Source organism: Quercus robur, chromosome 11 (assembly GCF_932294415.1).
Source record: "Quercus robur chromosome 11, dhQueRobu3.1, whole genome shotgun sequence".
Lineage (NCBI taxonomy): Eukaryota > Viridiplantae > Streptophyta > Magnoliopsida > Fagales > Fagaceae > Quercus > Quercus robur.
The window spans coordinates 6,746,894-6,818,982 of record NC_065544.1 but is presented as its reverse complement, the minus strand read 5'-3'; the positions used below and the strand labels follow the sequence as shown (position 1 = coordinate 6,818,982).

The following is a 72,089-nucleotide window of genomic DNA, read 5'->3' as shown; positions in this document are numbered from 1 at the left end:
TCCATGCATGTTGGAGTAAAACTCCTGGATCAACACGGATGGACAAGTGACTTGAATGATCACGTTCAGGATGTCAGTTTGTAGAACCGTTTTGCGCAGAACATGAAAGATATGAGCACAGATGTCAATTTCTACATCAAAGATTAGATCATGAAGAAACAAAGCACGTCCGAGGTTCATATACCCAGTGCTTGATAAAGGGTACAAATTGTGAAACATCACAATTGTAAGCACTCTCAGTTTTGGAGGAAGAGAGGAAACACTGATGGATTTTCCATTGGGTGAGAACTCTAAGTCTTGTCCAAGACTTTCCTTGAGAAGCTCCTCATCAGGACAAAGATCATCATAAACCGGTGAGTGTTGAAACATTGGTCTGTTGATGTGAAGGATCTCTGCCAAATATGCAGGAGAGACTGAAAAGCTCTTTTTCCTAACACAGCACTTAAGTTCATCTTCTTCCACAATCGCGTTGGCATAAAATTCCTTTACCAAATCTTCATACGCGTCATCCAGATCAGAGAGAAGGTAATTCCAATCCTTGTGAGCAAACCATTTCGGAATGTCAGTGTCATGAAGTAATGATTGATCCACAGTTCTTTCTAGTAATGGTGTAGCATTTTGGAAATAATTCTCATGAGACTGATAGGCTGCATAGGATCTGAACTTGTTGGGATCGAATCTCTTTGATGAAGAACGAGTCTCTTTTGTTTGAGGTGAGTAGTCATCAACATCAATGACGTGTTCCTTCCCTTTGGAACTACCTCCTTTCACAGCTGCTTTCTTGAATGGTGACATGTCTAGTCTGAATCATGAATAGAGAAAATGACAGAACACAATCCAACAGACATTATTAGCAGTGGGTTAGTGGCAATATAGGGATAATGAAGAAACCCTAATAGTTAGATGATAATGACCAGAGAATAGCAATGAGGGTCAAAAATGGCCCAAATGTAGCTACACAGAAGAATGGGTCAGATTGAAACCACACAATTAGCATAGTAAAATGCACAGCCAACACAGGAAAATTTTGAAACAACACATCAACAACGGATCAGACAAGAGGAGAAACCAACAAATAACAAACCCTAGCTAAGCACATGAAGAAGAACAAAACCAACAACTTAATAAAGCTCAAACTGAATCAATAGCTTCCATAGGCTAAGCATGAACATAGAGCAACAGCCGAAACACAAACCCATCTCAAAAACACAAACAAATGCGAATAATCAAGAGGGACAAACACAAAATCAAGTAAAAAGGAGTTCAAGAATGAAAACTCATACCTGTTACTTGAGTAGAAATTCAGCAACAATGGAGTTTGAAAATAGGTGCAAGGAGTGTTTGGGAAGGAGACAGATGAGGAAGAAGATGAATAGTCACAAAAGTTCGAGGGAAAACTGAAAAAGATTTAAAAACTGCCCCTATTTTTGCCAAACACGCGTTTTTTGCAACTGAAGTGAGTCGCCACCAAGTTGCCAGTTTAAGCCGCCAAAACACTCAAAGACAAAAATTTGAAAAAAATGTTCTAAGTGTTTTTCGCGACTGGAAGGTCTACCCGCGAGAGAGCCGCGAGCTGAGCCGCGAAAATCTCTGAGTAACCCTCGCGACTGGACCTTCCACTCACGAACAAGTTGCCAAAAATGACCCGCGAGCACGCGACTGAGGCTCATGACTTGACTAACCCGCGACCGAGTCACCAAAACAGGGCAAAACTAAATTTTTGAAATTTTCAAATTTTGAGAACAAAATACTTTCCAAAAACACCTAAAACACTCAAAAATCTTTTTGTGCTTGATTTAACAAAGATTAAGCATGTGAAAACACATTTCATCAAATACAATCACACAAATGATTATGGCATTTATCAAACATAAACTTGTGTGTTGTGTGTGGATATCAACAATGAGATAGTCCTTAGTCTAATGTGAAGTTTCAATGATCAATTCAACCAAGGCATACACAATTAGCACTAGATCATGTGATCTATCTCAATGTATATATGACCTCCCACAAAATTTGATAACGTATCTTGGAGCTTTACATTTGACTCCACTTTCAATCATAACATTTGATCTTTTTTATCTTTTTTGAGACAATCACCTTTTATTGTGAGAGTGATATTAGATATTTCACCTTGATGAGATAGCCTTTGGCTTTTTGAATAAACATTCACTTGAATCTTAGGTCGCTTACCCTTTTTCCTAGTCAAATACTAGAATGTGCGACAGGCTTTTGCAGCTCAATATCTCTTTTCATTTGGAGATTTACATTTGGTGAGCTCTTTTTAGCAAAAAAATAAAGAGTGGGAAGATATATAGACACAAGTCTATGCATGTTTCAAGATCATCATAACCATTCACTAATCATTCATGACAAGTTTGAAGATCTATTTACAACAATCACATAGATTTCAAGATTTCTCCCACAGTGATATGAGTGCAATGAATCAAGCTATGCTCGAACATGCACAAAGCCATTAGCACAAAGGTATAAGGCAAAACAAGTGTTAAGACAAAAACTCAATAATGTCAATCAAACTTTTTGATTTTCTAAATTTTTATGTGATTTTTGGATTTTTGACACAAGAAGAGAAAGATTGATCAAAAACAAAAGGAAACCAAAAGAGTGCACAAATAGACAGACAAAATCATGCTGCACAAAAAGCCAACAGAGTAGTGTGTGCCCCAACACAAGCAAACTTATCATATCATAAATATGCGAAGCACACATCACACAAGAGAGTCAAGGAATTGTACCAACACCAATGGTCTTACAGAGTGATTCAAACCGTGGACCATCGAGAGCCTTGGTGAAGATGTCTGCCTTTTGATTGTCGGTGTGTATGAACTCAAGACACACAACTTTTTCCTCTACTAGATCTCGAATGAAATGGTAACGTATGTCTATGTGTTTAGATTTTGAATGCTGGATAGGATTCTTGGAAAGATTGATGGCACTAGTGTTGTCACAGAAGACACACATTGTCTCTTGAGGAATTCCATAATCATGAAGTAATTTCTTCATCCAAAGAAGCTAAGTGCAGCAACTTCCAGCGGCGATGTATTCTGCTTCAGCAGTAGATAGAGACACGGAATTTTGTTTCTTGCTCATCTACGAGACAAGATTGTTACCAAGGTAGAAGCAGCCTCCTGAAGTATTCTTCCGATCGTTTACATTGCCAGCCTAGTCAGCATCTGAATACCCGGCAAGACAAGCATTTGAGCCTTTTGAATACCACAGACCATAGTTTGAAGTTCCATTAACATATCGAATGATGCGCTTGACTGCAGTCAGGTGAGATTCCTTTGAATTAGCTAGATATCTGCCACAAACACCAACATTGAATGCAATGTCTGGTCTACTAGCTGTAAGATAGAGTAAACTCCCAATGATACTCCTATATAAGGTAGGACTTACTTCTACTCCAGAAGAATCAACATTCAGTTTAGTGGATGAGCTTATGGGAGTGGAAGCATGTTTTTTTGGAGTCTAGTCCAAACTTCTTGACAATGTTTCTAGCATACTTCTCTTGTGAAACAAATATGCCCTCCTTCTGAAGTTTGACTTGAAGACCCAAGAAAAATGTGAGTTCCCCTCATCATACTCATCTCAAATTCCTTCTTCATCTCTTCAGAAAATTCAATAGCATGATTTTCAATGGTAGCCCCAAACACTATGTCATCAACATAAACTTGTGCCACAAGGAGATAATCTTCATCATTTTTGACAAACAAAGTTCGGTCAGCATATCCCCTTTTGAATCCTCTATCTAAGAGGTAATGTGTAAGCCGATCATACCAAGCTCTAGGTGCTTGTTTTAAGCCGTAAAGGGCTTTCTTCAGTCTCAACACATGATCAGGAAAGTGAGGATCCTCAAATCCTTTTGGTTGCTCAACAAACACTTCTTCATTTAGATATCCATTCAGAAATGCACACTTTACATTTATTTGATAGAGTTTGAAGTTCATAGTGCATGCAATGGACATGAGAATTCAAATGGATTCGAGTCTTGCCACAGGAGCGAAGGATTCATCAAAGTCTACTCCTTCTACTTGAGTGTATCCTTGAGCTACTAACCGAGATTTGTTTCAAATTATCTCTCCATCTTCATCAGTTTTGTTTTTGAAAATCCATTTTGTGCCTATGACATGAACATTTTCAGGCCTTGGAGCAAGTTCCCACACATCATTCCTCATAAACTGATTCAGCTCTTCATGCATTGACTCAACCCAATTCTCATCTTGAAGGGCCGCTTCTACCCTTTTTTGGTTCAAATTGAGTAAGATAGCAGTGATATGTTACATGATTGGCTAGCAGGATGTTTCCTTTTCTGAGGCGAAGACCTTCATCTAGAGACCCTATGATGTTGCTTTCCGGATGGTTCTTAATTACTCTTGAAGATGGCTTCTTTGATGTGGAGACTTCATCACTTCGAGAGATAGGAGGATGGACTTCCGGAGGAGTAAGAGGACTTAACGTTCTAGACATTGATCTTATTTCCATTCTTGGGTTGATGGGAGTCGATTCTTCTTCTGGTGTAGGTTCTTCACCTTCTATATCAAGAGCTTCAACCTCAATATCGGGTTCTTTGGTGCTCGGCCCTTCTCCATCATCATCATCTCCACCTTAGATAAGGCATCATCAATCTTGACATTGATGGACTCCATCACTGTCTTAGTTCTCTTGTTAAAAACTCTATACACCCGACTCGTAGTAGAGTACCCAAGAAAAATACCCTCATCACTTCTCGCATCAAACTTCCCAAGATTCTCCCGGTTATTTAGGATATAACATTTGCTTCCAAACACCTAGAAATACTTCACTCTAGGCTTCTTTCCATTCCAAATCTCATAGGCGGTCTTCTTTGTTCCTACTCGGAAGAATATTCTATTGCCAATGTGACACGAGGTGTTGACAGCTTCTTCCCAAAACTTTTGAGGTATTTGCTTGTTAAGCAACATGACTCTTGCCATTTCCTGAATCACCCGATTTTTCCTCTTTACCACTCCATTTTGTTGTGGAGTTATGGGGGCTGAAAATTCTCTTTTGATTCCATTCTTTTCACAGAAAGACTCGAATCTTGCATTCTCAAATTCCCTCCTATGATTACTTCTAATTTTGGCAATAGGGACCCCTCTCTCGTTTTGTAGTTTCTTGCACAGAATCTCCAACTTCTCACATGCTTCTGATTTTTCTCTAAGGAATTCAACCCAAGTGTATCTTGAGTAATCATCCACAATGACCATAATGTATCTCTTTCCTCCTAGACTTTCAGTTCTGGTAGGCCCCATTAGATCAACATGAAGTAACTCCAAACACCGAGAAGTAGCAATCACATTCACCTTGTGATGACTTGCCTTTGTTTGTTTTCCCATCTGGCATGCACCACAAACGGTCTTCTTCACCTTTTCAAACTTAGGAAGTCCCTCAACTGCTTCAAGTTTGGACACTTTAGCTACTTGTTTGAAATTAGCATACCCAAATCTGTGATGCCAAAGTTCCAACATATCCACCCGAGCACTCCTACATGAAATGGGTGCCGTGGGAACTACTCCATAACAGTTATCAGTAGTCCGATTTTCCTCCAAGACCTGAATCCCTTCTTCATTGATGATCAAGCATCCCTTCTTAGAGAATTGTACCAGGAAATCATCATCACAAATTTGAGTGATGCTCAGCAGATTTGCCTTCAGCCCTTTTATGTATAACACATCTTTCAACAACGGTAATCCAGGTATCTCGATAGTTCCTTTGCCTAGGACTTGAGCATGACTTCCATCACCAAAGGTCATATAGTCACCAACCTTTTCTTTGAGTGTCTTAAACAGTGACTTATCCCCTGTCATATGGCGAGAACAACCACTGTTAGGATACCACAAACATGCATTAAACACCTTCAATGAGGTATGCACAAATAAGCTCACATGTGACAAACATTCTTGACCTTCAAACAAAAATTCATCATCAGTTTTCATGCTTCTTTCAGATTGACCTTTCAATTTCAGACTCTCAATCATCTCACACAACATTCTATTCTTTCTTTTATATTTCTTAATCAATGATTTAGATTCAGATATGCTACTGTGTAAGACATGATTCTGATTTTCAAAAAATTCCAGCATGTGAACAAATATCCTAGCATGTTTCTTAGTTTTTAATAACTCTACAAGTTCATTGGTAAAACACTCTTCAGACATATGCATAGAATCATTCTCACAAACACTTAAACTACAATTCAGCATGGTATTTTCCATAACAGCTACCACAACACAGGGGTCTAGGATCACACTTAGGTAATAAAACCACAACAAGTGTACCTGCTCTGATACCAATTGAAAGTTCAAATATGTGTATAAACACCCTTGAACGTTTAGACCCCCAATATACAAATTAACCAATTCAAGCTTTATGTCAAACAACTAGTGTATGGAAAATGAACATAAGCTATAATATAGAATTGGATAAACTATCTAAGCCAAATTAAAATCACAACCCACAGCAGATAATAAAAGGCAAAGATAAAAGGGAAGGAAGATGCAAACACAAAGACAACACGCGATGTGTTATCGAAGAGGAAACCGAAGCCCTCGGCGTAAAACCTCTCCGTCGCCCTCCAAGCGGTAAACAATCCACTAGAAAATATAGTTGGGATACATGGACAGCAATAGACCCTCCAAGCCTAATTTACCCAGTGCATCTAAGCCCTCCAAGCTTCTTGCTCCAACGAGGTTGCGCCGAACTTTTTTTTTTTCTAGCTTCCCGGATTTCGCTATTAGACCATAGCATCAACTAATGTAGATTGGTTCTTTCCTAACTGCTTCCCAGCAAACCAAACAGCCCTCTCACAGTGATGAATATGGTGTGAACAAGGTTTTGGTAAAATGCCTCTCAAGGATTTGACAATGGAGAGGAAGAGAGTTGAGGAATTTGAAGAGACTCTAATGTATAGATTGTTAGTGAATCAATCTTGTTTTTCTTTAGGGTTTCTCTCTCAAAATTCTCTCTGGAAGCTCTCATACATTTGTGGGTATAAGGAGTATTTATACTGGAGTATTTATACTGGAGTGAGAGAGGAATGTGAAACGTCAGGTTTTACAAAATAAGGGTGGCTCGCAGCTTGGCCTCGCGACTTGACTGAGTCGCGAGATCCAGTCGCGAGATAACCGTATGTCCAGTTGTTCTGTTTTGTCTTGTAGTGCTCCAGCTAGCATGACTGTTCACCTTCTGGCACGTTTGGCACGTGTGCTGCGTTTGGCGGCTTGAAGCCGCGAGCCACCCGCGAGAACAAGTCGTGAGTCTCTGTTTTCTTGCACACTCTTGAGCAATCAACACTCTATCTCACTCACTACCTTACAACAAAGCCACCTAAATACAGGGTTACTAAATGCTGAAATACAAGCAAATTTGTCACGGAATAAAGCCAATAAAATGGTTGATTAAATTCAACCTTACACTATTGATCTTTAATTTTCTGGAAATTTTGCAAGCATGAAAGATATAAGAAGATTCAATCCAATGGTAAATTTGCCAAAATTCACCTTCAATAAAAAGATATTAAGTAAGGTTGTAGCCTTAAACTACAACCAATTTTGTAGCTAAACTTTATCATTTTTCAATATATATATATATATATATATATTAGTAAAAACATTTATTCCTTTGAAACTTGAAAGGTGTAATGTACGTTTTGTCCATTTGAATTTAAGTTTAAGGCTGCTAGACCTAATATAGGTGACGACTCCATTTACACATTTTGCCATGGTCCACCCTAGGCCAAGGCATACTTCCCAAAAGAAAGACCTGTTGCAGGCGCTTGCGCCCACAACTATCATGAAGGACAAGCAAAGAGGAGGAAAGGGAAATTAAGTGTGAGGCCTGAGGACATTACACGTGTCCTTGGCAATGGTCCAAACTCGTACTAATCAATGAGAGGTGTCCTGCAACATCTGATCATCATGAGCTAAATTCTCTCTCATGGTAGTGCTAGGTGTCCATACCAGACTGCATACTGCTCTTCCTCCAATGGCATTCACACTATTGGCATGAGCCAAAGTCCATGTGGAGGGCCAAGATGTAGCCAAGTTGATATGCTCATTTACACCAACTTGCATACTGTATAGACGCTAAGGGTTTTTTTGTTTTGTTTGTGTTTTGTCTTTGATGCGTGTGTTTACTGCTAGGTAAGGACAAAATTATTTTATTTAAAATTTTTTAAAGGGCTGGGTTATTTGTTTTGGGTAAAATATGTTGGTTGTGATTAATTTTTTTAGTTTTGCTGAAGGTATTTTTTGTTGCTGCGCTAATTTTTTTGGACTCGTATATTTTGTTTTAAATTTTAGATCTATAAATTTTTTATGACCTTTAAAAGGAGGAAAATGTTAAAGATACAAACATTTTTCCATAAATTAATGATGTGGCGAATAGTTATTGGTAACTAAAAAAATAATATAAGTAGTAGGTTTAGATATGAATCAATAAGAATTTGCTATCTTAACAGTTTATAAAAATATTATAGAAAAATTTGTAACTATAGTATTAGTGTATTATTCTTAAAAGAATCAATGATACTATTAGGGGGGGCAAAGTATAATTTTATAGAATAAAATTGCTAAAATTAATACAAAATAATATATTACTTAAAAAAAAAAATACCCCCCCCCCCCCCACTCCAAGCTTGACTCTATCCCCGATTGAATCCTATCTGTATAGTTGTAATTTCTTATTAGCCTTTGTTGGCTTTAATTCCATACCAAATTTGATTGTTTTTTCTTAAATCATTTCCCAGTATTTATGTGGGCTTTATTTGTAAAGTATGAATGTGAGAGATTGGTGAAGAATTAAGCTTCAAAGAAGAAGCAGTGCAATTCACGACTAGCTCGTGAGAAGCTCGCGGAAGAGTAACCCGCGAAAGGCCACGTGTGAAGCACATGACTAGAAGTTAAAGAGTTATGCTAGACTGTCAAATTCACGAGTACTTTGTGAGAAATGCCATCTTGTGAGGTATCCACAAATCTCTCTGTTTGGTAAAAAGAAAAAAAATGTTTTACCAAATTCTTTACTCACACTATATATACTCTCATTACCCATGAAATGCAAGGAGTACTTTTCAGAGAGAAAATCCTAACAAAAACACTTGAGAGTTAGAGATTGTTATACCTACAATCATCTACATATTTTCTCTTGGTTTTTCTCTACTCCTACCTCTCCATCTCTACATCCTTGAGAGGTTCTTAACCCAAACACTTACCTCACCCAATCGAAGTATCGAGTCAAGTTTTGGTACCTTTGGGAAGCATTGGAATGAGCTATTAAGTGGCAGATGCAATCAGGCTAAATTGTAAGATCCGAAAAGCTAGTGAAAACAAGACTCCGAGAAGTCTGTTGATAGCAGGAGCTTGGAGGGCTTAAATACATGGGGTAGACTAGGCTTGGAGGGTCTTTTGTTATTCATGTACTCCAACTTATTCACTAGTGGATCAATTTCGACTTGGAGAGTCACAGAAAAGTTTTTCGCCAAATTCTTCGGTTTCCTCTTTAATAACACGTCTTGGTGTTATCTTGTATTTGCATCTCTCTTCCCTACACTTTAAATTTTCTTTTATTGTTCATTGTGGTTGAATATGGTTTAGAGTAGTGTTACCGGTTTATTGCGCATATTTACTCTTATTCTGCACTTTGATAAGTTAGAGTAAAAACAATCTAGTCATAATTTTAAAATGGGGGTCTGAACAAGTATTAGTGTTTTCACACTAATTGTGCTTTCACTATCATAGAGATATCCAAATTCATCACACGGTTACAAGCTAGTTTGAATCAAAAGTTGTAAATAAAAGGTTCTACACACAATCCTTACTGAATTTAATAGCGTGCATCAAACTTTTTATTATTTCAGACGTTGTCTTTTTCTTAATTTTACCATTATCATTGAGAATCCGAAGTCCAAACAAGTAGCAACTCCATCACTAGAAAAACAAACGTAATACAAAGACATCAGTACAAACCATTTCTTTGCAACAACAGTGTCAGGTACTTCTAAATTATGGCTTTTTCTTGAAGCATCAACACTTTGGGCATTCAACAATATCATCAGGCTTCTGAACTTCAACCACCGATGCAAGGTCGTTGGCCATTAGAGCAAAGGCTTCCACTTTTGTATGGGTTTCGAGAGATTTTGAGTAAATGGGAACTTCGGGTAGATTGAACATGTTGGGGGAGTAAGGTTCCCTAATTAACCAATTCAAAAAGTTCTTCTCCAAAGAAGTCACCTGCTTTAAGACGCTCAGCATGTCGGGAGGCAGTTCCTGTTCCTTCACCATTACTGTTGCTTGGAAAGGCCCACGCTCAGCATGTCACACAACAAATTTTCATGCTCAGGATTAGCCAAGATATTCTTCTTTTTTTTTTTTTTTTTTTTTTTTTTTTTTTTTTTTTTTTTTTTATCATGAGCTGAGCAAGAAAAAAATATTAGTTGAAGTGCAAATCCATTTCCTAACCAAAAAAAAAAAAAAAAGAAGCTTTTTTAATAGGTAAAATAAAAGTGTTTTATAGTCTAATTTTTTTAATATATTAATCTACTCCAAATAAAGATGAGAGTTCTATATATATCACTACAGAGTTGCAACCATTAATTTTTATGTTATCCCTTTTATCTAGTACAAAAATTAACAATTCTACAAACTAAAAGCATTCACAGCAAAGATGTGAAAAAAAGCTAAAAAGCTATTTTAACAACTCAAATCATGAAAATCAAGCTGCATCAAAGTTGCTACATCTAAAATTTTTAGCTTTTAACTACAGTAAGCTATTATCTATAATAGCTCACTGTAGCATCAACTTAAACATAAAACTCAATTTTTTATACTACCATCTCTCTTCCTATAATTAAAAATTCATTTCTTTCTCACTCTCCCTAACATTTCTCTCTTTATTCTCCTCCCTCTCAGACCCAATGTCTTTATTCTATCATCTCCTTCATTTCCTTATTTTTTTTTTATTCCTCTCATCTCTCATTTTCTCTCTTCTCTCACTCTCTTGGCTGTGTTGTGGGTTATGGTGGTTCTAATTATGGCTGTGGGTCTCAGTGGTTCAATCGTGATTATGGGTGACTGTGGGTTCATGGATTTGTGGTTGGGTTGATTTTGGAATGGGTTATGGTGGGTTCATGATGGTTGAAGTTTTGTGGGTTTTTGTTTTTTGTTTTTTGTTTTGTTTTGTTTTGTTTTTTTTTGTTTTTTTTTTTTTTTTTTCGATGGTGGTGGCTGGCAATGGTTGTGGTTGAAGTTGTGGGGTCATTTTTTTTTTTTTTTCAATGGTGGTGGTGGTAGATGGTGGCAGTGCGTATGGGCGGCAGAGAAGAGAAAAGAAAGAGATGGAGGAGAAGAATAGAAGATAGAGAGAGAGGAGAGACTAAGAATAAAAAATAAAGAAAGAAAGAATATTTAAATAAAGTAGTAAAAAAAAATAGAGACTTTAATGTAGGGTGTATTGTAAAGTAATGTATTAAAATAAATAAAGTTGGTTTTTGAGTTGCTCAAAGCTAAAATTTTTAGCTCTTTTGATGTGAATGGTCTAATTAGAAAAGAACTGCCCAAATTTATATTCAAATCACATGAGATGAAAATTATATATTGTTAAGAAAATGATAATGAGAGAAAGAGAGAGAGAATTTAAGGCTAACTTTTTTTTTTTTTTATTTGTAAGGATATTGTGACAATGACATGCATCATTGAAGAAGACCAAGAAGTCTTTTATTTATTTATTTATTAAGAAACAAACACACATATGGGAGAAAAAAATGAGATTCTAAATCCAAACTAATTTGGAAAGAAAAATTTTCAAACTCCGATGATATCTTTTTATCGGGGTGTGAATTTTGAAAATCAAACTTTAGATTGCATGTTCTTATTATATCCTTCATGTTTGCAAAATTTGAAGAATATCAAAGATCGATAGATATATCATCAGTGAAATGTTTAAATTTTAAGCATTTGTGATATAAAATTATGCATAAAAAGTTAGTTTATTAATCAAATGGTAAAAACATTAGATTTGAATGAAATTTGACATGCGTGTTAAGAACATAAAGTACATGAAATTAAACGATTTGATTTTCAAAATTCACATTCAATAAAAAGATATACAAAAATTTTAATGGGTATTTTTGTAAACTAGTTTGTAGACAAACTTTGTCCTAGTAAGAATATGCATATATGTATTTATTTGGTATAGGCACCTCTAGAATGGGTATTCCAATATTTGATATGTATTAAACGCAGACACGCCTTGTACACTTGTCAAACACTTATTCAACAAAATAATATTGATCTCGACATTAAAAAAAATAATAATAAAGATTTCAATACATATTGGACAAAATCTTTTTCTAACTTTTGTAAATAATAAAGGTATGCAAGATGCTCGTATCAGTGCCAGCTCCAAGAAATTTTTTAGGGTCGTCACTAAGAAAATTAAATTATATAAAATTTAATAAAGAGATAACTTGAATATATCAACATTGCTCAAAAGAAGAAAAAAAAAAAATAAATAGAAACAAAAACAACAACATGAAAAACCATGAATTATTAGAATTTTTTCCTACTAACAAAGAGAAAAAGAAAGAAATGTACTAATAAGAAATAAAGTGGGAATTGAGAATGCTAAGATTAGAATAATAAAGTAAGAGAATTGAAATGATAATAGAAAAAAGAAAGAAAAATGGATGATATTTGTTACAACTACAAGCTAGTTTGCTAAGGATAGCAAAATTATTGCAATTGCAAAATCAAAAAAAGCATAACTGCTGGTACTACTAAAGAACCTATGAAATTAGGAATTATTTTTATCAAATAAGTTGAAAGAGTTACAAATTTGAATGATTATTTTTATTTTTCCTTTTGAATTGGTTTTTTGTTGAATAATTTGTTTACTAGTTGTTGTTTGATCTAGTATTGTTTTTGTTTGGGTTATTTTTGTTGTTTTTTATTTATTTATTTATTTTTTTTAATGAGGTTAAGAATTATGTTTGGGGAGCCAAAATTATTTTTGGAATAATGCTACATTTACAACATTTAAAAAAAAAAAATCGTATGCACCAATTTGTTATTAGTGGGTTAAAAAGTAGTGTTAATGTTGGGCTCAAATTAGAATTAGTAACCACTTTCCGCTTATCACGTAAAATTTATTGTAAAAATGTTGGGAATATAGCATTACTCTTATTTTTATTGAACCAAAATTTTTGTAATTCTCACGTTAGGGTAGTCAATATTTTTATTAAGGTAGTCAAAATAAATTAGTTGTGTGTGTATATATATATATTTTTTGAAAGTGGGTAGTCCTGTGACCACCCTGAGTTACATATGGAGCCACCACTTATGATAATATAATCCTTCAATTTTATTGTTGGATGATATTTATAATACCATTCAATGGCATATTCAATATGCCCGGGACAAACAGCTATTTAGAAAATTTATAGAGGTGAAGAAACTCACATTCTTTAGTGGATCAAAGCAGATTTGGTTCTTGACATTTCTTTGAAGTTGTGAAGGAAGTTCAGAGATCAGGATCTCCACATAAATATCTTCTTCTTCGTGAAATTTCTTTTGCATAATCTTAATAATTTCTCTGCTTGTTTCTGGCTGGAGCTCTTTTATTTTAATCCACGAGTTAATGCTTTCTTCTTTTCTTTTCGCAGCTGTTTGGTACAACTTATTTTTTTAGTTTTTGAAAAGAAAAATCTAGGATTTTTTAAAATGTTGTACTTGGAAAAAAAGTTAATACATGAAAGAAAAAAGTTGTACGTACTAGAACGTACCTTCTGCAATTGATTTTGAAGTTATCCGCCGCTGCAAGAATATCTGTCCCAGCCCACTTATGCTAGTAAGTTAACTTTGGCATATATTACAATATACTACATTTTCACAAGCGTACATCTCATTGTTCCAAACACATCTTAAGTAGGAGACCCACTAATGAAAAAAAAACACTCATTACCCTAAAATGGAGAAGTGTAGCTTAGTAATATCTCTCGGGGAAAAAAAAAGAAAATAGAGAAGGTTTGATGGCATAATAAAATTAGATTGGTCTTCGAATTTTTTTTTTTTTTAAATAGAATCTTTGATAAAGACCAAAATAATAAATATTATGAGGTCCCAAGGTATTTGGGAAGACCAAAGACAATAAATGTTATGTGATTCCTAGATGGTTATGTTTGAAGAGAAGAATTCCAAGACAATTTCATCTACTTTACTATACTCATGTGATTGGATAATTATTAAATTTGGATAGAACATTAACCTAGTCTAAGAGTTGGGTCATTTGGTCATTGGTTCAACTAATGGCTTATCAGCTGAACCACATTATTAAATAAAAAAAAATTATATGTTAAAATAATTTTGAGAAGCCATAAAATAAATATGAAAGTTGCAAAAATAAGCATGTCTAAATTAAGTCTAAAATACAAGCCATCTAAAAAAATTCAAACTCAATGTTTCCCAAGTGACAAAACTAAAAAATAAAAATTGGAGATAAAAGAATGTCAAAATTGTGGCCCAGTCCTTACTATATAATTTTATAAAATGAGTCTTTACTAATTTTTTTTTTGTTTTTTACAACACATTTCTTAAAATTCTAGGAATAAAAGCATATCCCAACCTTCAAAAAGTCACATTTTACATTTACATATTAAAATCCATATATGAATATATTTTCATAAAGATGTTATATGTTCATGATTAAAAATCATATTTGAAATTTCCCTTGAAAAAATATTTCTTTTTCATATAAAAAATCAGATCTGGAAATTCACTTTCAAAATCATTCTCTTTTGCATATCAAAAACCAGATCTGAATCTATTTTCCTAATAAAAAATCAGATCTAATATTTTTTATATATAAAATATATTTCTTTCAATAAAAATAACAATTAACAACAATAGTAAAAACGAGAGCAACAACAACAAATGACAGAAATATAAAAATAGCATTATGAGATTGACAATCGTATCAATGTAATAATATAGCAGGATGATTAGGATATTACTTGGAAAATTATGGTGTTTCATTCTTCCGATTTAGAAACCACTGTCTCTCTGCTATATAATTGTACAACTAAGAGCCTAACATTAAATAAAACATAACAAATAATAAAAAAAATAGAAGAATTGGATTCGCACCTGAAAATTTCCCATGTAATATAGAAATAGTAACAAGCCAAAGATAGTAATGCAAAGTACAAAGCAGTTTTCCATTACATCGTTACTTATTTGGAGGTTTGAACCAAAAGAATTGCAAAAGTGACACAACTATAATGTATGAGATGCTAATCTTGAAAATTTATAGCTACAATGAATTTACAAAATTTTATAGGGAATGAATAAGTTTAGAGAATATATATATATATATATATGTGTGTGTGTGTGTGCACGCCATAGGTTTTAGGCCCTCCAATCCTAATTTGCAAGACGTAGAGTAACGACAATGCTTTTGGCAATCAGAGAAGTCCTGAGCCACTTTGCTGATACTCATCTACCAGGGTAACAGTTTTAACATCAAGTATAGAGAGGTCTGTATGTTGAGCACGAAATCCAAGTCTCCATAGTGGCTAAATGCAATGGTATAAACCACCTAGGAAACTACTAGTAACTCTTTTAGTCCGTAATGCAAGCAAAAAACAAATTTAATGCATTGAAATAGCTTAATATGGATCTTTCCCAAAAAAAAAAAAAGCTTAATATGGAATTTTACATTCTCTAATATGTGCAAACCTCAGATTTCGCATGCCCCAACAGAAACAGTAGAATATTTTTTGTGGAATATTTTTGGACTCTAAGATATCAGACTGATGAGCATCGAGATATACTTCAAAATCAAATAGCCCCGCATTTGGCATGTTTTTAGGGCAAAAATCATCTAAAACGGAGTGATAGCCAAAGTTGTGGTCGCAGTAATAAAAAGAATTTCGGACACATCAACCATGATTTTCACACGCCATGTACCAGCAAGCCACAGTTCGTTGAATAGAGAAACAATACCAAAGGGCTCCTAGTACCTAAAAGACAAGCAAATCATTTAACATCAGTAAATTTTGTAGATATCATAACCAAATGTAATAACTATTTCAACTAAAACGATAATAATTAAAAGAAAAAAGAAAAAGAGAAGAGAATTCAAAAGATATGAAACTACTTAATTTAGTTAAAAGATTTAAAAAAAAGGAAAGAATAATACACTGAATTCCAGTATTAATGCCAAGTTTACTTAATTAGCCAATTATGCTCAAGTAATATTGTTTGTGATTTATCACAATATGCAACCATATTGCAAAATAATGAATTGTAGAAAATAAATAACATTGACAATATAGTTACAAAGAAAAAACCCTATATAGGAAAAACTCTCTGGGAGTTTACTACCAACTCTCAAGGACATAGAATGAAAGTTCTAAAATATACTTCACCATAAATCTATTGCTACCTCACGTAGTACTTAGTTACATGACTATACTCAACTCCATGACCATTGACTCTTCTATCATGAACTCTATTTCACATGAACGTTCAGCTTGCAAATTCAAGAACCTCATGAAGATTCTTCCTAGCAACTTGACTGTGTTCTTATTGCAGCAACTTCAACTTGATCACCAAGTCTTTAATCCTTGATCATTGAGTGATGCTTTGAGAGGAATTGTTTAACCCTAACCCTAGATATACAATCCATAGCTCTCCAAAAGTCTAAGTTCATGTCCTCTAGGTTTTCTTTTTATACCTTGGCTATGGGGTCAGTTTGGATGGCTGATTATGCCAAATTAGGACTCTATATGCAGGATTCTTGATCGATCAAATTTAGAAAGCTATTTGTCAACATCTCAATTGATCGATTATGTGTAGACTACATATTGAGATTTCAAACCTTGTAGATCTTCATTAGTCATCCAGGTCACATGTCTTGGACTTTAAACACATCTGAAAGATACTAACAAGTGTATGCACCCCATTTTAAACCTCTCATTTAACTTCACTTGCATTACATTTGCATATCATCACCATTCCATTTCTCCAAGGCAAGACTGTGATTTTGACCATTTGATCTCTAAATACTTTTCAAAAAACAAATCTTGAGGTTACAAAAATCAAAACGACAGTTCATGAACATTAATCGGATTACCGGATTAAAAGGTATATATATATATATATATATATATATAAAAATTAAAAAAAAAAAAAAAAAAACAGTTTAAAGGTAAAGTGCACTTCAATGTTTGTAAAAGCATCAAGCACACTTAAGCGCATAAGCCTCTTGGAGCCTAAGCACAAAAAGCGCACTTGATTGAAGTGAAGCACACAATTTTCAAATATAATATTTCATAACTTCTAATAGAAATATTCGTAACATATTATTAAAATTTTTTTTAAAGGACAAAGTTTAGCTAAAAAAAATCAACATTACTATATATTTTGAAAATCTAACAATTGAATTACATGTTCTTTATGCTCTTAATACACATGTCAAATTTGTGCTAATTGAATATTATTTACTATATAATTTATAAGCTTATATTTTATGTATAATTTTAAACGATAAAAGCTTGTAATTTAAACAATTTATTGATGACATAACTATTATCTTTAATTTTCTAGAAATTTTGCAAGCAAGGAGGATGTAAGAAAAAAATATAATCCAATTGTGGATTTATCAAAATTTACCTCTAATTTTGTAGCTAAACTTTTTCCAAAAAATAATAATAGCCCAAAATTTCTATTTTTTACCTATTAGGGAAGTCAATTGTATAATGTTTGTAAATTCAATTTTTACCTAAGTTATTTCAATTCTTAAAATTTTTATATAGTTAATTGAAAACAATTATCAATGGTCAATATCATAATAATCTAGTCATAGAAAGTTTTATACATAATATTTTCTATATTTCTCTTGTGCTTTATAAAAGTACATGACCATGATATTTATAATCAAACGATGTATGCGGTTCAATCAACATACATCTAGAAGTCAAAAATAAAAAAGCACAAGAATTGTAAATTAACCTATCTTATGACACATAAATAAAAATAATAATTTGTGTGATACAACATCCTAAAGATAATAGTTGTGTAGTAAATCATTGGTCCATGTTATTTCTTTCAAGATCAAACAATTAATTTTGATGATCCATATCTTTTTTAGCAATAAAATAAAATAAAAACGTGCCTATGCTTGCTTTATTCTTCTTCAAAAAGCTCCAAAAAAAACATGCACAAGGCTTACCTCATTAAATGATCTATTTTTTGGCCTTGCAAAGCTTCGAGAGATTGGGCTTCAAGCTTTGAGCATAGGCACACTTTTAACAATAATGGTGCTTTACATGAAACCGGTTTTGACCACATGTAATTCGAATCCCTTAAGATATGAAACTACTTAATTTTAAGAGGGGAAACCTAAATAATAGTACCTAAGTACTATACCTAAGTTCTGGCCATAGTTATATAAGATCTAACTTTAAACCAACTTCTCAAAAAAAAAAAAAAAAAAAAAAAAAAACCCATCTCTCTCTCTCAAAGAGAGAGAGAGAGAGAGAGAGAGAGATGGGTTCAACACTTGCATACTTGCCAAGATTAAATTTAATGAATATGAAATTTCTACACAATCAAACTTACATGGCCGGCAATGATGTATAGAAAGAAATCCAGTGGACCTAGGACACATCGCCTTTCACCAAGAATCTCATGATTTGATCCCATATCCTTCCTTGGCAGGTAAATTTGAAAAACTCTTGGCCAATATTGGAAGAAAATAAAAATGTTTAAGATCTGTAATGTTTTTAAAGATTTCATGGCTCTCACGTCTAAGAGTATGCATAACATTACCACCTGAACAAATTACAAGTAGTTCCATGATTAGAGGCGCTGAATAAAATATAATTATGTGTAGGACAATGTAATTCAAAGAATATAGTATGGGTGTATAAGAAATTGCACCAAATTTCTGCTTTAAACTTATAATTATTCTATTTGAACCCTTTTGTTGTGGAAGAAAAACGTTTTATTTGTCAAAGAAATAATTTAGTTTTCCTTATAAAAGAATTAGTATTATTTGTCCATTAAAAATTAGGTGTTATTGCCGTATGTAGGCACCGCAATTAATAAGTAATTAAGAGTTAAATATATGCAAAAAAAAAAAAAAAAAAAAAAAGTGTTTATGTTTAGAGGTTGACAGATATCTTATCGGTTTTGTGGTCAAAAGATACAGGTGCACGATTTTTTGTTTATTTTTGTGGTCAAAAGATACAGATATCATATTTTTGTACGTTGGCGTAATTCGAATTAAAACAAACTTATAATGTGTTAGAGCGGTATCTAGGCACTGCTATTAATAAGTAATTAAAGAATTGAAACACATGCAAAAAACGTGATTGTGTTTGGAGGTTGATAGATATCTTTTTGGATTTTTGGTCGAAAGATACAGGAGCGTGATTTTTTGTTTATTTGTATGGGTGAACACATTGAGTATTGTTTGGGTCATATTTTTGTATTGTGGCATAATCTGAATCAAAACGCACTTTTTATGTATTTGAGTCTTAGTTTAAGTGTGTACAAATGGAATATATTGAAGACACAAGAAACTACTAAAGAACTGTTGAATCTGCTGCCTCGATATCAAGCTCGATCGACTCCACTGCAATGGCTTGGAGGTACGATAAAATTGCTTTCCTTAGATACTATTTTCCCCTATACTCAAGTAGCTTAAGGGTTATTGTAAACTTGCCCCCAACATACAACCAATCCTATTGGGTTTTACAAATTGCAACTTTGGAGAATACTAAATGTTTCTAAAAATTTTTGTTAGGGAGAATAATGAGAGTTTATACATTATATATAGACCATGAAAATTCAGAAATAAATGTTATAAGGGCTAAAAAAATGGTAAAAACAATCTCCAAATATTCATAAATGTTTAAATATGAAATGGTGCAACTCTTGGCAATAACTTTGTAAAAAAAATTGTAATCTCATAAGACATTTGGTCAATGAGTGTCTATTGGGTTTCAAACAAAAACTCTCGTAAGACATTTGTTAGATGTTCAATCATTCGAAAACACAATTTCAATCAACTCAACATCTATCCAAACATTATAAATGCATTTTCCACTTGATTTTCGATCATTTCTTTCACACTATCTCTTCTAAAGAGATAATAACACTTTCCAACTTGCAAAGTGGAATCAAACAACATTATTCCACTACCAAAGTGGGATCCAACTTGTATTACAACTTATTTAGATATACAAAATATCCACTGAAAAATTGGTATTTTGATTCTAGGTTGTTGCTAAATTTTATGCTTTCAGCTGCTCAGGAAGCGACTGGCTGCTCCTTCAACGCAGAGTGGATTCTAGGGGAAGGGCAAGGAATTCGAACAAACAGGGGGCAAGGAAACAGTCTGTTGTGTGTTATATCTATTAATTGACTCTTTTTCCCAATAAAATATTTGAGAATTTGTTTTCAGCTTAATGAGATTTAGGTTAATTTGTGTTTTTTAAAGGATTGTGAGTGCATTGATATTTGTAAGTTCGTAAGTGGGGTCTATAAAAATTTATCAAATGTGTAATACTTATCATTGATAATAAATTTTAATAGTTGTTGAATGTGAATGAAAACATGTGATTTGTTGAACTATGTTACATTTTTGTGTCGTTAAATTTCCGTTTACATGAATGTGCTTTTGTTAGTCCCAAACTACAAGAAGATTGAAAAAAGTATTTTGCAACTAAGAATTTAGCTTTAGTCTACTCCATTACCTGTGGGATGGGAAGAAAAACTAAAATGTCAAACAGAAGGTGTTGATGCAAGAAATATTTTCTGAGATCTGCATAAAGGAACCAGGATTTTAGTTTTCAGAGAGCCAAATTATAAATAATTATTTTTTAATTAAGAATTAAATATATACTTAGGGTCTGTTTGGAAACATTTTGTTTAGCTAAATCTAAGAATTTTTTGCTGAAAGTGTAGAAAAAAAAGTTGAAAAATAAGCTGAATAGTATAATGAGACTCATAAATAGTATCAAAAAGTACAGTAAGACCCATGAATAGTAGTAAAATTAAGCTAAAATTACAAATAAACTAAAATTGCAAAATAAGATAAAAATTTCAGCTCATCCCAAACGACCTCTTAGAGTTTGTTTGGGACTAGCTTATAAGCTAGCTTTTTGTTTTTTAGTTTTTTTTTTTTTTTTGGTTGGAACAGCTTTTTAAAACCTTTTTTTTTTCTTACTTTTTTAAAGTACAAGTATACTTTAACACACTTTCTACAAAAAGTTAAATAAGTTGTTCCCAAACAACACTAAAAAGCAAAATGCTAGCTTATAAGCTAGTACCAAATACACTTAAGATGCATTACTAAATACTATGAAAAAATTTGAAAGCTTGAAAAGTGTGAAAACACTAGAGCTCGTTTAGACCCCCAATTCAAATTATGGCTTAACTTAATACTAAGTGTGGAATAGTGTAAACGCAAGCAAACAAATAAGAGAGCTACTCTACTTCATAATTAAAACAACACTGCAGTAAAATGAAATAAACAAGAGTAGGGAAGAGAGATGCAAACACAGATAACACCGAGACATGTTATCGAAGAGGAAACCTTAGAACTCGGCGAAAAACCTCTCCACCGCCCTCCAAGCGAAAATCGATCCACTAGACAATCAGTTGGGATACATGGGTAAGCAAGAGACCCTCCAAGCCTAATCTACCCTCCGTACCTAAGCCCTCCAAGCTCTTACTCCAACAAGGCTGAAGATCCCGCAACAAGCTCCATGTTGCATCTACCATCCTTGGCTTCTTCCAATGTTTCCCAGCAGTACCAAAACCTCACTAGACACTCACAAAAGGTGTGGTAAGTGTTTGAGCTATTGACCTCTCAATAGTATGGAAATGGAGAGGTAAGAGATGAGGAAAATCCACAAACAAAGGTGTAGAGAATTGTTGGATTAATAATTTCTAGCTTTCAAGTGTTTTAGCTAGGGTTTTCTCTCAGAAGCTCTCTATTGCATTTGTGGGTAATGTGGGTATAAATAGTATAGGCACAAAAAGTATGTATTAGATTGGACAGGCTGACAGAACAGAATGTCTTGTGGGAAGGCCTTACTCGTGAGATACTCGCGAGACATAGCTGTCTCCATCTAGCCTGACTCTTCGCATTCCAGCATGTGCAGGGCATATGAGTTACTTCACGGGATGCTAAGTCGCGAGCTACCCGTGAAAACACTTCATTCTTCAATAGCTTGAGTCTTCACACTCTCTCTCACTATCACACAACCCTTACAATAAATTCCCACAACAAATACAGGGTACAAAAGATTGAATAAAATTACAATCAAATTTGACACGGAATAAAAGCCAACACAGTACAAATTTGTAAATCACAACTTTACAATCTCCCCTTTTGGCTATTCTGTGACAAAACCCCTAATAACAGACTCAAAACTTAAACGTGAGTTTGGGAACAATGGCAAAACTCACTCACACCTAATCTAGAAACTGTGAAGCCTTGCAATTTATACTTGTAACCTGAAACACTTGCACATAAACAAAACTTTCATTAAACTTATGACAAGTTGAACATAAGGTATGAACAAGAGCAAGCATAGTGTGATCAAGTATGTAAACAGTAGATATCATGCAAACAAACACTTGATCAAATAAGGGCAGTCATTAAAGAATGACTCTGATGAACATATAACAAGTAAGTGTTCATTTGGACATGTACACCAAAGCAATCACTTATGATTACTTGCATGTCCAATCGCATAACCAATGCAAAATACATGAAGTATATATGCATCTAGGAACAATCCTACTAAGGGCACAAGTGTGAAGTACTCAAGACATCTTAGCAATATCTAGAAGAACACAGAAAATGCTACACAAGCATTGGGAAAGTCACAAACACAATATACTGAATAAGCACTGAAAATAACTAAACCAACATGTGCTGAGGTTTTAAACAAAAGCAGTAAAAGCAAGCATAAACATAACCCAGTAGTTGTAAAAGCTAAATATAAGCACAAGTAAACCAAACATTAGTTACTGTCTTCTTCTCCCCTTATCACTACACTCCCCCTAACAACGACACCTTCTCCCCCTTTTTGTCACAAAATAGCTAGTCTTCATGTTCCTCTATCTTCCTCTGAATTTGGTCTAGTTGAGTCTGAAGTGATGTAAACTTGGTGTCAAAACAATTTTGTTAGGAGTACATGATGGTAGCTAGTCCGGATATCTTGGTATTAATCTCTTGGAGAGTATCCGAGATGCTGTCCAACCGTTCATCATAAACATGTGATGTAGAACTTGAGCTTTCCTGAGTAGCAGGAATTTCTTGCTTGGGATTCTTTTTAGTATGACTCATGCTTGCATGAAGAGTGCGAATAGAAATTGGACTTGGCCTTGGATAGGGGTGCTCATTTTCTGAGGGATAAACACCTTTGAGCTTCAAAATCTGTGAGATAAGGCAACGAAAAGGAATGCAATTTCTTGAGGTAGTCCGGTCAACTGTTTTTGCCAGAATATGGAAGATATGAGAACACACATCAATCTCGACATCAGAGATTAAATCATGCAAGAATAGTGCTCGACCAAGATTCATGAACCCAGTGCTGGACAGAAGGTAGAGGTTGCTACACATGATTATTGTAAGTAGTCTTAGTTCAGGAGAAAGAGACGCCACACTTATTGACTTCCCAGTGGAGGAAAATTCCAAATTAGTTCCTAAGGCTTCCCTAAGAATCTCTCCATCTGGATTCAGCTCGTCATATACCGGCGGTATGGGGAGTATTGGCCGATTGATGTGTAGGATTTCCGCCAAGTAAATCGGTGACACTGAGAAAATGAAACGTTTTCCTCTAACCCAACATTTAATCTCCTCTCCGTCAACAGTGGCATTGGCATAAAATTCTCTCACCATGTTCTCATAAGCATCCTCAAGAGTTGATAGAAGAAAGTTCCAATCCTTTGTGGCAAACCATATGAGAATATTGGTGTCACGTAGAGATAGCTGGTCAACAACTCTTTCAACTAACAGTGGAGCTTCCATAAAGTACTTCTCAAAGTTTTGAGATGCAGTATAAGATCAAAAATAGTTTTGATCAAAAATTCCAATTGATGATCGAGTCCTTTTTGGCTTTGGAGAGAGATTATCAACATCAATCATATGCTCGTTTCCTTTGTTGCAGCCTCCTTTCATAGATGAGCTTTTAAATGGAGACATCTGCACATCTGCACAAATGAGCATAGAAAAGAAATGAAACAAGTGCAAAAACACAAAAACAGAGCACAGAAACTTGATTAGATTCAAGTTAGTTCAAAACAAAATAGACAACAACTCAAAACATAACACAATATATGTAAAACAAAGCAGATGTTCCTAGAGATGCCTAAAGTGTGCACAGTATGTGCAAGGCATGGCATTTGAGAAAAAAGCAAGTTAAACACATCCAAAACATGTGAAACAAGTTCAATCAAAGAAAACTTAAGTAAAAGAACTCATTTGAGACCAACACAACCACAGGATGTCACTTGAACATTCTGTTAAGCACCTAGCATGCAACAATGCACAACAATGATGAAAAATGCACGAACATTTGGAAAAGTGTCTTAATACATGCTTAAAATGCCACATGGGGCCAACACAGATGCACAAATAGCAAATGGAACACAGCCCAATCAAAGATTTTAAAAAATATTCACTGGAAAAGGAAGCCCAACCCAATTTTCGAAAATCCCCAATTTTCAAAACTCTAAGCATAAATTCTGCATAATCTATGAAAAAACAATAGGAAAAATGTTTTAGAAACCATATCTTAAAGTTAAAAACACAGAAAACAAGCTTGGAATTGATGGGGTTTGAGTGAAATAGTGATTTGGGTTGAAAGGGGTTCGAGAGTCTTGTGCGAGGGAAATGAGAAATGTTAAAAAAAAAAACTATCACATCTGCTACATTAAGACTGAAAACACGTGTTTTTTGCAAGTTAGGTAGCGGCGAAGCAATCAGACAATCGCGAGAAGGACCACTAAAGCTTAAAACCTTTCGCGAGAAACTTTAGGTCGCGAGACAGTAGCAAGACAGTCACGATAGTTTCTATGTGATTTTGAGAAAAATTCAGTTTTTACCTAAAAACCATTTTGCGAGAAGAGGTTAGTCGTGACATACTCGTGAGGCAGTAGCGAGAGTTTCGGTATGAAAAATATAACTTTTGTTTTCCCTCATGCACCTTTCACGGGAAGTTCTAAGTCGCAAGCTTCTCACGAAATAACTCTGAACAAGTTTTTGATGAAAAACACAAAAATGCATTTTGAACAAAAACTAAAAGCTCGAAAGAATAAAATCACTTTCAAAAACAAATAAAACACTCAAAAATCTTTTTGGGTTTGATCATCAAGTACTTGAGCATACACATCACATTTGAACATATACAATCACACAAATGAGATAAGCATTCATTGAGACCAAGTCTTGTGTGTTGTGGGTGAGTATCAAGTGTGAAATAGTCCTTAGACTAGATTGAAGCTTCAATGATCAATTCAATCAAGTCATACACAACTAGTACTAAGTCAAGTGATCAATCTCAATTATAGAAATGAATATATATTACCTCCCACAAATTGATTACACAACTTAGAAGCTTTTCATTTGGCTTCTGCAGAAATCATGACATTTGATCCTTTCTGGATAAATACATCTCTTTTTGAGATCGGTGCATGAAATTTTTGATATTTTAACATTGAGGATTAACCTTTGGCTTTTTGAGCACCATACATTTCAATACAAAAGTCGCTTTCTCTTTTTCCTAGTCAAATACTAGTATATGCGACAGGCTTTTACAGCTCAATATCTCTTTTTCACTTTAAGATTTACATTTGGAGAGCTCAATTGCAAAAACAAAAAAATAATGTGGAAAGAGATATAGGCACAAGTCTATGCAAGTATCAAGACCATCAAAACAGTTGACCAATCATTCATGATAAACTTGAAGATCTATTTACAGCAATCACGCATAGTTTTCAAGATTTCTTCTACACAGATAGATGTGTATATAAAAACAAGCTAAGCTCAAAAATGCACTACACCATTAGTACGAAGGTACTAGGCCAAACTCACATGTGATATACACAAAGACTAGCGATCCAAACTTTTTGAAAATTTTTCAATTTTTATGGGTTTTTGAATTTTGAACACACTAAAAAATAGAATAAGAAAAGTAAGATCAACAGAAAAAGAATTGTAAACCAAAAAAAAAAAAAAAAAATACAAATATCAAAACAAGTGAGACCTAAGTACAGGATGAGCAACATGATCAAAATAGGTTCACAGAAGTGATAGAGTTCAAGGAATGATACCGACACCAATGGTCTTATGAAAGGACTCAAACCTTGGACCATCAAGAGGTTTGGTAAAAATGTTTGCCTTTTGGTTGTCAATGTTGATGAACTCCAAATACACAGTCTTTTCATCCACCAAATCTCGAATGAAATAATACCGGATCTTGATATGCTTTGATTGTGAGTGTTGGACTGGATTTTTGGACAAATTTATCGTACTCGTGTTGTCACAGAACACATACATAGTGTCTTGAGTGATTCCATAATCATGTAGAAGTTTCTTCATCCATAATAATTATGCACAGCAACTTGCAGCTGCAATGTACTCAGCTTCAGCCATTGATAGAGAAACTGAATTTTGCTTTTTGCTCATCCATGACACTAAATTATTTCCAAGATAGAAGCAACCACCTGAAGTGCTTTTCCTATCATCAATGCATCTGGCCCAGTCAGCATCAGAATATCCATCTAGGCACTCGTTCAAGTCTCTTGAATACCAAATTCCATAATTAGATGTGCCATTTATGTAGCGGATAATTCGTTTAACTGCTATCAAATGAGATTCTTTGGATGCTGCCTAAAAACGAGCACATACTTCTACACTGAAAGCAATATCTAGTCTGCTAGCAGTGAGATAGAGAAGACTACCGATCATGCTTCGATAAAGTGTTGGATCCACTTCTACACCTGCTGCATCACGACTCAGTTTTGCTAAAGAACTCATGGGAGTGGAAGTATGTCTCTTAGAGTCTAGGCCGAATCTTTTTACTAGATTTTTGGCATATTTTTCTTGAGAGATAAATATCCCATCGTCCCGTTGTTTCACTTGAAGCTCTAGGAAGTAGTTTAACTCTCCCACCATGCTCATCTCAAACTCCCTTTTCATTTCTTCTAAGAATTCATGAGTTAGGTGATCTATTGTGGATCCGAATACAATGTCATCCACATAAACTTGTGCAACAAGGAGAGATTTCTCATCTCTTTTGACAAACAAAGTTCGATCAGCTTGATCTCTCTTGAAACCACGATCCAAAAGGTATGTGGTGAGGCGATCATACCAAGCTCTTGGTGCTTGTTTCAGCCCATATAATGCCTTCTTCAGTCTTAACACATGATCCGAAAAATGAGAATCTTGAAACCCTTTTGGTTGCTCAACAAACACTTCTTCGTTCAAAAACCCGTTCAAGAAAGCACTATTTACGTCCATTTGATATAACTTGAAGTTCATAATGCATGCTATGGAAAGGAGAATTCGGATTGACTCTAGTCCTACAACTGGAGCAAAAGATTCATCAAAGTCTATGCCTTCAACTTGCGTATATCCTTGAGCCACCAATCTAGAATTGTTTCGAACAATTTCACCATCTTCATCAGTCTTGTTCTTGAAGATCTACTTGGTGCCGATTACGTGTGTATCCTTGGGCCTTGGTACCAACTCCCATACATCATTTCTAACAAATTGATGCAACTCTTGGTGCATGGATTCTACCCAATTCTCATCCTTCAAAGCTTCCTTTACTTTCTTTGGTTCAAATTGAGCAAGATAGCAGTTATATGTCACATGATTCACACTGTAGACAGGTTCTTTTCTTAACCGAACTCCATCATCTAATTCACCAATGATATTATTGAGGGATGATTAAGAATTACCCTTGATGATGGTCTTTCAGAGGTGGAGGGTTCCTCATCACGAAAGATTGAAGGTTGAACTTCAGGAGGGGTGAGTGGACTAGACGATCCTTAAGTTGATCTGGTTTCCCTTCTTGATATAGGAGGTGTAAACTCCTTGTTTGGTGATTCTTTCTCAACATCTTCACCTTGCGACATGTTGTCATCACCTTCATTTTCCTTAAGATTCGGTTCATCACTATCATCATCAATATGCTTTTCAGAGATAGTGTCATCGATGACAACATTTATTGATTCCATCACTGTCTTAGTGCGCTTATTGTACACTCTAAATGCTCGACTATTTGTTGAGTACCCTAGGAAAATCCCTTCATCATTCTTAGCATCAAATTTTCCAAGATTCTCCCTATCATTGAGAATGTAACACTTGCTTCCAAATACTCGAAAGTATTTCACCTTCGGCTTCTTTTCTTTCCAAATTTCATATGATGTCTTCTTTGTTCCTACAAGAAAGTAAATCCTATTTCCAATGTGACACGAAGTATTCGCTGCTTCAGCCTAAAACTTCTGTGGAATGTTTTTGTTTAGTAACATTACTCTTTCCATTTCTTGAATCACTCAGTTCTTTCTTTCAACCACTCCATTCTGTTGTGGAGTTTTCGGAGCTGAAAATTCCCTCTTGATGCCATGTTCATTGCAGAATGCTTCAAACTTTGCATTTTCAAATTCCTTCCCATGATCACTTCTGATTTTAAGTATGGGAACTCCCTTCTCATTCTACAGCCTTTTGCATAGCCTTTCCATCTTGTCATATGCTTCCGACTTCTCTCTAAGAAATTCCACCCAAGAGTATCTTGAGAAATCGTCAACCACCACCATAATATAGCGCTTTCCACCCATGCTTTCTATCCTTGTTGGATCCATTAAATCCACATGTAATAACTCCAAGGGGCAAGAAGCAGCAACCACATTTACTTTCGGATGGCTTGACTTTGTTTGTTTTCCTAATTGACATGGACCATAAATGTTCTTCTCAATTTTTCCAAACTTTGGTAAACCAATCACAGCTTCAAGTTTTAAAACTTTTGCCACTTGTTTATAATTAGCAAGTCCAAGTCTTTGATGCCACAACTCCAAAAGATTCACTCGAGCACTTTGACATGGTATGCTTGGTTTGGGAATGACCCCATAACAATTGTCAGTTGTTCTAAGTCCCTTCAAAACCTGAACTCCTTCTTCATTTAGAATTAGACATCCTTTCTTTGAGAATTGGACTAAGAAATCTTCATCACAAATCTAAGTGATACTCAGCAAGATCACTTTCAATCCATTAATGTATAGCACATCAATTAACAGAGGCAGTCCTGGAATATCCACGATTCCCTTTCCAAGAACTTGTAAGTGAATACCATCTCCAAATGTCACAAAGCCATCTTCCTTCTCTTTAAGAGTTTTGAACAAAGATTTGTCTCCAGTCATATGTCTTGAACAACCACTGTCAAGATACCACAAACATGAATTAAATACTTTCAATGCGGTATGAACAAGAAGACAAGCATGAGATAGGCATTCTTGACCATCAAAGCAGGATTCATTTTCCTTTACTTCATCCATCGATGAGTGAATCTTTCTTTTAAGAAAATCAAGTTTGTCACACAAACGTCTATTCTTTTTCTTGTATTTGTTGATTAAGGCATTTGACTCACACAAACTATTATGAATATTATGATTCTTATGAACTAGTAATTTTAGCATGTGTATAAAGATTCTAGCATGTTTCTTTGACTTGAATAACTCTAAAAATTCATTGCTAGAACAAATTTCAACACTGCTTATAGAGTCCTTTTCACAAACACCTTTACTATGCTTCATGTTGGCCTTTACCATATCACTTTCCATGGCAAGCCAAGAGGGTCTAGGATTACACTCAGGTATTTAAACCACAGCGAGTGTACCAGCTCTAATACCAATTGGAAGCTCGAAAAGTGTGAAAACACTAGAGCTCGTTTAGACCCCCAATTCAAATTATGGCTTGGTTGTTTTTACACTAACTTAATACTAAGTGCGGAATAGTGTAAATGCAAGCAAATAAACAAGAGAGCTACTCTACTTCATAATTAAAGCAACACAACAGTAAAATGAAATAAACAAGAGTAGGAAAAAGAGATGCAAACACAGATAACACCGAGACCTGTTATTGAAGAGGAAACCTCAGAACTCGGCGAAAAACCTCTCCGCCGCCCTCTAAGCGGAAATTGATCAACTAGACAATCAGTTGGGATACATGGGTAAGCAAGAGACCCTCCAAGCCTAATCCACCCTCTGTACCTAAGCCCTCCAAGCTCCTACTCTAACAAGGTTTCTCGGAACCGTGTCTTGTCTAGCTCTCCAGATCCCGCAACAAGCTCCATGTTGCATTTGTCATCCTTGGCTTCTTCAATGTTTTCCAGCAACACCAAAACCTCACTGGACACTCACAAAAGGTGTGGTAAGTGTTTGGGCTATTGACCTTTCAATGGTATGGAAATAGAGAGGTAAGAGATGAAGAAAATCCACAAACAAAGGTGTAGAGAATTGTTGGATTAACAATTTCTAACTCTCAAGTGTTTTAGCTAGGGTTTTCTCTTAGAAGCTCTCTATTGCATTTGTGGGTAATGTAAGTATAAATAGTGTAAGCAAATAAAATGTGTATTAGACTGGACAGGCTGGCAAAACAAAATGTCTCGCGGGTGTCTCGCTAGAAGGCCTCACCCGTGAGATACTCGTGAGACAGAGCTGTCTCCATCTGGCCTGACTCTTCGCATTCCAGCATGTGCAGGGCACATGAGTTACTTCGCGAGATGCTAAGTCGCGAGCTACCCACAAAAACATTTCATTCTTCAATAGCTTGAGTCCTCACACTCTCTCTCACTATCACACAACCCTTACAATAAATTCCCACAACAAATACGTACAAAAGATTGAATAAAATTACAATCAAATTTGGCATGGAATAAAAGCCAACACAATACAAATTTGTAAATCACAACTTTACAAAAGTAAAACTAGTATCAATTCAATTCAATATAACAATATATAAACAAACGAAAAGACAAATAATTACTACTCAATGCATTTCAATCAGTCATTTATCAAAAAGAAAAATAATTATTACTCAATGCATTTCAATCAATCATTTATCAAATGGAAATTTGACGCTCTTTTAAACACAAGAAATCATTTATGATATAATTGATTCTATATTAAACTCAGGGTAATTTTCCTTTCAATGAACAAAATCAAGTAGTCCTTTAAACAATCAATTTCCATAAGAGTAACTAGTAAGCATAATTACAATCACTTTATAAACAAGTTGGTAGATCTTTATCTTTAAATCACTATCAACCATTTGGTACCATTCAAAAAGAAATGGTGAATAATTTTTATAAAAAAAAAAAAATTATATATATGTGCGTGTACTTCAAATTTACTACCATTCCATCAAAATTTTGAAGAAGAAAAAACACACACTTGGACACCTGTACATGCAACATATATAAGATCAAGAAAGCAACTTAGAATAAATATTTAGTAAAAAAACTGGAGGGTGTAGTTTGGATTGTTGATATCATTATTTTTTTTCTTATGTTCTTACTATTATTTAACTAGGTTCATTTTATTTATTTATTTTTATTGGAGAGATATTAGGTAGATTACAATTCAGATAGCATGTAATTATGTTGATATTTACCTTTAACAGGTGTTGAGTGGGAGGAGTCGATTGGGTCAGTGGAGGCCATGGTCTCCGTTGGTCTTGACGCGGCTCCTTTTCTTTCTGCGTGTAACTTATTTTTTAATTTTCTTCTATATTTCCGAAATTGGTTGCCTAAAAACCCAGTATGAAATCGCAGCACTAGGTAACTGATATCAAGGAAAGATCGCAAAACTATAGCTGTGATCCCCAACTTTCTGTCTATCTCAACGCATTTCTTGTATTCATTGATCATGAGACCATACAAGAACAAGGGTTCCAGTGATAATGCGATCATGCGCACCAATATAATTATTATATTCCAATCCCATGGAAATGCAACTTTGCCAACCTCGGGAGCCTGCTCTTCGATATCATTTATCCTAAACAAACAGCATGGCAAACATAAAATTAGCTTATATGACTCTTATCTTATGTACGATGCAGAAGAACCCCAAAAATACAAAACCATAAATTCCCCCACTCCCCACTGGCGGTTTTCTTAATGGCTTTTCAGTGGAATGTCAATATTGGAGAGCCCAACTCTAACTAGTAGAAGTAACTACATCTATTCATCTATTCGATTCTATGGTGGTGTGAAATGAGAAAGGAGAAACTAGAGAGTCCATTTAAAATATTTGACTATTGTGCCCATAGTTTAAAAAAATGGTACAGTCAAAGTATCAGAATAGAAAATGGTTCTCAGTTTTATGGTCAGACTAGAGTCAAAGTCAAATAAATAATTTTATAACTATTTATTGTAACTAAAAAATTGAATAATAGTAAAAAATTAAACATTGGTATGTAAGCTCAAATAATAGTTTTTAATGTTTAAATACTGAAAACTGTAAACCCAAAAAGAAAGGTGGGTTTGGTAGGAGTCTTTATCAAGAATGTTGAATCACAATTCTCAATTTAGGTTGTTTAAAATATGTATTTTTAAAATTCATCTATACCAGTTTTTAGTTTTCAATTAACGTTGTTGAATGTTCTTTTTGTAAATAAGTTAACAATTGTGGGGCCCATTGACAAGACCAAACTCTTTCTTTTTTCTTTCTTTTCTCTCACAGGCCCACCACTTTGTCCTTCTCTCTTCTCTTATTCTTTCTTTTTCTCTCTCCTTAAATAAAATAGTATTTTTTATCACTTGTTTAAAAAAACACATACACGTACTAAACACACAATTATATATATATAATTTTTTATATTTTAGAATATATTATTTGAAACATAGTACCAAATACATTTTTTGCATTGTGAATACTTTAAACACGTGTTTTTACAAAAAATTTTAAACCATAGTTTTCACACCATTTTGAACAGTAATACTTAAACACCACTATCAAACATATCCTAACTTACCAACATTTGAACACCACTTCACAAAATAATAATAAAAACATATAAAGGCAGCCACAACCCCAAAGCCCACTACAAAATATTTTAATTATTTTTTAATATTTCAAATAACAAAAAGTAAGTGCACCAATGAGTGGCAATATCATTGCCCATTTGGTATTTTTTCCGACCACATATCCTACACTTAAGCATGTATTGGTGTAGGCATTTTGCTAAAATGCTAAATTTATCATCAAAATATAGCAAAAGTAAGACTCATAAATAATATCAAAAAGTGTAGTGGGATCCATAAATAGTAGAAAAATTAGTTAAAAGTGTAGATAAGCTGAATTTTTTCAGATCATCCAAAACGGATGCCTAATAGTAACCAATTTAGAAATATGTTAGACTAGTAAAAAAAGACAAGTGTTATTGTAAGAACATAAAAAGAGGCAATAAAAGAATAATAATTAACTAAATATGATTAATTAATTTGAAAGGATTTACAGTATTTTGAATAGATATTAAAGACACAATAGATAAGGTAAAAAAAAAAATGATGTCAAGAGCTAAGGAAACTAACCTCGTGCTATTCCCTCGCTGATGTGAACGAGAATTCATAACTAAATATTAATAAAAAGCTAAAAGGTTACCTGTAAAAAATAGTTGAGAGAGAATGGAAGCTGAGTACTGCAATGAACCACCAAGATCAAGTGAGGAAGAAGATGAGTTGGGACGCAATGTTAAGAAATTCAAAGAAAGCAGTGGAGCTAAGCAGTTTAATTCGCCCCAGAATACTATCAGTTATAAGGATAGTCTTGTGGGAGACATTCCTGGAGCCTATGAGCAAGCTTTTAAGTTGGATAATGTGTGGAATGATGGAGAGGAGTCGGATACAGAAGTGGAACCCCTCATTGAAGGAATGGCAGAAGTGAAGCTATCTAAGGAGACTAAGGCTCGCATAAGGGCCCCATGGTCAAAGGCTTTAATAGTGAAAGTGTTTGGTAGAATTGTTGGATTCAACTATCTCACTTTCAAGCTTAATGCATTACGGAAACTTGCAACTAGGATGGACTGTGTTAATCTTGGGAAGGATTACTTCTTGATTAAGTTTTATTGTTCAGATGATTATGATAAAGTGCTTTGTGGAGGCCCTTGGTTTATTGGTGAGCACTTCTTGGCCATCAAGCCTTAGGAACCTTACTTCAGAGCCTCAGATGATTATCTAAAGTCTGTTGCTGTGTGGGTAAGGTTTCCTGAATTACCTATTGAGTTTTATGATATGGAAGTATTGAAGGAAATAGGTAATGCTATTGGCCCAATGCTTCGTATTGATTCATACACGGCCACTGGATCACATGGTAGCTATGCAAGGCTCTGTATACAAATTGACCTGGATAAGCCCTTAATCAATTCCATCAGGATAGGTAGGTTGGTGCAACAGGTAAAATATGAAGGTATTTCTTCCTTCTATTTTTGCTGTGGGAGTCTTGGGCACAAGCAGGAGAACTGCTGTTATCAGGTTAAGGAAAAAGAAAATAATGGGCGTGCTGTAGAGAAGAGTCCGAATCAGTTACAGGAGGAAGATAAGCCAGATGATAGTGTTGTAGAGAAAAGACCGAACCAAGTTAGTGAGGAGGAAAAGTTAGATCCTAACTTTGGTCCGTGGATGTTGGTTACAAGGAAAAGGAGTTCGGTTAGAAATGGACGGTCCAGATCATCCTTTGGGAATGAGTTTAAGGATGATGTCAATCCAAGGGGCATAAGTGTCCAAAGGGGTGAAAACTTAGAGGGTAGTTCAGCCATTCCCATTAAAGAAAGAGTGTTGTCCACTCAATCTGAGCACACTCGTGCTATGAGAAGCGATCCTGTCCAAGGGATAGCACCGAATAAAGATACGGGAAATTTGGAGATTAGGTTCAGTGCGTCAAGTCCAAATCAGGGGGATGGGGTGATACGAACTGATGGGAAGCTTTAGATGGGTTTCTCGGGCTTAGGTACAAGAAGCAATAGAATTAATGGAGGGAAGGGCCCTAAGTCATTAAAGAGACAGTACCCATCTTCTTTTGCGTCTTCACAGAGAGCTGGGTCTTCCAAAAATCTGCAGAAAAGAGAGAATGGAGGGGTTGTGGGTCGAAGCAGTCCGAGAAGGAATGGTTGGGCGATTTGGCATCAGAGCAGGCTAGTGAAGGTTCCAGACGAAGTCGTTCTCCAAATAAGGGCATCTCCGACGAAGGACTTGGAGTGGTGCGAAGGGGAGTGGGGTCCAGTGTGGAAGAATATCTTCCTAATCACTCCGGAGAGCTGCAGAACAGGGACAATTTTGCTGAATCATCTGGCATGGGGTCTAACGGCCAATCCTTGGTGGAACTTCATAACGGACGTGCCTTTAATTTCATGGGAGGAGTCCGAAGCCTTGAGTAAGCAAAGAAGGCCATCGATGGTGCCACACTTCGACAAATCCGGATGGTTGATTCAGGAAAGGAAGTTAGTGGACGAGAGGGGTATGGCGACAGCACTAATGGGGAACCAGCCAATGCTGAAACTAATTCAGATTCTCATTCCGATGGAGGAGTGCAATGTGTTGATAAGTTGCAAGGAAGATGTGATGGGAATATTGAAGTACATGATGATATGGAAACCTGAGTGGAAGCACTTGAAGGACTTGTTGAGGAGGCTAGGATGGAGTATGGTGGAAGCTGCAATGATGAATCCTAGTCGTGTTGAGATTCCAATGGGTCAATTTGTGAAGATGAACATTCTAATGTGGAATTGCAGAGGTGCATTGAATCCGGATTTTAAGAGGAGGGTGTTTGAAATGGCTGTGAACCATCATCCGTCGATAATGGTTATAACAGAGACTAGAGTGGGGGGTAGCAGAGCTGAGAAGATCATTGATGCGCTTCCCTTTGATGGCTTTATCACCACGGATACTATTGGGTATACGGGTGGATTATGGATTTCGTGGAGAAGAGAAGATGCGGAAGTTAATCTGTTATCAGCAACAGAATAGGAAATACATGCGACGGTTAAGGTATGTACTTCAAACCTTTCTTGGTTATTTACAGCAATATATGCTAGCCCTCGTTTAGCTGAGAGGAGAATCCTGTGGTCTAAAATAGAAAAGGTTGGGCAATTGCATAATTTTCCTTGGTTAATGATTGGGGATTTTAATGAAATTCTTGGTGGAGAGGATAAATTTGGGGGGAACCAAATTAATTTAAACAGGGCCTTTGAGTTTAAAGAATGTCTAGATTCGTGCAATTTTGTGGATCTTTGGTTTACTGGCCCTAAATATACTTGGACTAATAAAAGGCAAATTTCGGATTTGATTTTGGAAAGATTGGATAGATGCTTTGCCAATCCAATCTGGAGAATTTTGTACCCTGAGGCGGTAGTTACCCATCTTCATAGAACCTTCTCTGATCACCATCCTGTTTTGATTGAATTATGGAAACCTAATGCTAATGGTTTGGAGCGGCCTTTCCGCTTCCAGACTATATGGCTACTTCATCTAGATTTCTATAGGATCGTTAGAGAAGCTTGGCCAGAAGGTGCTAATTAAAAGTGGCCACTATTGATTTTATTAGGAAGGCCAAGAAATGGAATTTTGAGGTTTTTGGTAATCTTTTTGCGAAGAAAAAGAGGGTGCTAGCCAGGTTGAATGGTACTCAAAAGGCTTTGGCTAACAATCCTACTGAATCTCTTATGAGGCTTGAAAACCAACTTATTGAAGAGTACTCCTATATTTTGCTTCAAAAAGAGGAGTTTTGGGCCCTTAAGTCTAGGATTAATGCTGCTGCCTTTGGGGGTCGGAACACCTCTTATTTTCATATGAATACAGTGGTGAGGAGACAAAGGAATAAAATAAGGTGTTTGAAGGATGGTATGGGCGAATGGATAGTTGAGGAATAGACAGTGAAGGAGCATATTTTAAAGGGGTTTATGAAGCTTTATTCTACGGGTTTGGAGATGTCCTACAGATGTTCTGTTGTTTCTGAATTCTCAGGTAGTTTTCTCTCTGAAGTAGATAGGAGTTGGATGGGAAGGGAAGTGTCAGATGAAGATGTGAGGAGTGGTTTGTGGGCTTTGAAGCCTTTTAAAGCCCCAAGGCTGGATGGTCTCCATGTTGGCTTCTATCAGCATTTTTGGCATGAGGTGGGGAACTTAATTTGTGAAGAGGTAAAAATATTTTCAAGGATGGTATAGTTCCGGACCAACTCAATGATACGCTTGTGACATTAATTCCGAAATGCAAAAGCCCTGAATCTCTGAATAATTATAGACCGATTAGTCTTTGCAACTCGGTTTATAAAATTGTCTCTAAAATTCTAGTGGAGAGGATCAAATCTTATCTTAATAAGCTTGTATCTCCTATCCAAATGGCATTTGTGCCAGGAAGGAAAGGATTAGATAATATTTTAGTCGCTCAAGAACTTTTCTATGCTTTGGATAAGAAAAAAGGCAAGGAGGGGTACATGGTCATAAATGTTGATTTGGAGAAAGCGTATGATAGAATGGAATGGTGTTTTATACACAAAGTTCTTTAGGCTTTCCATTTTCCTCAAAATCTGATTAGGGTGATAATGAGTTGTGTTACCTCCACCAAGGTGTCTATTTTGTTTAATGGAGGGAAGTTGGAGGCTTTTAATCCTTCAAGAGGCCTTTGACAAGGAGAACCTTTATCGCCGTATCTCTTTATTCTGTGCATGGATTACTTAGGCCACTTAATTGAGAAGAAATGTATGGAGGGAGTGTGGAAGCCTTTGAAAGCCTCAAGAGAGAATATAGGTATATCCCACCTCTTTTTGGCGGACAATTTACTTCTTTTTGCTAAAGTAGACGAGGATGGAGAGGTCAAGAATCTACTTTTCCCCTAATGTGCAAGCTGAAATCAAGAGTGGAGTCTGCTCAAGGTTGGGAATTCAAGCCACGATGAATATTGGGAATTATCTTAGCTTCCCAATCAAACATAAAGGGGTTCCAAGAAATAGAATAAACTTTATAGTTGAGAGAGTTATGAGCAAGCTGGCTGGTTGGAAGACTAGGTTTCTTTCCTTTGCAGGCAGATCGGTATTAGTGAAATTAGTCATGTCTACTATTCCGAATTATGTAATGCAGGTCGCTGCCCTTCCTATTGTGACAAATTGGAAAAAATTAATAGGGACTTCTTGTGGGGTTCAACAAGTGAAAAGAGAAGACTTCATTTAGTAGGGTGGGGCAAGATTATTAGGCCGAAGGAAGAGGGAGGCCTTGGAATTCAAGCTGCTAAATTTAAGAACTTGGCATTATTAGCAAAGCTAAATTGGTGGCTGAATCAGGAAAAAGAAAGTCTATGGGCGAAGGTATTTCTAAAGAAGTATTGTTCAACGGATAGAAGGAAAGCTAAAGACTCGGAAAAGTTGCCATGTTCTCCAAATTGGAGAGCCATAAAAGCTGGGTTTCAGACCTTTGCTGAGGGTATTTGTTGGGGGGTTGGGAATGGAGAAAGAATTAAGCTTTGGGCGGATAGTTGGATAAGGGGATGCTCATTGAGAGAACTGATTGAAGGCCCTTTGACTCCAAGGGAGATGGATATGAAGTTGTCAGAGTTAATTCTTGATTCGGAGCAAGGGTGGAAGTGGGATGCTCTATCCTTTGAGTTGCCGGTTAGTATTAAAGATAGGATTAAAGCTATTCCAAGGCAGCTGGTCGGAAGAGGAGAAGATGTGATTATGTGGAAGCATACTAAGGATGGAGAGTTTACTACAAATTCTGCCTATGCTTGGCTGAATGGATCTCAACAAGAGGACACTAATTTCCAAGGGTAGTGGATATGGAAGATAGATATGTTGCCAAGGATTATTAATTTTCTTTGGCTGTGTATGCATAACAGTCTACCTGTTAGATCTGTTTTGGCTATGAAGGGTATAACATGGGAGAGTTGCTGCCCTTTGTGTAACAATTTTCCGGAAACTATTAGTCATTTGTTGAAAGAGTGTGTGGTGGCAAAAGATTTCTGATTTAAACTTAAGGTTCCCCCTGAAATGGTTAGTTCCTTTGCTGAAATGGATTTGCTTGAATGGCTAAAAGTTAATTGCCAAAGTAAGATGTTACATTACTCATTTGTGCCGTGGTCTTATGTTTTTTCTTTTGCAATTTGGAATTTGTGGAAACATAGAAATGGCATGGTGTTTAATAATAATATTGTGAATGGAAGCTTACATAGTGTTAGTAAAAGTCAAGCCTTGGAATATTACTACTGTGTGGGTAAGATTAGGAGTCAAAAGAATAAGGTGGTTTGTAATGTCAGGTGGGAAAAACCTCCCTTAGGATGGTGTAAATTAAATATTGATAGGGCTTCCTTTGGTAACCTGGGAAAGGCAGGAGAGGGGGGGGGGGGGGGGGTTATAAGAGATAGTGAGGGTAGATGGTTGAGAGGCTTTGCTCGGTCTATAGGCTTCACAACCAGCATTATAGCAGAATTTTGGGCTTCAAGGGACGGTTTATTGCAGGCTGTTCAGATGGGAGTGCAGAAGCTTGTGATTGAATTAGATGCTAAGGTGGTTGTTGAGCTGGTGCAGTCTTACTCTCCCTCTAATGCTTTTTGTTCCTCCTTGCTAGCTGATTGTAGGTCGCTTCAGGGCAAGTTTCAGCACTACAGGGTGCAGCATGCATTCAGGGAAGCGAATAGAGTTGCTGATGCTATGGCTAAGATAGGTGGAGTGATGCAAGACCATTTTGTAGTTTGGGATAACCTCCCATTTGATGTAATTTCAGCTTTTGTGTATTCTGATACTATTGGAGAAACTCTATGTAGGCTTGCTGCCTCTAACTTAGCCATTTTGGCTTAGTTGTTTTTTAATAATATTTCCTATTAACCAAAAAAGAAAAAGAAAAAAAGAATTCGTAACTAAAGCTTATCAAGGAAACGATGTCCAAAATAAATAATCAGCCTTTAAACTATGTGTAGGCCCAGCCAACTTAAACAGGAAAATCTGAATCTTGATCCCTGGAGAAATGGGAAACAGATTAGACAAATAAGGCAAATTTCTTTTTCTTTTTCTTAAGTTTTTTTCTCGAGAGAAGCAAAAGATTTTCACCAAATGGTGTTACTAGCTTGTGAAGTGTGAGAAGTTGGCTTTGTAATGGGATTTTAAGAGTGCTCAGAGGCAGACGCAAGTAATAATAAGCAAGAGCAAATCCTGGCTGCTAATGTTGTCTAGTACTGGCGCGTGAAGTGTGAGAGTCAGTCACAATGGTCAATAGTCTTCTAATGTTGTCCTATTTCAGCAAGTCTTTGTTTTTTGTTTTTTTTTTTTTTTTTTTTTTTTTTTTTTTTTTTTTTTTTTTTTTTTTTAATAAAACAAGACCCGGTCAACTCCATCTGCTCAGACTAGTAGTGTGTGTAGTCTGGACCATGGTCCATGGACAACGGTCTAGTCTTTCTTTAGCATTGACTTCTTCTCTAACCAATAAGAACTCAATTTTAAACTTCGTGTTTTACAGCTACATTTAACTCACCCTCAAAAACAGGCCAACTTGAATGTATTTTTGCAAGATTGCAACTTTATTTTATTTTATTGTTTTTCATTATATAGGTAGGCACTAGGCAGTAGCAAGTACGAGTCAATTGGTTATAAATTACGGCAACCTAATTCAACAACTTTTGATTTGATTTTAAAATCCTAAATTATTTCACAGTTTGTTGCCACAACTTTAATGAGGTAAATTATGAGTAATTATAAAATAAATCTACAAAATTAATAATAATATTTTATAAATTTTTTTATATGGGAACATTTTTTCAAAAAAAATCTTATTTTCATTAGATAATTACGTAGTTAATGGCAATATTTTAATAGAATTAGTGAAAGCAAGGCCAGCCTCAAGCATATATAAGTAAGTGATGCAATATCCTAAGCCCCCAAATAAAATAAGGTCCCCAATTTTAACTAATACAATATAATATTTTTTATTTTAATTTAGAAAAAAATTTTAAGTCCTTTTATTGGTCAATAAAATGCATCAAAAAGGCCTCACTATATCCCAAAATAAAGAAAATTAAAAAGGAAAAAAAACAAAACAAAACAAAATTAGTCAAAATTCTGCTAACAAATTCATAGGAGACAAATTCATTAACTCATTCTTGAAATTCGCTAATAATACAACGTAAATATCTTGAAATATACTAAAATAGAGATTATAAATCACTAAAAAAAAAAAAACTCTCTGTCACGCTCATACCCATATTGCTATGCAATCATGAAATCTCCACTAACAAAGGATGAAACAATTAAGATTTCTGGAAGTTTATTCACAGATGAAATTGATAGGACAAAACATTTCTTCATCCCTCTATTCTCTGAGGACAAATAAAATACTTAGAAATCACATTAAAGTATCACATAAATGAACTTCATCACAAAAAAGTGGTTCAACTCTGATGCAGATTGGTTAAGAAAGAATAAAATATTTTAATATTTTAATATTTTATGTTATTTTCTTTTTCCTAGTTGAATTAGGATTTTAATTGTTTTTCTTTTCCAAGTTAAATTATTTTTCCTAGTTAAATTGTTTTTCCTTTCTCAAGTAGAAGTATGTTTATTCTTTCTTTTCCTAAGGTTTATTATTTCTTTTCCTAAAAGGAGTAGGAGAAATTCTATTTCTACAAATACTCTTTATGAAGGGGTTGATTATTGATATTATGCGTTGATTAATAAAAGTTTGTTAGAGATGTTTTCTCTATTATTTTGCCTACTAGCCTAATGTTCTTGTGGAACTTAGGTTTCGTGGAAGAATTGTAGTAATTGTGTGTTACAAATTCTGCTTCTACACTCCTACGCTGCATTAGTTGGTATTAGAGCCAGGCCAGGTTCCTACTATGGCACAAAGAGGAGTACATGGGGGAAAACCTGTTGCCATAGATGACGTGTATGAATGCGATGAGGTTGCATGCGATGCGCAATTAGAGGTGTTCTTTCAATGAATAAAGGAGTGGTTTGATGTGCTTTCAAAGCAGCTCATCGCCTTAACCATGGGAAATCAACCTCAAAACTGCCATCCAAATTCATGTTATGTGGTGGAGGAGGAGGAGGAGGAGGAGGATCTTGATATCGAGCAAGAGGGCTGCGATATCAAATAGGATGATGAATACATTGAAAGATTTTGTGCAATAAATTAGGATTCTCTACCAATTTATGATGACTATCCTGAAGATTTTAGTCAAGGAGACAAGATTGAGCTTGATAAAAATAAAGTCATATACATACGAGGTGAGCCCATAACTCACACCGTTGATGAGACTTTCGACAGTCAAAAACAAAAGGTTATTGATTTTACAAATTACAATCATACATTGGTACAATTAGTTTATTCAGTAGTAGATGAGTTCTCAATTGATGAACGAAGTTTCAATCTACTAAAGCTTAAACTTGAACACATTAAACACTATGATTTCATTGGGGTTGATGAGCTTCTCTCAAATTTTTTTGGTAATACAATTAACATTAATTTGGAAAGATTAATGGAAAACGTTATTGATCCCTTCTGGGAGGATTTTATTGAACAAGAATTTATAGAGGTCAACAAGCGACATGAACGAGTGATTTTAAGTAATCTTTGTGGAGGAGAAACTATGAAGTTTTTGGATGTGTGCGTGGATTCTTTTTTAGTACTTGCTTCATATATCCTGTCGTAGCAAAAGAGGTCAAGAATAAAAATCCATACATCAAGATTTATTATGAGTGAGAAAAGATTGATAAGTAACATATTGATTCGTCTCGTCTTACACAGAAGAATAGGATGGTGAGGATTATTCGGGGTTTCAATTGATCGTGGAAGATTGCCACAAAACTCGAGGACGATTTTTCCCCAACCTTGAGAGAATGATGCAAATTGGTTAAGGAAGAATAAAATATTTTAATATTTTATGTTATTTTCTTTTTCCTAGTTGAATTAGGATTTTATTTGTTTTTTTTTTTTCTAGTTGAATTAGGATTTCAATTATTTTTCTTTTCCTAGTTAAATTGTTTTTCCTTTCTCAAGTAGAAGTAGGTTTATTCTTTCTTTTCCTAAGGTTTATTATTTATTTTCCTAAGAGGAGTAGAAGAAATTCTATTCTTATAAATACTCTTTATAGAGGGGTTGATTATTGATATTATGCGTTGATTAATAAAAGTTTGTTAGAGATGTTTTCTCTATTATTTTGCCTACTAGTCTAGTGTTCTTGTGGAACTTAGGTTTCATGGAAGAATTATAGTAATTGTGTGTTACAAATTCTGCTTCTACACGCCTATGCTGCATCAAACTCTTTTCCCATTTACCTAAAAATAAATAAACTACCATTGTTTCCTGGATTGGGTATGGGATAGGAGGCCTATACATCCACTATCATAGCATAGCTGGTGTGCCAGTGAATGCTGCATTACTTTATATGGTCACTTACACCTTATCGAGTAGTAGGTTTTTTAGGCTTTCATTACACTTATAACTCCTCACAAACCCAACAAAACAACTTAACCAAGCTACAAAGTGTAGAATACTCCTCCAACCCATAATACATCACTTGGGTGGAGAGCACTTGCCATCTTTACTGTTAAAATAGCTATCTAAAAGCTTGATCTCAAGGTTTTGAATAAAGTTTCTATATTGACATTGATATTCTAGAACAATCAACAATTTATATACTGTACTTCGACGTTCTAAAGCATTCTAAACATCATTAATTATCAGTTTAACAGATTCAACCAGAGCAACAAAAGATATTAATTCAGTCCCCTAAATTACAACATCATGCTCCTCCCCTTCTTGGCACAAAACTAATCAAAACTGTAAAGAATTAGAATTTTCACTTTTAATTAATAAGTCAATTTTGAAATGTCAAGGTTTGGGTAATGTGCTTCATACGCATATCTTTACACACAATGTTGCTCAGTTTCTCTCAAATCTAGGAGAGGTATCATATTTACAACCAAAAAAAAAGCCCAGAGAACCCAGATCATGTCAAATTATTGTAACATAAAGTATTTTCTAAATGATATATATAGTTCAAAACTTAAATATAGTATTTAGGTGTTTTTTTTTTCTTAAATTCTCTTTTTAAAATTCAGTCATGTGGCTGCTTAGTTAAAAATACACTTTCATCTTATGAGAAAAAAACCACATAGCTGAATTTTAAAGAGAACCCAAGGAACAACACCTAAAGTACTATATCTAAGTTTTGTCCACATATAGAGAGAGAGAGAGAGAGAGAGAGAGAGAGAGAGAGAGAGAGAATTGCCTCAAGGTCAAGGTGGCAGTGGAACTGCGGGTCACGGGCATCAACAACCATTACAAATTGAAAAAAATAAAATGAAATCAGTATTAACCTAAACTAAATCATATGATTTAAGACGAAGGAAACAATGTGTTCCATAAAAAGAAACGCAAATAATAAAGGGAATGCTTGATACGTGTGCAAGGAATACTGACATAAGACTTTAAAAGGGAAATCTATCAGGATTTCCTAATTAAGGTAGATTGCATGTATCAACATTACAAGTGAATAAAAATTGCTAACAGCCAGTAAGGTCAATGCTCAAAAAAGATAAGTCATTAAGTATGATTACAAACTAAAACTTAGAGAAAACATACTATGACCGCAAGGTCCACAAACTAAAACTTCAAGAAAACATACTCCAAACATGCATTAAAGCAGTTACTGCCAAATATAATCACCAAATGCCCACAAGAATCTTAAATGAAATAAAACAAGTCTTACAATTACAGGCGATGACACCTAATCTACAATATTTAGGCATGTTTGTTAAATTAATTATATGATAAGTAGAATTCTAGCATGTTTATAAAAAAATTACTGCCTGGATAATAATGCTGAAGGCAAACAAACATCTTGGGTGAACAAGAGTAAAAAAAAGAATCAAAATCATATGCCTTAGCCTATGAGATATTTTTATGCAAAGAGCAATAATTTCCTAAAATAACGGTGGTTTAGAAATATCATTACAATTACACTCCTAAATATATGTCAAAACAATGAAATATCTTCATTCCTAATATTTAATTAAGTCAATTTAAGAATGAAATATTTCTGTTAACAGCTTGTATTAACTTTTGACATCCCAATCGTTTATAAAGCAGCAGTGTTTAGAGCCAATTAGAAGTCTCATTTACTGTGAGAGTTGATTATATTATAATAAGTAAACCCAAAACTAATTTGTGCTGCACGAAATTTTCCTATCTTTCCAGGATACTTCTACAGCCATTTAATAGACCAAGAAGATATGGCCAGACAAATGCAATAATTTTCTTCAATTGGTCTCTTTGTAAAATCTGTGTGTTTTAATACAAATATTTAATGCCTATAAAAAGAACGTAAGTAAACAAGGCCAAACATGAAACCAACAAACGGCATGAGCACTCAAAATCACCAAACTCTATACCATTTTGAAAAAACAATATATAGAAAATAAAAAAATAAAAAGCAAAACTAACCAGGTAAATTGAAGCCAGTTTCCTACCCCTACATTACATCTTGTTATCAAGGGTACTTCAAAGCCATCCATACCCCATATATGGGGCAATGTCATAATATACAATTGTTTACTAAAGCGACGGTCTTTACAAAGTTAGTAGTCTAAGCTTATATGGTTTTTAATTGAGTAAATCCGTTCCGGCTTCATCATTATCTAGAGTTCCAATTTTCATGCCAATTTACGGAATTACTCCTTCGGATGTCTAGTACTTGCCATAACAGTTTCAGAGTCAAAGAATAAAGCCATTATTTATTAAAATTCATATAAGCCAATATACTCAGATCTGCCTTAACAGAATTTCAGTCAACTTAGAAATTGCACTATTATTTCTATATTCATCCAATTGCTATGAGACCAATTCCATTATAAAAATGTATATTAGCTTTCATAAGAACTGACCCTAGCATCCAAATTCACAGAATAGGATTTAATCGAACATTTTCATGTTGAGAACACAGAATCTGTCGTAGTGGCAGATTTAACACATTTACACAAAATCATAAAATAATTTTATATAGTCTTATTATTATCTGGGGATTTTTATACACTCGTTAGACATGTCAAACAACACTTATAAACACTCATTTCACCATTTATAACAAAATGAATTATAACAAGAACCCTAGAGGTATTTAGTAATCAAAGTCGAAACAATAAACACACTAAGAATTTTGTTTTTGGCAAAGTTTCACCATGACTGTGAGGTTATCAAAATCTGCTTCTTAAGGAATTTTATGTACTATTTTCATCCGTACTACATTGGTGAAACTTTTACTTGGCAAGACAAGTATTAGCTGCATGAGCAGTTGTTCAGTAACAAGCAATACATCATAAACTAAAAAAGAGCACGTGTATAGCATACCAACACGCCATCTTTTGAGCACTCAAATAATAAATTCCAGCTAACCTGATACTAGAAATTTTAAAACCATTCAACACTTATGCTACCAAATACCAATAAGATGGCATCAGCTACAATGTTGGGCATTATCAATTTAAACCAGTAGGGTTTTGCACTACCAATATATTCATGCATCATTCATGTGTCATTTAAGAATTATTCATGTTTAAAGTTGTATTGCTCTGTTTAATTGCTAAAATGAGATATTTTCACTACAAAACTTTGGAAGTTAATCCAGATTGATTTCATCTGCTTTCTTACCATATCTTAGAATCCAAATGTGGTATAACCTCTAAGCTATATAGAAACAATGCAAGATCTTTATCCAACCTATTTAAATTATCCATAAAATTTAGCTCAGACAAATGTCAAGCATGTGGAGTTCACTTTAAAGAACAAATAAATAATACCTAGAAAATATATGATCTTTTCAGCTAATGGCACGACAATTAGAGATCATAGTATCATACTCATGTAAAGCAAAGGAGAGGCAAACCCCAAGAATTAATATTTCCTTTTTGTAAGTTTAGAGAAAAAATAACAGCAAAGCTATAGTTCATTGCTTTGTTAAATCTCGAGAACAACTAAGTTTTGGATGTTAATTACCAGGAAGGTGCATCTCACATATTAAAAAAATCAAAATTAAAATTCACTTAAGCTACCAACGACAGTAAAAAGTTAAGTGTACTGTACAATCAAAACCATTTAGGCCACATAACCATCAGTAAGTAGTTAATGCTTCCATTGCCAAAATCGAAACACCCACAAATAGAATATGAAAAGTATGTACCAGCACAAATCTAACATTATAACCCATCTTCTTCATTTGGTTATGAGTAAGTGAATACCATGAAGGAAACAACCACAAAAATAAAAATAAAACATAAGACAAATTCAATTCATCTCCTTTTCGTCCATTTTCAGAGCAACCAAATAGAAATTAAAGTTGTAGTTTCTAAAAATCTCATATTTGTAGCCAAAAAGTGCAAGATTGAGAAGTTAAACCACAAATCAAAAGATTTAACATAAATTAGATAATGATGTAGGTTACAAATCTTTCAAAAGATTTGACTTTTAGCACCATAATAACCACCCCCACCCCCCCCCCCCCCCCCCCCCAAAAAAAAAAAAAAAAACCAACACACACACACACGACTACGAAACAAAGAAAAATAAGAGATAAGAGGGGAAAAAAACAATTGAATATCTTCACAGTTGTTGAGGTGATAACTTGGTGATCAAACTTGTATACCATATTGCCATCCACATCCCCATGTAAACTACTACCATGGTGATTTTGAAAGGAAGTTTAGAATTAATTCATGCTGTCTATGCACCCTTCCCCACATTGCTTCAATTTCGTCTATTATTTTTCTTTTAAAAAAACCGGATATCTAATAAGTGACACTGAATGTATACATTTATAAGTTATATAATGATTTATGTGGAAATAGAACTAAACAAAATTTGAAACAGGTACATTTAAAAAAAATAATAAATAAAAAAAATGGTGAAACAGGTCTAAATGGTATTATAACTTGTTTAATAGGTACTATATAGTATTATTCATACATTAATAATACAAAAAACACAAACCCAGATATTTATATATCAAGATTCATTATAAATGAAAGAATTTGGGACCTAAACTCGGTGAGAACACCAAGCTCATCATACTTCTCATTGAAATATGAGTTGCATAGATAGCAAGAATATAAATATCAATTAGGGAATTAAGTGGTTACATAGCTCTGAAATACCTTAGGACCCATGGTGACCACTATTATCCCAACACCTATACAGGCTTGTAACCAACAGGTGCAAAAATGCCAGGTAACACCAGTTGCTCTTAGAGGCCTTAATCAAACACCTAGCAGATATAACAAAGAAATAGACCTTGATTCATCTACAGGTATTGTAATAAAGGGAAGCATAATTTTCAGCACCTAAAAGATATTTAGAATCATGGAATCTACTATCTAGAAACATATTGATACATCAAAGTTATGAGTGATTGTATACCATGAAGGAAACAACCACAAAAGGAAAAATAAACATAAGACTCAAATTCAATTCATCTCCTTTTTGTTCATTTTCAGAGCAACAAAACGGAAATTAAAGCTGAAATTTTTCTTAGAATCTCGCATTTGTAACCAAAAAACATTAGATTGAGAAGATAAACCACAATTCCAAAGATTTAACATAAGTCAGATAATCATGTAGGTTACAAATCTTTCAAAAGATTTAACTTTTAGCACTTTAATAAGCAGCACCCCCCCCCCCCCCCCCAGCGGGCGCCCCCAAAAATTGATAATTAAACTCAAATTATTGAAACTAGGCCATATGTGTGTGTGTGCGTGCGTGTAAGAGAGAGACTATAAAATAGAGAAAAATAAGAGATAAGAGCAGCTACCCTCCGAAGAACAATCCATGGCCATTGATTGAAAATTGGCCAATCAGTTTTAGATGTTGCAAAGTGACATGATCGACTGGAAAGAAGCCCATGGTTGCACCAGGAGACATAATAGTAGTAGGGTCTAATAATGACAATGTACTCAACAAAATCACACACAATAACCTGTACAAAGTTTAGCAAAGAGTAACTTGTGTAGTGTGTACAACTAACAAAAGTTTGAGATACATATGAGGTGATATGTGAATAATAATTAAGCACAATTTCTACAAAATTCATCACATAAATTTGAAAGAGACTATCACCTAAAGAGTTACATCATATAACTCCGACATCTCCTAAAATAAAAGCTTACAATCATGTAAGTTTCTTGATTTGCCTAATATTGTACATACCAATTTTATTTGATTGTGAAGTTATTATAGCCCAATAATGTACTCACCAATTTTAGCATTTAAATCGAGGCTACACCTTATGTTCTTTTTGTGCATGTGCTATATTTTCTTGAGTACAAAATCATATGATATGTACTAAGGTGTTCATGATTGGCTAGTAAACAGTGGTGAGATGGCTATTTATACCTTTCTCATTAAGTTCAAGTCCAACAATCAAAGGCATGTGACTTCAAGATCAAGACAAAGTGATCAAAAACTATAAACATCTTCCCACACAACATGCGCTACAAAGCTCAAACTAGTAAAGTGAAATAAATAAGTTTATCAAAACTAAACAAGGTACATAAACATATTATATAAAGATAATATGACCAATCTTGATTTTAAATCCAAGAAAAATAATGCGAAACACATTTTGCTTCCCTTTTCATCCTTTTTTTTTGTTTTGTTTTTTTTTTTTTGTTTTTTTTTTTAATTTTGAAAAGAAATAACAAAGACAACCTAGAATGAAATGCATGGATGTTATGCAATGCAAATCCTAGAAAAACAAAGAGAACAAAGAGAATAAAAACAACAAAGAGGAATGGTCACAAAGGGTAGAGCGATGAAGCACAAAGACCATGTTAGAAGGACTCAATTAGATTAAATATTTTGCATCCAAAACTTTTTAGATGCAACTCTAGCATTGGAGTTGTTCTTCAAATTAGAATTTTGAACAACTCCAAGATTGAAATAAAGGTTTAAAGCCTTTACCAACTCACCAACAAATACTATAGGATCTTGTGCTTGATGCACAAGTACTTTTGCTTTATTTGCTCGCTTAGTAGCTTGCAACTTGAAACAGTTTGGACAAATGTGCCCAGACTTTCCACAAAAATGACAAACCCATGCAGGTCTATCATGCAATTTCTGCTGGTAACTTCCTAGGATTAGACTCTTGAAGGTTAACCCTAATCTTCCTAGGAGGTGTAACTTCTACTGATTTGACAATCCCACTCACGGGAGGCTTCGAAGAAGAAACAAAGTTTGTGGAATGAGTTTCAGGCACAAATATGCTTTCTACAAAACCTAAACCAGTTTTGTCTGAGGGAGACTTTTGAACACTTAGCATGTGATCAAGTTTGGAACTAGTAGACCTATTTGTTTGTTCTCTAGCAATAGATAATTCAAGTTCCAAATTCTTAACTTTATCGAGCAAAAGCATGTTCTCAGTCTTCACATTATTTAACAATTCATTAGCATCAAACAGTTTCACAAGCACATTTTTTTTTTTATCAAGTTCATGAGATGCAATTCTCTTTAAGCCTAAATTAACGCTCATAGTATCCTTTACAGCAACTTTGCAAAGCTTATTGTAGGCTTCTTGTAAATCTACATCCTCAGAGAGTTCCCCATCAGAAAGGTTCTCTTCAATAGCAACACTTTTATCAACTACAGCAGTAGGTGTGAAAGTAATGAAGTTTCCATCCTCATCACTACTAGACTCATTGTCAGAAACTTCATTATCACTAAGGGTTACAGCCATAGCCTTACTCTTAAACCTCAAGAATGTAGGACATTCTATTTTCACATGACCATATTCTTGACAACCAAAATATTATTGACCCATAGAATTATTAGAAGATTGACCTACTTTCTCTTTAGGTTTTTCAGTGTTATTCACCTTAGTGAAATCATTCTTCCTAAAATTTCTAGGTTTAGCATTATTTTTACCTCTTGCCATTTTGTTATTATTCCTAAGAAAGTTTCTAAAATTCTTGGCAAGATATGTAATCTCTGCAATGGAGAGCTCATCATCAAATCCATTCACATCAACATCATCAACAAACTTAAAAGCCATTGATTTGGATTTGCTTGTCTTAGGTAGGTCCAACTCATAGGATTGAAGAGATCTTGCAAGTTCATCAACAGAGATGGAGTCCACATCCTTGCTTTCAGTGATGGTAGTTACTTTAGGTCTAAAGTCCTCAGTCAAAGATCTAAGAATCTTCCTAACAATTTTAGGTTAATCATAGATTTCACCCAAATTATAGGCAGAGTTAACAATATCATTCAGTTTAGCATAGAATTCATCAAAACTTTCATCATCAAACATTCTAATACTTTCAAACCTAGTAGTTAACTACTACAGTTTGTTAATCTTAACCGCCTTTATGCCTTCATGCACAGTTTGGAGAATATTCCAAGCAGTATGAGCAACCTCAACATTAAAGATTCTCTTGAATTCCTCCATAGAAGCAACATTAAAAATAGCATTCATGACTTTGCTATTAAAAGCGGCTGCTCCTTTCTGAGAAGTTTGCCACTCATTAACAGAAGTAGTGGGCTTCTCCCATCCGTATTCAACAGAATTCCAAACTCTCTCATCAATAGATTCTAGGAATGCTTTCATCCTCACTTTCCAATAAGTATAATTATTCACATCAAAGTGAGGTGGGATAACAAGAGAGTGACCATATTCCATGACAACAGGGGTCAATGATCAACTCTTAGATCAAAGGATCTAGATACTAGAGCTAACCTGCTCTGATATCACTTGTATATTTTTTGATCTCTTAAAACACAACCAGATTAACCTAGTTATTTAACCAAGTGATTAACTTAGGTAAATTATGCAGATCTAGGTTAACACATATAAATCATATCATTAAACAGTACGGAAAATAAATAACACAATAATATGATAACCCGTTCCTTCACACCTACTTTCTATAACTTTAGCCAACTTTGGCTGAGTTTGCTTTAATAATATTGTTAGATTCTAAGACTTTAGGAACTAATGTATTAGAACTTCAATTTGTAATGTGTTGGCAAACCATGATCAAAACATAGAATCTAGGTTTAGGCTTGCTCAAAATGAGTTTACTTGTAAAATTAGAATCGAGTGATTGCAGAAATTATTGGACTAAATCTACAAAGCTCGATCGATCGAAAATTAGACTCGATCAATCGAACCATGTGCATGTTTATTTTTCTACATAAATTACAATTCAGCCCAAGCCCATTTGGTGTGTAGGGTTTTGTATTTTACTCCAAGTATGAAAAGAAAAACCCTAGCTACGTTTGAAAAGGTCTTTGAAGAGTTGTGTGTTGAATCTTTTATGAGATCTACAAGTGTTTACCTTCATACACACACTTAGGGTTATCAAGATCAAAATTTGTGTCAAGAATTTGATGATCTCTTCAGTTGCTACATAAAGAACTTTAATGAAGATCTAAAACCTTTTAGTGGAGTCTTAAAGTCATAAGTAGGAGAACTTGTGGTTGCAGTGGATCAAAGAAAGAAGTAGTCCATGGACTCGGAGCTGTTACATAGTCGTGGTAGTAAGTTTTCTACTCGAGATAGCAATAGGATGTTAGTGGTCTAAGTTCTATTGTACAAACTTCAATTCTTTCATAGTGGATCTATTTTACCTTAATGATAGCTAGGTTCAATCCGTCCCAGGTTTTTCACCGGTTAGGTTTTCCTAGGTTATCATATCGTTGTGTTCTTTATATTTCCGCATTATTTACATAATATGATTTTATTGTGTTAACCTAGAACTAAATAATTTATCTAAGTAAACACTTGGCTAAATAACTAGGTTAAACAACTTGTGTTAAAGGGTCTAAAAACGTACAAATATCAATTTTATTTTTCTCAAAAAAAAAAGAGGATAAATGTTAAAAAATTATCAATATTCCCAATTTTAAAGAATTAAAATTAGGGTTTTTTATTCTAAGATTGCAGCAAATCTTGCAAAATAATGATGTGTCAATATCTGAGAACAACACACGTACTACAAAATTTAAAATTAGAGCTTTTTATTTATAGGAATTAAGCATATTAAAAAAGGGCAAGGATATGCTACAAACTAAGTTGTAGCAAATCCTACAAAATAATGATGTGTTAATATTTGATAACAACACCTATCTTGCAAAATTCAACCCCTTGCCTTGCCCTAGACAGGTGCTATTCTCAGATATTAACATGTCATTATTTTGCAGGATTTGCTGCAACTTAGCTTGCAGCAAATCCTTGCCCTTTTTTTTTTGTTTTTTTACCTTTTTGAATGGATACTATACATATTTCACAGTATAGCATGCATTGAAGTATGTATTGAATGGAATATTGTGAAATAACAAAACAAAACAACATTTAAAAGCTTACTTACAAAGATTAGGCCTTTTTGTAAGTGTTAGTGTTGTAAATCTTGTCCCACTTCCTCCTTCCCCATCTTTTGTGTCTATTGTCTATACTATCTCCAAACAAAAAAAAAAAAAAAAAAAAAAAAAAAAGATAAGTGGTCTAAAGTACCACATCGGTCAGTTAGTAAGTGAGTTTTCGGTTTATAAGCCTCGCTAGTACTTACAAAGGTTAGGCCATTTTGTAAGTGTTAGTATTGTAAATCTTGTCTTTCCACTCGCTCCCTTCCCCCTTCCCATCCCCTGTGTCTTCTATATATATATATATATATATATATATACACACACACAATTATTTTAATATATAAATAACTGACTAAAATTTTTATTTATTTTATTGTTTTTTTTTTTTCACAATTGACTAAAAGATTGACCTTGGGACGTTGTAGTGCAATAAATTAAAAAGACCCCACTTGGAGACTTCCTAACAAAATAAAGTTAAGATAACATTATATAAAACAATGTAAAAACTGCATTTTTTTTTTTTTTTTGCTGAAATAAAAGTTCCAATTTCTAATGTTTAAACCTCAGCATTTAAGAATGTGAGACATAGTTATGATATCATGTCAAAATATAAAAATATTAGGAATAACTAAAAATAAGATGAGAATGAAAAAAAAGAAAAGAAAAGAAAAAAAGAAGGAATTAATGTGACTCTCTTTTAGTAGTCTATAACACTGCATTCACAACAAAAATCTCTAAATGACACGTCTTAAATGTTATCTCACAAGCACTAATTTCATCTAAAGTGAATATATATTTTCAATGGATTTACATTTTTTATTAATAAAATATTTTGAGAAATGATATGTCTACAACATTTTTACAAAAAATCCTAAGTGGCAGGTTATTACTGGTTGTTATTGTTAGGGCAAAAAAATAATCTCAGTGTTAGTTTCAAATTTGAACCAATAACAACTAATCACCTGTGATTTGTTGTAAAAACATTGTAAAAATATTATAGACATAACATCTCTCAAATATTTTTGATGTAGTGAGTACTAGCTTAATGGTTATTCAAGAATTCTTTATTAAGCAATTTATATCATCCATACCATATCTCTCTTTTAGTTTGCTTAATATGGCATTAACCTCTATTGCGGTTTGCTACTTTGCTTTATGAGGTATTTTGACTATTTTTGCTACCTTCAGCGGAATTTTGTAATGTGGCAAGTGCTACCAACACTCACTTGGAAAGAATTAAAGAAAGAATTACCTTAAACGTTCTCTCTTTTAAACATACACAAACCCAAATGTCAGGAATTGAAAGAGAAAATTAAAGTTAGAGTGAGAACCAGAAATATGAGTAAATGTGATGTTGGCAATTGCCAAATCATCAAAATTAGCAAAAATGCTGTGTAAGGCAATCCGTGAGAGAGGTAAATGCCTTATAAAACGAATCACAATGGAATTAATAAGTGTCATAAAATTATCATATTGTAGTTCTATGTTTGAAAGGTATACCCTATCTATAGTTAGTATGTGTAATTTAAAAAAAAAAATTAAAAAAAAGGTTGCGCAGATTTCCCAAATTGCCCACTAGTTATTCTTAAAAACCCAATTTTATCCCTTTACTTATAACACAATTTTACACGATGAAAGTTTGCACCACAAATCAAAGATTGCAGCAACAACCCGAGAGAACCAGAGCAGATCACAAATTCACAAACAAGCTTGATCAACGGTGCAGCTCCAGGTTCCTCTCCTTTACGAAAATTGATAAACTGAGGAGGTGAATGAAACAAACGATGACGAAGATCTAAAGATGATAAGGGAGGAACAAAAACTTGAGAGCTCTAGCAGCACAACAAGGGAAAAGATTAAAAAAAAGAAAAAAAGAAAAAGAAAAGAAAGGAAGATGAAGATGAAGAGAAAAGACAATGACAAGAGAAAATGAAAAAAGAGAATGTGGTCAGATATATGTGGTGGGGGGTTAAAGAGTGAAAAAGGAAGCTTTCTTGCAAAATAATATTATTAAAATAATACCAATAATATATATATATATATATATTTAATATTATTGTTATTATTGTTAAGTAGTTTTTTTGGTAAGTATTATGAAGTAGTTGATTTAAGTACGAAATAAATTCCTTTATATATACATTGTCCTTTTTGGTAATTTATCATTCAAACTGTCACTTTTGTAAGTGCTAGCTAAACACTTATTTTTTCAAAAAACACTTTTTAATAGTTTTTACCAAATACTCAATTTTATCAAAAAACTCAATTTCATACCACACTTTTTCAAAAAGCACAATATCAAAAAGCTGAGCCAAACCCACCCATAAGATCAGATAACAAATCTTATACATCACATCACACGGATTAGTATTACAAAAGGTGTAAATAAACTACACACAAACAGAGTCCTTATTGAATTTAATGCCGTTCATCAAACAGAATTCACACGTTGTCCTTTTCCTAATTTTGCCATTATTTTTCAGAATCCAAACAAGTAGCAACTCCATCACTAGAAAAACAAATCTGAAAACAGCAAAGACATCAAAACAAACCATTGCTTTGCAATAACAATATCAGGTACTCCTGCTAGATTCAGAACTAGTTTTCTTAAAGCATCAGCAATCAGAGTCTTTGTAAAATAGAAGTTGTCTTGGGTTCAACAACAGGATCAGACGGTTACGGGTGATTCCACATTCAGAATACTTTCAGATATTTTAAGTGATTTTGTAGCACCACGCTGCATGTAAACCTGTCCCAATTCCGTTAGTAGATAGTAAGTTCAATTCGGAATATCTTACAGTATATATTTAGGCATTAAAATTAAAAAACGGTCTGTTTATACAAGTATACAGCATGTCAACATCTCATTCATCTACACACAAATTCTTTAGGTATTTTTCTGAGAAACACTATGGATGCAACCAAAAAACTAAAATCCCAACATTCCAAAATTAACATTAAAAAAAAATTGGAAATTATGGTCGACCTATGTGTAAGTTGGCATGCTAATTTGAGAACATTTTGTTTGTGTTCTTGAAATAACTGTATTAAAAAAAAAAGTCCAATACCCAAAAATTGAGAAGTATAGCTAAATAATAATTCTCTTTTAAAAAATAAAAAGGGGGGAGAGCTTTGATGGTGGTCATGCACATGGCATACTAAGTTATCATTGATTTTCGGGGGAAAAACAGTTTTCATAGAATCTTTGATGAAGACCAAAAACAATAATTGTCATGGATTTCATAGATGGTTTGTTTTTTTTTTTTTTTTTGGAGAAAGTCTCAACTTATGACATCCGCTTTTGATAATAGCTCTTTATCATCAGACCAAAATACTAATTAGTTTTTGGTTCAGGCGATAATTGAACTCCAGATCTTTTATTCAAAAATTAGAGATTTTACCAATTTAGCTAACTAGAACCCACTAATTTCATAGATGGTTAAGTTTGAACTTTGGAGTAAAGAGTTCCAAGACTAGTTTATCTAATTTTCTTATTTAATGTCTAATACTATTAATTTATGGGTCTAATTAATGAGTGCTCTAAGGACATTAGTCAAATACTAATAAATGCTCAATTATGAATTCTAACGCAAGCTTTTCAAAAAATAAAATACGTATGTTAATGATTCATTAGTTTACATGGACAAATTATTTTTTTAAAATGTATAAATATTATTGTAAAGTGTCTCAGATGTGACTGTCCCAAAATGAATAAGAGGATCCTTGGCCCTAGCTTGGAAGCATGAACTGTAGGAGGCAATCATGGCCAATACAGAAGGAGAAAGAGTGGGAATCTTGTCAAGAAAGCACCCATCACCTCCGCATTGAATGCACCATACCAACTGTGTCAGTCACAGTAATGGCTGAATGACACCTGAACAATACCAGGATAGCTTGTGGCTCATTTAGCACCTCCTCCAAAGGTGGAAAGGGACAAGTATTTAAGGGAGATCAAGCACCCTTCATGTGGAGGGTCAAAGTGAGAGGGGAACTAGTATAAAAGGGGAAGAAATCCCAGTGAACAGGGATCATAACCTAGAGATTGGAGTGAAATAACTCAAGAACTTATAACCCTGAACTGTAACAAGTTCCCTGGACTGATAGAGGAGAGATCAATATAATCTTTTCACTTCCATTTTTCTTGCTAGTTCTACTTTCTTTCCATCTAGATCTTTTTCTCTGAATTCAGCCCTTTGGATCAAGAGCCTATGTGTTGGTCCGCTATACCCATCTACAAATTAATTGTAGTGGGTTTGTCCCCAGAGCCCAATCTTTTTCTTTTGGGCCTTTGTGTCTGTTTTTTGCCCCCATACAATTATTTAATATAACATTAAATGCATCTTAATCTCTGCCCTCAAGGCATTTATTAACAAAATCCTTAATTTATATTTTCTATAAGTTTACCTATATTGCTATATTAATCCTTTTAAGGAAATCAGTGTAGTGAAATGAATTTAAATCATTTTCTGGTGCAAGCCTTTTTAGCTTTCCCTAGAGGGAGTGAGTGGTCCTCTGAGTGTGTCCTAAAGTATACCGATAGAGTGGTTAAGGGAGTCTCTCCTCAAGCGAGTATTGATTCCATGAGTCTATCCTATTTCTTTACTATAGAGATCAATAATTTCAGCCAATTATGATTTGACAAGTCAGATCACAAAATTCATGGAGTGCGTTCAAAATGGCTGATTATAGGGTGCTATATACTACTCTTTATTTTCTTTTCTGGTTTTTGAGAGGAAGTACTATATACTACTTGGTAGGCTACACTATCTTAACTCATAGATTATTGGAAATTTGCCTGGTGTCACTAAATAAAAATTCCAAAGAATGCTTAAGAGCCAATTACACAGTGACGCGTGTTGAGATTTAATTTAAAATACAAGCAATTTAATTAAATGTTGTCGTATGTTATTTTAAATTCAATTAAGACATTTTTGACTGATCAAATGATGCCATGTGTCCCTTGGAAAATAATTTTTTTCTCTCTCAATATATATATATATATATATATATATGTGGGAGGGACGAATCTTTGACCTCAAGAAAAAATTGTCCTCTTTAGAAATGACGTTGAGCTTTAATCCTCAAGGTTTTGCCTTATAAGCTTTTGGCCTAAGGATGAGTGTACCACTACTACACATGTGTAGTAGTGGTCTCAAAAATTGCCATATGCTTGTACGTTGTGCACTCGGGTGGCATCGGCCTCAAAGGTCCAATCTCGGGGAAGGTGGGGTTTTCCCTTAAACCCCAAAAAGGAATCTCTAACCCCAAGAAGAAATTGTCTTATTTGGAAATGACCTTGAGCCTTAATCCTCAAGGTTTTGCTCAATCCCACATCGAGGAGAGACGTCTCCCACTCATGTCTTATAAGCCTTTGGCCTAAGGTTCAACGCCATTTCCAAATAGGACAATTCCTTCTTGGGGTGAGAGATTCGTCCCTCCCACAGTACATATATATATATTTATTTATTTATCAATAACAAGCAGAAATATGCTTTGGGTTCGCTAAGTTGTTGGTTAAAGTAATTTTATTTAAATTTCCTTATTTTGAGAGTAAATTTTTTCGTAATGTGCGTTCTTTTTGTTAGCTAAGTTGTTGAAATGATTTTATTTATTTATTTATTTAAGCTAACGAAGACAAGGATACAAAGAAACATGCTTCAAAAGAGTTAGGACTCAAAAAAAAAAAAAAAAAAAAAAAAGATCAAAATTAAACCATCCCAAAAATTTGTGGACTGAAAGAAATTTAAGCATCAATCACAATAGTAATACTAAGTACTAACAACGGCAAATGACAATAAAAACAATAATATCACCGTTATCTTCTTCTTGTTTTTGTTTTTGTTTTTGTTTTTAAGTTCTATTATTTATCAAAATAAAAATAATGTGTATATCTCTAGGTTAAATGACCTAATGGTTTTTTTTTTTTTTTTTTAAATACAAGATAGAAATTCTACTCTAGTCTAATCTAAGTATATTTGTATGTGATACTCCTTGGAAACTTGAACCCCGACCTTTGTCCCCCCCCCATACCTCACAAGCACTTATACTTGTAGAGTGATCATTGCACCAAGAGTGCATGATGGTAGATCTAATGGGATTTAATTGTATCAAGTTTTGCCTGATCCGCTTTTAAGTCAGCCAGATGTGGCTGCCATTAGTACATAGTAGAAATATGAGTAGGCTGGTGGCTTGGTGCTCTGTCTATTACTTCTGATTTTCCAAGATTTAGAATCACATTGCTATCTATAAAATGTTATTATGAAACCTAACTCTCTATTTATCTAAAGAAATGGTTGGATTGGGTATACTAGGGATTGATGGATTCAATCAATTTGAGTGATATGGGTATAAAATATTGTCGTTGAGATGGTTCCATATTGTGAACGACTTTCATTTTTGGAACATTAATGTTTAGATGTTATTATGTAGAGGAAATCTAGGGTATCATGGTAAGTAGAATCTGTATCTTTCATTTAATTTTTACTCTTTCTAATTTTTTATTATTTCTTATTTTTTGTCCTTTGGCATACATAAGAGGTCCAGGTTTTAAATCCATCATTTCCTATCGTTGTAGCTATTGAATTATATTAAAAAAAAGGTGATTCTCTCTCTCTCTCAACTGTACAACTAGGACACTTAAACAATTTTTAAAAGAAAAGAATTGAAAGGAAAAGGATTGGATACTTACCTGCAAGTTTCCCAAGAAATAAAGAAATAATAACAGGCCAAAGATAGAAATTCCAAATGCAAAGGCATTTTCCCATATGTACGTGCTTGTTTGGAGGTTTGAACCAAAAGAACTGCAAAAATGGCACAACTATAATGTATGAGAGTCTGAGAAACTAATCTTAAAAATTTATAACTTTAAATAAAGTGAGAATTTACAAAATTATATGCAAATCGTGAAGGCTTGAACAAATCCCCAAATAAACTAGAGTGCAACAAAAAATAAATTGACACGGTAATTTGTTAACTAATGAGGAAAGCTTCTCACAAGACAGAAACCCAACTGAGTGTTTTTTAGGTCATCATTCAAAATCACTAATCAAAATCAAGAAGTACAAGGAATCTTACCCCAAACTTGGTCTATCCAAAAGTATCTACCTATGATAGAATCCTTATGCCAATTCCCAATTGGTCTTAATTTTGTAAAGACTTCTTCCCTTTGCACAGATCCTAGTATGTGACTAACTACTAGCAACTTGAAGCTTGTTGTTGGATGCAAAGTTCTTCAATACACTTGTAGAGAATGAAGCACTTGGTTACAAAACTCTAAGGCACATAAGAACGTAGTAGCTTCAAAATAAGTGTATAGATCTTCTAATTGAGTCTTTGTGTCTTGTGATGACTTTAAAATAAAGCTTTCATATCCCCAAAAAGTTAAGTGAATGAAACCCTAGAAGTCCAAGTCATCATGGGCTGAAAAAATATTTGAAAATTTTGAATTTGCGAAGCTCGATAGATCGAGAGGTATCAAGGTTCTTTATTTATTATCGATATATGCTAGTATTGAGCTAGTGTCGAGATTCACTTTTTTAGCTTTTCTTCACTTGTTTTTTGTTGCAGTCTTTATATCTTCAATAATACCACATGTCTAGTTTGTAAAATATACTTCATGATATTCTAGAAACCATTTAGAACTACCTAATTACAAGTAAAGTGTGTTTTGTGAAAGGATATGCCAACACATGAAAATATGACCCTAACAGCTTGAACAAAATCAGCGAAAATGACATAATGATGAAGCACAATTGGCAAGTTTTTCCCATATACGAGACCAAAAAAAGAATGAGAAATTGGCAAATTAAGTAATTTATGAGTCTTAAATGGGGAAACAGACTCGAAAATTAAATTTATGGGGAAACCTGAGTAAGATATGCCTGGTCGAAAAATTTCGGCTTGTGGTTAACGTAAAAAAAAGTCAATAGTCCAAGCCATTTGTCTAAGTAAGCAGATTCAAAGTCAACGGTTAGCTTAGACCTGTCCAATCTAGTGCTTCAAAAGGAAACCGATTCAAGAAAGAGTTAAGGTTAGTTGTTTGGTTTGGGTCAACCCAATTTGATGATTCAAAGTCAATGGTTAGTTTGGACCGGTCCAGTTTAGCGCTTCAAAGGGAAACCGATTCAAGAAATAGTTAAGGTCAGTTGTTTTGTTTGGGTCAACCTGATTTGATGGCCATGGGTAGGGTATGGATCGGGTATACCCATACCCTACCCGAAAAGTTTATCCATGGATACCCGAATATCAATACGCATTAGTATCCATACCCGAATCTTACCCGAATATATTATCCATGGATATCCATACCCTACCCGAAACCCATTTAATTTATTATTATTATTATTATTAAAAATAAATCCAAATACAGCAACTTCTTTTTTCTTTTCTTTTTTGCACCGTTTACGTTCATCTCTCTCTCTCTCAATTCTCATCTCATAGTATATTTATGATATATCTGTTCTTTTTTCCCCACAGTTTCTCGAGAAAGAAACAGGGTGATAGAGAGAGAATGGAGCGATGTCATCTCCTCCTCCTCCTCCTCCGCCACCGCCGCCTCTTCCTCTAGCGCCGAAGCCACCAAAGATGGACATGTTGATAAGGATGGGGATAGTAGACGAGAATGGAGCGATGTCAACGGATTTCGAGGTCAGCGAGATCAACGAGGGTTTTAATCAATGAGGGTTTTGATCGGCGAGATCGACGAGGGTTTTGATCAATGAGGGTTTTGATCGGCGAGATCTCCAACCCTTGCCTGACTCGTCTGTGACTGGCAGCTCAATGAGGGTTTTGTTCGACGAGATCTCCAACCCTTGCCTGACTCGTCCATGACTGGCAGCTCAAGTACTGGAAAAGCCAAGATGTGTTGGGAAGAGGAAGTACAACAAGATGGTGGCATGGACGAGCTCTTAGCTGTGTTAGGTTACCAAGTTCGAGTTTTAGACATGGCCGAGGTTGCCCAGAAGCTTGAATTGCTCGAGGATTTGATGGGAAATGCTCAAGGTGACTACAACCCTTCTAATCTTAATGCCAGGGAGAGGGAAGTGACAATAAGAGAGGTTGGTTTTTTTTTTTTTTTTTTTTTTTTACGGGTCGGGTTTGGATAATATCCATACCCTACCCGAAAAATTCGGGTAATATCCGTATCCTACCCGATTAAGCTCTACCCATGAAGAACCGAGTATTACCTGAAACATTTGGATCAGGTAGGGTTGGATAGCCATTACCTAATGGGTATGGCCATCCCTACTTGATGGTATTGATGACATCAACAATAATATGAAGGGAGAAAGAGAGAAGGTTGATGTGGTTACTGGCGATGACACAAAGAAGCTAGCAAGCAGACATGATGAAGCCTAGTTTGGCAAGACATAAGAGCTACACATGTCAAATGATGACATCATTGATGATGTCATTAGAGGCAGACCACGTTTATAGTGCGTGGAACTCAAGAAGGCACGTGATGTGCAAATATCAATGGCATGTGAGGCACGTGAAACAAGTGTTGAGGCGCATACTGGAGGGTGCAGAGGCATGTTTGAGGTTGCCTAGCAACGGAGATAGATCTAGACTAAGTCATGGAGTTGCTATGGAGACCATAGTCTGGTGGCTTGCAAGAAAAAGCTTGGAATAGGGACAAAGATTTTTCTAGAGGCCAAGATTGTTGGCTCTAATACCATGTTAAATAAATTAGAGAAGATAAAAAATAGATGTAGAATCAGAAACATAAAAAAGTGACACAAGAAAACACAATGAATCATGTGGTTCGGTCTTACAACCTACGTTCAAGGAAGAAACCATTAAGGGCTACATCTTTGATATATGCGTGAAGTACATATCCTATGTTACAATGAAACCAATATAGGGTATTTATAATAGGCTTAACCTTAGACTAACCACACATTAACTATGATTAATTAACTAATACAAAAATATGTCTTGACTTGTATACCAAGTGTGACTGGGCTTGGAACTATTGAATATGTGGGCTAATATATTTTTAACAGCGCAAAAGACTTTTGGTCAACTAATGCCCTAGTATGGAAATTTCGAGATTTGCTTCTAGATTAGTTTGTGTAGCCACTTCTAGCCCAAAGCCTACAAATATAAAACCCCAATATCAAACCTAAGTCGCTGAGAAGGAAGATGGCGAAAAAATACACAAACAATTCATATGAGAATGTTCTTTACTTTCCAACCCTCTCCCTTTCATCATCTTTGAGAGGTTGAGAGTTTCAAGATCACTGAGTTTATTGGATGTGTTGTTGAAACCATAAAGGAAACACTAAAATCTTCAAGTGACCTTGAAGTGGCCAAGAGATTAGTTTGACGGTTAGCAATCGACTTGCGGCACCAAATCACTATGAAGACTAAAGGTTGGTTCAATAGTTATAGCAGGAGCAGAAAGTTCGGATACGATATATCTATTACTTGTATTGGAGGTCTAGTCTGTTAGTTTATATCACAAAAATATTTATAGTGGATTTGGTGATGACCATTTGAATTTTTACTCTGTGAACATATGCTGGCCTTTGTGTGTGGGTATTTGCAATTTATTTTTTTGTTCTTTTATAGTGATGATATCATTAGTGAACTTTTGATTATGTAAACTTAAAAATTGATATATTATTTAACTTTTAAAATAAGAAAATAATAGACTACTTGTTTTTTACCCAGCGAAATTTTGTAATGCAGTAGGGCATCAACTAGAACCTGAATGAAAGCTGACCCGACCTGTTTACTAGGTTGCACACATACACACAAAAGATAGAGTTTCAACTTATGACTTCAACTCCATGATGCTTACTCTTTGTTAGGTTCTACTTCTAAAGATTTAGACTAAATGTTTAGAATCATGGTTGTAATGTGTTGGCAAATTGAGAGCAAAATTAGTCTAGTCCAAGTGTTTAGAATGTGCTTAAATAAGTGTGTTTCAAGATTACAAAGTCCAGCTGATTGCAGAAAAGAGAATTCAAGTTCTATCATTCTCGACCGATCAAGAAATAGACCTGCCCGATTGAAAATCGTAGATAGGGTTTTCTGCAGAAGGTTCTTTCAATCCAATCACAACAAAAACGTTTAGGGTTTCACTTAAACTTCTACACATATAAAAAGAAAACCCTAGCTACGTTTTGAAGACTTTTGGAAAACTTATGTGTTACTCTTTGTGAGATTTGAGAGGTTTTGTACCTTCTAGCTACATAAGATTCTACCGGAGCTTAAACTACAACCAAGGATTGGTAGAACTAGTTGCTGCATTCAAGATCAACTACTGATGGTGATCTGAAACCTTTGAGTGGGATCTCAAAGTCACAAGCAAGGGTGTGCTTGTGTTGCTCTTAATCCAAGAAGAGAAGGAGTCCGTGGATTCAAAGCTTGGCTGTGGTCGTGTCAGTAAGTTACTACATGAGATAGCATTAGATTTGGGATTAAATTTTTTGTAAAAACCTCAATTCTTTTATAGTGGATTTGGTTTACCTTGAGTATAACTAGATCAAATCCTCCCTAGGTTTTTACTTTGAAACAGGTCAGTTTCATTGGTTTTCCTAGGTAATCATATCGTGGTGTTATTTACTTTTCTACAACTTTGCATGATATGATTTATTTGTTTTAACTTAGATCTGAAAATTAATCTAAGTAATCACTTAGTTAATATATTAGGTTAAACAATTTAGTTTAAGGGGTTAATATATTAGGTTAAACAATTTAGTTTAAGGGGTCTAAACAAACTTTGACTCTTTATTATTAAACCAAGATACCAATCAACTTTTGGTGTAGTCGTAAGCAAAATTCAAACCCTAGATTTGTTATTTAATGATGAGAAACTTTACTAGTTGAGTTAAGTGGAACTCACATACCTAATATATTTATCTTGAGTTTGGTTTAGAGTAATTTTTATAGTACTATATATATATATATATATATATATATATAGTTAAAGAACAAAACATACCAGAGCATCTCCAGGATAAAAGCAAACTAGTTCCATTAGTAGCAAACTAAAAGAAAAAAAAAAAACTTGTAGTTTCTTTCTTTGAAGATCCAAATATATATAAAAATTTAGTGAAAAACTCAGATATTTATATATAAACAATTCATGGATTAAATATTTTCTTTCTATTGTGATCCAATGTTTATTAGGCAATTCATGGTTTACAAATGTGTGAGGACGAGTGATTATGGTTTACGATTTTACCACGTAAGAAATAAAGAATAGAATAATATTTTTATTAAATGAGATTACTAATAAAATCTAGGAGAACTAATAACTATATTAGTAACTAATGCATGAAAAAAAAAATTAAGAATAGATACAAATTGTCATGAACCTTGAGACTCAATGACATTGCTTAGTTTCTATTACGAGGAGATCTAGGGATCGAGTCCCTTACTTCTTGTGACTCAGTGATATTGCTTAGTTTCTATTACGAGAATATCTAGAGATCGAGTCCCTTTACTTGTTGTAACAATTGATATATATATATATATATATATATATATATATATATGGAATAGTAAAGGGTATGTGCAAACCTTAAATTTCGCAAGCCCCACCAGGCAGAGTAAATTAATTTTTTTGGAAAATCTGTGGACTCTAAGATCCCGGACTTAAGGGCTTCGTGAAATATTCCAAAATCAAAGGTACTTGTATTTGTTGAATCAATAGGGCAGAAATCATGTAAAGCAGAAAGATTTCCAAAACGGTGGTCACAGTTAAAAGAACCTTGGACGCATCCACCTTGATGTAAACACGCTTCACGCCAACAAGATGTCAGTCGTTGAGTCGAGAAAAAATACCAAAAGGCTCCAAATACCTATTACAACAATATCAATAAGAGAGAAAAAGAATTGTATAAATATGAAGCTTCCACTTATTTTCTATAAAATATTTTTTATTTTTGAATTTAAAAAGAAGTAATATAAAATATAAATAAGTCATCCTCAATATGCCAATGTAAAAAAGAAAAAGAAATTACTATGTAAGCAAACTTTAAAACTTACATGACCAGCCAGGAGGTATAGAAAGAAATTGAATGAAGCTCTGATCTTTATGGGAATAACCGATCCTTCCAGTTCCTTCAAGGATAGGTAGATTTGAAGAACTCTTGGCACATATTGGATAAGAAGAACAACGTTCAAGATTGTTACATTATTTGTATATTTCGCGCGTCTCATTTCTGAAAGTACGTTTGACATTAACGCCTGAATGGATTACAAGAACTCTCGTGTTTAGAGTCAATGGATAAAATATAATAATGAAATCTAATAATGTGTAGGACAACATTAATTTAAATAAATTAATGACTATGAATGTATTAGAATTTGCTTCAAATTTATATTTTTATTTACTACTAATATATTTGAAGTTTTGTTGTTGGAAAATACTTTTGTTGTCAAATAAGTAACTTAACGTTCCTTATCCAAGAAGAAAGATTCTTTGTCCATTGAAAGTTAGGTTTTTTTGTTTGTTTGTTTGTTTTTAGTTTTACATGATAGAATTTCAACCTATGGTATCAATTTCAAAATAATTGATCTTTATCATTAGGCCAAGATATCGATCGATTTTTGGTATAAACAAGGTTTGAACCTCAAAATCTTTTATTTGACAACAAAAGACTTTACTGGTTGATCTAACTCAAGTCTACAAAAATAACATGTTAGAGTATTATTCTATAGGCATACTATTAAGAAACAGAAGTTAATTAGAAACATTGGCACAGTGTGTCAAAAATATTTAAAGTAGTGGTGGTGAAGCCAAAAATTAGCTCACGCGCAGCCAAAATTTTATCATATATATATATATATATAAATGATAAAATTTCAACTTATAATGTTCATTTCATGATAATTGGTGTTTATTATTAAGCTAAAACACTAATTAGTTTTTAGTATGGGCATGGTTCAAACTCCAAATTTCTTAATTGGTGAGACTTCATTAATTGAGCTAACTAAAACTTGCCACATGAATGTGATTATTTAAAAGTTTGTTTATTCCAACAACATGAGAGTACCATTGAGTATATTGAGCTTTAGGTTATCAAAGTGTTACTTTGTAGCTTCATATTTAAGAGCTTGTTTTGAGTATATAAGATTCAGTTTAGTTTGTGTCTTTAAGAGAGTGCATTTATAGTTGTTAGAGTTAATTTGCAAGTTTAATTTATGAGTATTGATCAAATATTAGTAATGTATATTATTGATAATAGTTTTTTGTTTTATGAAAAGCTATTGATAATAAAATTAAATTGTTTATGCATGTAGAAGAAACATGAAATTGGTTGAATTATGTTAGATTTTGTGCAATTAATTTCCATGTGAATGTGCTCAGAGTACATCTGACCTGGTGCTCCAAATTAATAAAATGATTTTATTAACGAATGCAAAATGCCAGCTGAAAAAGTTAATTTTTGTATTACCTGTGGAATGGGAAGAATAACTATAATGTGGAACATGAACCACATCCACAACATCCACAACTTCTTTTCTTCTTGGCTGAAGTTCCAAAACTTGTACCTTTGACCGTTTGACTCATTTGCGCTTGTAGGATTTGACTTATCTTTGTTCTTCTCAATATAAAAGTTCACTACAAAGTGCACCATGTAAATGATATCTAGGAACGTTCGCCAAAAAATGGCGTTGATCCACATTTTTTTGTCATCACTAATGCACTTCTTGTCTTCATGGATGACAGGAACAAAAAAGAACAAGGGATCCAGTGATAGTGCGATCGCGCGCGATGATAAGAGTAATATTTTATACCATTTAACAAGCTCCTCATGGTTATGCCTGAACCGTGATAGTGCAAGTAGAACATTAAAAATACACCGATCAAGTTATATGTTTTTAGTAAAAATATAAGGAGACCATTATTTCAATTTATATCTGTTTTATAAAAAATTATTTTTAATTATTTTTTTTCCAAAAATTATAAAAGGAATGAGAGATTTTTGAAAATTCAAGGGGGATCGTGGCTATCCTAACCCCCTCTCTCTCTGCCTCTGTCCATAAGATACTTTAGAAATCTCAAGGACCAATAATTGAACTTAAAACATTTATGTTTACGTCACGTCCTAGATTAATGAGTGTATCATCCATGTGCCCTATATTGAAAATAAGAATGTATTACAATTGGAGGAAAATTTTAATTGTTGTTGCACAAATTTCATCATACATGGTTAGATAAAAATGAAGTTTTAAAAATTCTAAATTTTACTTTATACCCTTTAAGTATAGCTAGGTTCATTGATCCTAAAATTTTATTTTTGTAAATTTCATTGTTGATGTAGTCTTTTCGTCAACTAACGTTTAAATTTTTTCATTAAAGCCATTAAACAAAATAATTTTAATTTTTCTAATTTTTAATCATTACAAAATTAGACCAAAATTTCAACAAATTAAGAAGTGAATATACCAAATTACCCATTTTCTTTGAAATTTAGTTATATTACCAATCTCATCATCTTAAAACCATCAAATCCCCTCAGCAAGGACTCATACTAAGGACAAAATTTGGTTACAAACTTAGTTGTAGCTAATGACAACAATTCTTACTAAAAACAATAACATGAAGTTTCAATCTATAAACTTATTTTTATGCATAATTTTAGACTAAAATAAACATGAAGTTTAAACATTTAATTGTTGACTAGTTATTAATTTTGATCTTTTATAAATTTTGCAAAGATGAAAGATATAAGAAGGAAATATATATAGGGAATGACCTATGTTCCAACCAATGGAGGCCCCTTGAAATTCTTTAAAAAATTTATATATAAATATATAAAACTTTAAAAAAAATAAAATAATCATTTGACTATCTAATTCATATTGTGATTATTGGCATGTCACTTCAATTATTTGAATATGAGGCTCGAAGTTAAAATTTTATTATTGTGGGATTTGAGTATTATTGTATTATTTTGTTTGACCTAAAAAATTTTTTGGATTTTTTTTTCTTGCTTTGATTTTTTGAAAATATTTTATTTGGCAACACTAATTAGTTTTTTTTTTTTTTTGTGTGGGTAAATTACCGTTTTGGTCCCTAATAATATACTATGTGTCAATTAATTTTACGATGAGTCAGGTTGGATTCAAGTCATTTGATTCACAAATCTGCCTAACTCGACCTTACCTACCTATATTTAATATAAATTTAAATTTTAAAAAATATTTTATAAATATTTTTAGTTACTTTTTTATCCCTCTTCCTAAATAAAACTCAAATCTTAAGGTCTCCTTACATAGTGTGTGTTATGCTCAGAATTATTTGGTTATAACTTTGCTCTTATTTGTAGTAGTGTTGTTCTAATTCTCAATTTATTATTAATAATAGTAATTAAAAAAAAATGCCCAACCTGATCCACTTGGGTTGGGTTGAGTTGGATCCATGTACTGGGTTGGATTTTTTTGACTCATCACGATGGATATATCGGGTTAAAAAAGCCTTTCAACCCGACCCATGCACGCCACTAATGAATACTAATGAAAAACAAAATAGAACAGACATACAAAATCTTCTTGAAAAATGTTGGAGCTGATAGCCTAATAACCAAGTTGTTTATTAAAAACAACAACAACAATTTATAACTAAATTTGTTAGACTACTGGCCAAAAGAAAAAAGTTTTTGATAGCACGTAAGTAGAGAAAAAGAAACTACCTTGCACCATTCCCTTGCGTTTGGCTCTGATTATCCATACCTAAAGCTTGTCGACGATCCAACCCCCAAAACAAAGAACCAGCCTCTAAACTACGTTTACACAACCCAACGAGCTTTACAAAAAAAGTTTGAATTTTGATACCTGGAGAAATGGAAAACAGATTAGACAATACTAATTAACAAAATTTTCATTTATTTCAAAGTGCAACAATACTAATGAAAACCAAGGATTTTTTTTAATAGGGAAAAGGAATAAAAACAAGGCAATTAACCTAATTGTTCAAAAATATAATAAAAGTAAACAACAAGTATTTCTAAATATGCATCCCCTTTTTCAACTTTAGAGTTGCAAATAGTATCGCTAAATTATATATCCCCGTATTGGATGGTTGAAAATATGGTGAAGTTGGCTTGGTTGAGACTACATGGTCTATTAGTCTGGTATTGACCTTAGCATACCCTCTTGTTCTTTCTTGGGTTAATGAATGAATACTTGTTCAAGAAAAAAAATAAAAAGTATTCCCTTAATGAGAAAGAGAATGTATAATTGAACCTGATCACAAACTCAAGTAGCATGCATTTTACAAGACAGAACAAGAGGAAGGGGAATTTGGACATGACAAAGAGTGGCAGAAACTGGCTTTCTTATAGAATTTTAAGAGCATGCGGAGGTGCAGAAGCAGCTGAAAGTAATAAACAAGATTAAGACCTGTCATGATGATCTTAATAGGTGAGTAATATGAACCATTCACACTGGGCATTCCCTCAAGTCTTCCTATGCTTGTCTTTTTCACCAATAAATAATATATGGATGGAAAGGGATGGAGATAGGATTTTAATGGAGGGAGCCAACGTATGAATTTTCTATTTTAATGAAAATTCAAATTAGTATTTACTTAATATTAATAAAATGTCATAAAATGAAAAGATACAATTTTTTTTTTATTATATATCCAAAATATTTAGTTACTATTAGATATCAGATTTGTAACTGTATGTACGTATATCTCTGAAAAACATGTTTAGACCCTTACAACCAACTTAATGAATTAATGAATTATTCAAGACTTAAAGCAGATAATTATTTATCACAAGTTTTGCATGGGTAAACATATTTAAGGCAATAAATAATCAACACACCCACACAAACACAGGCAATAAATAAATGCAACTCCTGTCATGCTCGTAATCAGTACTTAGTACTAGTTATGAGATAAGTTCGGAATCTATGGGTGGAAAGGGATGGACTGAGGATTTCAATTGAATTGAGGGGACCAACGTATGAATTTTCTATTTTTAATGAAAATCCAAGTTAGTACTCATTTTGTTAGGTTATAAGAAATTAGGAACTAATGTATTAGAATTACAATATATATATGTTGGCAAACCATGATCAAAATGTTTAATCTAGATTTAGGCTGCTCAAAGTGTGTGTATGTGTAAAGTTGGAATCAAGTAACTTCAGGAAATTATTATTCAATTTCTACAAGGTTCGATCAATCAAAAATTAAACTCGATCGATCGAAGCTTGTGTAGATTGTTTTTCTGTAGAATTTTCTAACTTAGTCCAAGCCCATATGACGTGTAGGGTTTTAGGTATTGTTTCAAGTATAAAGGAAAAACCCTAGCCACATTTTAGAGGTTGTTGATATGCTGTGTGTGTGAATCTCTTGTAAGATCTAAAGGTGTTTACTTTCATACATACTTAGGGTTATCAAGATCAAGATTGATGTAGAGAGCTTGGTGATCTCTTCAGTTGCTGTTTATAGAGCTTAAAGAAAAACACAAGTGGGAGTACTTATGGTTGCTGTGGATCAAGGAAAAAAGTAGTCTATAGACTCGGAGCTATCACGTGATTGTGGTAGTAAGTTTTCTACTCAAGGTAGCAATAGGATGTTAGTAGTCTAAGATGCTATTGTAAAAACTTCAATTCTTTCATAGTGGATCTGTTTTACCTTGAGGATAGCTAGGTTAAATACTCCCCAGGTTTTTTACCGGTTTGGT

General features: G+C 34.0%; 3 protein-coding genes across 4 annotated transcripts; all 3 read right to left on the bottom strand.

Annotated features, from left to right (window-relative positions):
* Positions 1–13,320: 13,320 nt before the first annotated feature.
* Positions 13,321–16,084, bottom strand: LOC126705842 (cyclic nucleotide-gated ion channel 1-like). The gene is made up of 4 exons (XM_050405059.1): positions 15,765–16,084; positions 15,174–15,285; positions 13,814–13,856; positions 13,321–13,693 (listed from the first exon to the last, which is right to left on the bottom strand). The coding sequence occupies exons 1-4, from the start codon at positions 15,887–15,889 to the stop codon at positions 13,434–13,436; spliced, it is 540 nt and encodes a 179-aa protein (XP_050261016.1). The 5' UTR covers positions 15,890–16,084; the 3' UTR covers positions 13,321–13,433.
* A 2,533-nt stretch (positions 16,085–18,617) lies between these two features.
* On the bottom strand, positions 18,618–40,177 carry LOC126706997 (cyclic nucleotide-gated ion channel 1-like). 2 transcript variants are annotated; one of them, XM_050406583.1, is made up of 5 exons: positions 39,961–40,177; positions 33,647–33,691; positions 31,726–32,108; positions 20,792–20,859; positions 18,618–18,863 (listed from the first exon to the last, which is right to left on the bottom strand). In XM_050406583.1, the coding sequence occupies exons 2-5, from the start codon at positions 33,682–33,684 to the stop codon at positions 18,633–18,635; spliced, it is 720 nt and encodes a 239-aa protein (XP_050262540.1). In that variant the 5' UTR covers positions 33,685–33,691; positions 39,961–40,177; the 3' UTR covers positions 18,618–18,632. The 2 variants fall into 2 exon arrangements, with proteins under 2 accessions (XP_050262540.1, XP_050262541.1); XM_050406584.1 differs by lacking the exon at positions 20,792–20,859 and having other exon boundaries at positions 18,630–18,863.
* A 15,624-nt stretch (positions 40,178–55,801) lies between these two features.
* On the bottom strand, positions 55,802–68,027 carry LOC126704655 (cyclic nucleotide-gated ion channel 1-like). Its single transcript, XM_050403688.1, has 5 exons — positions 67,845–68,027; positions 66,433–66,633; positions 65,965–66,245; positions 60,122–60,233; positions 55,802–56,182 (listed from the first exon to the last, which is right to left on the bottom strand). Exons 1-5 carry the CDS (start codon positions 68,025–68,027, stop codon positions 56,102–56,104), a joined length of 858 nt encoding a protein of 285 aa, XP_050259645.1. The 3' UTR covers positions 55,802–56,101.
* Between the last annotated feature and the right edge of the window lie 4,062 nt (positions 68,028–72,089).

What these genes read in the sequence shown, in the direction of transcription:
- LOC126705842 (XM_050405059.1), bottom strand. Translation starts at nt 15,889, where the DNA reads ATGCCAAATGCGGGGCTATTTGATTTTGAAGTATATCTCGATGCTCAT. An exon ending in TGGGGCATGCGAAATCTGAG is followed by an intron (nt 15,286 to 15,764) that starts GTTTGCACATAT and finishes TCACTTTTGCAA; the next exon opens with TTCTTTTGGTTCAAACCTCC. An exon ending in ATTACATGGGAAATTTTCAG is followed by an intron (nt 13,857 to 15,173) that starts GTGCGAATCCAA and finishes GGGCTGGGACAG; the next exon opens with ATATTCTTGCAGCGGCGGAT.
- LOC126706997 (XM_050406583.1), bottom strand. Translation starts at nt 33,684, where the DNA reads ATGAATTCTCGTTCACATCAGCGAGGGAATAGCACGAG. An exon ending in CAGCGAGGGAATAGCACGAG is followed by an intron (nt 32,109 to 33,646) that starts GTTAGTTTCCTT and finishes CTGTTTGTTTAG; the next exon opens with GATAAATGATATCGAAGAGC. An exon ending in CCACTCAACACCTGTTAAAG is followed by an intron (nt 20,860 to 31,725) that starts GTAAATATCAAC and finishes TCCTTTATGCAG; the next exon opens with ATCTCAGAAAATATTTCTTG.
- LOC126704655 (XM_050403688.1), bottom strand. Translation starts at nt 68,027, where the DNA reads ATGGTGCACTTTGTAGTGAACTTTTATATTGAGAAGAACAAAGATAAG. An exon ending in TGGGGCTTGCGAAATTTAAG is followed by an intron (nt 60,234 to 65,964) that starts GTTTGCACATAC and finishes CCATTTTTGCAG; the next exon opens with TTCTTTTGGTTCAAACCTCC. An exon ending in ATTTCTTGGGAAACTTGCAG is followed by an intron (nt 56,183 to 60,121) that starts GTAAGTATCCAA and finishes GAATTGGGACAG; the next exon opens with GTTTACATGCAGCGTGGTGC.